Consider the following 72,089-nt stretch of genomic DNA (forward strand, 5'->3'; position numbering starts at 1 on the left):
TATATATATATATATATATATATATATATGAATTTCATGTTGGAATGGCTCAACATAAGGAAATTCTATATATGGGTCCATTATTTGCGTTCTAAAATTCGATTATGATTACGGCATCCCTTTTCATAATCTGAATTTTGAGAACTTGGCAAATTGAAATGGAAATATTATAGCAAAAGACTGGTTTAGTCTTTATGTGAGACATCATGAATCGTGTCCCGTATGCTTCGGATATAGGATCGATTACATGTGCTATATTCATCATTTCTAAAATTTTCCAAATGCCTGGGGCATTATGAAGGGAAAAGGTCTAGAATTGGATATGACTAAAATGATTAAGCAATTGTCGAGGACAATCTAAGGTTTACCAAAGATTGGTTGCTCAAGGACAGTTGGAAGTATAATGTTAATTCTGGAAGGACCATATTGACATAATCTGTAAGGAGGCAACTCTTGTTCAGAAGTGATAGTCAAAATGGAATATGGAAATGTTTCAAAGTTAGAAATTATTCAATCTGTGTAAGATTAGGAAACTTAATGAAAGAAGGATGTTTCCAAGGAGCTGATCTCCTTTGGAATGCTCTGTAACGATTGTTGTCAAGTCTTTCTGACTTCGTGCATAATCATTAAGAGGATCAATGCATATAAGTTTAGAATCTAACATATTTCAGTAAATGGCATGAATTTGGAATTCTTGCATTTGCAGTAAGGATTTGGGACTGTGAAAAGAGGATCATTGGAGTGATGTTCAATTGATCTATTTTACAAAGTAAAGATCATAGACAAACATAGTATGCATACTTGGTGTATGGCATGACTAGTGTTTAGAAAACATAGTGTACATGCTTGGAGCATGGGACAACTATTGTTTTAAATTCAAGTATAAAGTTGATAAAACCGAAACAATGAATAATGAGTAATCAGTATGGTGATAAATAAAAATGTTTATTTATATTCATAGGGTTTGATACCATATTTGATTCATTTATTCTTGTGTTTCACTTTGCATGTTTTGACTTCCAGAATAACTAAGTCGCTCTTCCTGAATAATTAAGTTATTCAAACCATCCACAGTCGGTCATATGTTGGAAGTAGATATGAATCAAGACTGTCATAGGTTGGTTTGTAGAGGTCCAAGTTGGTGGACAAAAGTGGTGCTACAACACTCATGAGTGCTCATAAGTTCTGAGTATTGGATTCAACCCGCGCTCATTTGAATCACTTCATGGATTTTATCACGAGTGATCATGAGACGATAATATCTTATATTCTTCAAACCTAGAGATATGAGTTGTTACTATGAGTTGGTTATACATTGATTGCACGAAAACGCATTGGTAACTCGATGTTATAAAACGTGCCTTTGTGTATGATTCAACAAGTAGTAGAACAAGCCATATGAGTCGAAGTTTATCCATTCCTTTTACCTTCGGGATAAAAAGCGATATCTGTGGGCCCCTCGATGATTTAAAGATGATACATGTGAGTGCTTGGCCAAGCCATGACTGATTTGATTTGTTCAATCAGTCAGTCATCATGAATCGGAAATCAGGAAACAACAAATGGACAGAGAGAATGATTGATAATCCATGTCTCAGTCCATATGATATCTAGAATGGAGGAATATATGATCCCTTATCTAATGGACAAGTCATTGACAAAGGTCAGAGTTCATCGACAAGGTCAGAGTTCGACAGAAGCTTTTGAGAGCTACGATTGTTGATCGGTTCCTGAAGTCATACGCAATAATAGTTTTAGACTTATCCAAGTGGGAGACTGTTGGATTAATGTCTAAGTCCATAACTATAATTGGTAAGACTTGACCCGACCCGGCATGGTCCATTTGGGTTGCATGGCATCATGCATTTGGATAGACTATAATGAGAGAAATAACACTTAAGGTTGGTTAATATATTATAAGTTCTAATATATTAATAAGGTTATTTAATTAGTATTGATCAAGAATTAATTTGGAATTAATTAAGTGATCAAAAGGAGACTAATTAAATATATGGGTTGATTGTGTAAATCATTCATTCTTATATATGTGGGCTTGTGATCCAAGATTCCTTATGTTGGACTAAGTCCAAGGGGTGACCCATAGATACTCCATGGAGGTTAAAATCCATGGAGCATAAGGAATGGGTAAAGTTATGAGTTACATGGTGTAACCCTAATAGCCACCATATAAAGAATCACATGGCTCAAGAAATCGTGCACTAATGTGTGAGTGTGAGGGCTAGACGATTTAAAGGAGTGTTCAAGTTTATCTCAAGTTATTCCAAGTGTATTTGGTGTTGTGTGAACCATTTGAGGTGTCACACTTGGGGCACTAGGCACTCAAGCTTCATGAAGACATTCTACATCAAAGAGGTATGTATTCTATCTTGTTATATTTATTATTTTGTTTGCTAGATTAGGACAATACCTTGGATGTTCATAATTGTATGTATAATAGAGAAAACATAGATCCAAGGTATTTAGGGTTGCATGTACACTTAGGAGTGTTAGAATGCTCATAACCCAACAGTAAGCTCATGGTAAAATGTGCATAAGAGGGTGTTTGAATGGCAGGGAAGCTTGAGGGACCATTGCTCTACAAGAGGGTGAGCAAAACTAACCTTTTAGGAGGTGTTGAGGTGTTTACGGCCACACCAAAAGTGTATGGCCGTAAACTCTCCGAATGGTGTCTTTTTGGGTCTTAAGGGCAAGGGTTCTCAAAGGTTCATGTGTCCCAAGGATAGCTAGTGTCTAGAAGTGTTTAGAGCTCAAAACTTGGCCATAATTAGGGTTTACGGCCAAGGGAGATTGCTCCTGGCCGTAAACTCTTGGTAAATATGCCTAGATTGTTGTTTCAAGACTATGATCTAGTGAATAACATGCCTAACTAGATGATAGATAGAAAACTCACACTTTTGAGGGCCTTAGATGTGTTTACGGCCACCAAGAACAAGTGTGTGTTCTTAGTGTTCTTGGTGAAAGATGAAGATCTAGCAAAAGTCGATTTCCATGGATGAAATCAAAGGGTGATTCACGAGTAAGAATGATAATCAACAACTAGAGGGAAGAATCACTTACTTTTTGAAGATCGGGAATGAAAATCTCGATGATACTTGAGAGAGAATGGAAGTGTTCTTGAGTTGAAAGTGTAATAATGAAGGAAAAGTGAAGGAATGGAGACTTATAGGGGAGTTTACGGCCAGCCTTGACTTTATGGCCGTAAACTCATGTGCTTTGGCCGTGAACTCCTTTTTAGTGGTGCTTAGGCTTGAATGTTGCACAGTGTCTCTAGCAGGTACATTCTAACACTCATTCCTTAAGTGTACTAGGCATTAAAACTCAATAGAATGACCCTTAACAAGGCTAGAACTCATTAGAAATGAGTCTGACACTTAGTTGAGTTGCATGGTTGGACTTTACAAGGCAAGAATTTTCGGGTTGTCACATTTTCGGCCTAATTATTATTCTATTTTAGACACGTATTTTATTTCTGTTTTATTATATTGTTATAAGCACGTATATTACATATAATTACACATAAATCACATAATACTCAAATAATTTGTCACACCCCCGAACCAGACGGCGGAAACGTCCGAGGGCTCGCGTGACTTAAATTGAAATATCATCACAATGAATATACATGAAGCATAACATAAACATCACCATGCATTAATACATTACAACTGACCTTGTTCACATCAAGTACATTGTCTAAATATTACATATCCATAGCATAAACTGTTTGAGAGTCACAAAACATAACATCCTAACACACTTGGTAATTTTCTTCAGCTTATCTGTTACCTGAGAATACAAGTTATTTTGAAAACGGTCAACACATATAATGTTGGTGAGTTCATAAGCAGGTTTGATATGAAAATGTTTTGTGTAGTTTGTAAAACCTAGAAAATCCGATATTTTCTTAAACGACAATTGTTTACGAAATAGGTGTGATGATCCATAAGTATATGCGTGAATGATTTCAAAACGTGTAAAAATAGTATGTTTCTCATAATGAATTCTTGTATTATAGTTATCGAAAGTAAAAGTGAATAATGTTGTTCCCCCGGAAAACCCGATGTTCTCCGATATAAATAGTATGATCGTTTTGTATTATTGTATCGTCACAACGAATGAATATGATTTCCCATGATTACTTAGATGGTATTGGATCTCTATGTGAGTCGTTATAACCATGCATAATAATGACTATTTCGTCTGTCTTGGCATTCTAGTGAAAGCCGGTATTGAATTAAGATTTTGTCACCCTAGACTGGACGAGTCTAACTGTAGCGAACAGCTTAGGTGTGGGGGAGTCACCCCCGTATAGATCTATACACAAACTCTCGCTCTCCCTCCAGGAGACTTTGATTATAACTACAGACTACGACCGACACTTATTGGTGTCACCCGTTATTAATCACTAAATCCAAATGAAATTGAATAACATTGTTTAACAACCTGATTTATGTTTACTTGAATAAAAGGTAATCCTAACAGACGAAGAGAAGAGGACTACGGGGGCCCACTAATCACGTATGTTATTATAGGCCGTCGAGTATGCGACGGACACGTTAGCCCATCGCGCATATGATTGATTTGGACCTTACTAGCAATGCAAATGGTCCACTACGGCCCAATAGCATGTAAAAGTCATTGAGGGTCCATTAGGCATGTAATTGGGTCAACTGAGGCCCAATAAACATGTGTAATTATATTGGGCCAAATAATCATGATATTGGGCCACAAAGACCCAATAGCACGAACAGAAGATTTTGGGCCCAGTCACTAAATCACTTATGTTTTATCGAGTTTAAGTTCGTATTGTTGGTATTTGTTGTATGCTAAATGTTTATTTGCAATGTAAAAAAAAAATATCTTAACGTTTGATTTATAACGAAGTTTTTCATTATATATATATTTTTTTAAAGCCATGCGTTATAAACTTGATATTTTTAACCCAAACATTTATAATTGTTTATTTGGCCCAAAAATATTTAGATTGACCATTGTGGCCCCCTTTTCTATAAAAATGGCACTTTTAGTCCCTTTTTATGAAAATTGACATTTTTGGTCCTTAAGCCATTTTTCTTGACATTTTCCACCCAAACTTTATTTAAATAGTAATTTCAGTCCAAAAATATTGCATTTGTCATTTCCAACCTTTATTTGTAAAAATTTTACATTTTTGGCCCAATTTCTGTAAGTTTTGCAATTTTTACCCCAAAATCAAAAACTTTGCATTTTTTTCCAATTTAGTAATAAAATCATTTTCAACCCCTGAAATAGTTTATTTATGTTTTAGACCCATGGTTTGTTAAGTTTTACATTTCAGCCCCTCGGAACTTCATTTTTTCGCAACCTTGGGCCCAAAAACTCGTGAGGCCCAATTTAAAGCCCAATAAGCTAAAATTTATGTTTTTGACCCTTTGAGTAGTAGTATTTTCATAAAAATCAGCTTTTATACAAATAAATACCTTATATCCCTCATAAAACCGATAATTATCAATTTACACCCAATCTTTGTTAGTTTTGCAAAAATGACACTTGTAAAGTTCTTTGGCTTTGTTTTTCACTTTTTAAGCTTAAGGACCCTTAGGTCTATGATGTATGTTGTTTATTATGTTTTTGTTTATGATTCTTTCACCCTTTTTGCTATAGATCTCCAAATATCACAAGTATTACATATTATCACAACCAAAAACTAAAGAAAACACACATAACATGCAAACACACATAGATCATCACATAATACTTGTATTCTCCCCCCAAAACAAGTAAAACCCGAAAACAAGGGGGGTATGAACTCACCTTGCTTAGTTGTTTCGGTTTTGAAGAAGATGTGAAGAAGATTTTTGGTCCTAGCAACACTTTGAGTGGATTTCGATCTTGGATGGGTTCACTAGAGGGCATGATCACGAAATTAGGGTGGTAAGGAGGATGAATGAGTTCAAAAGAAAGTATGCTACTTAGATTTGTGAGATCTTACCACTAGAGTGCAACTTGATGTGATTTTTGGTTGAAACCTCCTTGAAATGCTTCTAGTTCTCGAAAATTCTTGATGAGAGGGGAGAGGTGTTCTTGAATGTGTTATACTTAGAGAGAGTTTTGAAATGGTTTGTGTGTGTGTGTTTCTTCCTTCGGCCGTGAATAAGAGAGGAGAGAGGAGAGAAAGAGGTGAAGTAATGGATGCATGGGAATGTGAGATTGTATGGATACATGGTATGTAATCTCCTAATTATCCCTTAAACAAAAATGAGGTGTTAAGGGATTATTATCTCCATTATTCTCTTTTTTTTATATGTTGGGCCGAGAGGGAGAAAGAAGAGAGGTGGAATGAGCCTTTAATGCTTGGTTCTAATAATAGGAGGCCCATTTTGATGGTTTTCCTCCCATTGGGCCCTTAGGAGGGTTTACGGCCCAATGAAGTTTATTAGGTTTGTTATGGCCCAATAAGGCCCATTAAGGTAAACCAATTCATTTTGGATCCATTATGGCCCAAAATGTTAAGTTTCATGAAAGTGGGTCCAATTAGGGCCCATTTAAGGGTCCTAAGCCCAAAATAGTCAAATTGGAAGCTTATTGGTCCATTAGGCCCAATAAGGAAATCCTAGTCCATAATGGACTTAAACCGGGATTTTTAGGGTTTCCAATCTTTTGTTGACCATTTGAAGTGTTTGTATAGAGGGTTTGATGAAATTTTGTTGTCATTGAATAAACATCATGCATACTTTCAAGTTTTAGCCACAAATGTTACCCTTGTTAATGTTTACAAAAACCTTAGAATTCCTACTTGTGACATAATTCTCTTTCTTTATTTCATAAAATGTTACAATTGTTAACCATCACAATCACATCATTTTATTAATGCCTAGCGAGAAACACGGACGTTACAACTGTATCGCGAGTCAGGTGAGTCATCTCACTATACTGTGTAGGATGCTAGCTGTCTTTGTAACTATTGCATTGTATGTTGGGTGGGGCCCGTTCGTATGATGGGTTGGGTCCGTTTGTATGTTGGTTTGGGTCCGCTTGTATGATGGGTGGGACCCGTTATGATGGGCGGGGCCCGATGTCATGTATGGTATGTGGTATTTTGGGGAACTCACTAAGCTTTGTGCTTATGGTTTGTGGTTTAAACATTTTTCAGGTACTACTTGTACTAGAGGAAAGGGCCCGACTTGACTTCACAACATCCCCTATTGCACTTTCCGCACCGATTATTAATGTTTTACTATGATGTTTGAAAAATACAATTTACTCTAATTGGTTTTGGAACAAATATTTGTATGGTTTTAATGATTTAAAAATGAAAATTTTACCATTATTTTTGGGACGTTACACCTTTTCAAATGATTCATTTCGTTGTTACATGCTCCATGAACCTCAAGTGCTCCATTGAGTTCCAAGTGCTCAATGAGAATACTCTAAATGCTCAAGTCACCTTTAACACACACATACAAACACACACACACACACACACACACACACATATATATATATATATATATATATATATATATATATATATATATATATATATATATATATATATATAAAGGGAAAATATTTATAATACTTATGGGAAGAAAATGAGGGGTAGCACATGCTACCCGTACCTACATGTTAGTTCAATCCGTGGTTAACATGTGTTTTTTTATAACCGTTGTAGCCTTTATAACATTCTTTACAACTATTTAACCATGTTGACAGTTAGGTTATTTGTTCTATAATAACTTGAACTTAATTTGTCACTTATAAAAAAAAAGTAGAAACCCATTCCATTTCTATTTTTTACACCCAAGTCACTTCTTTTTTACACCTAACACTTGAATATTCAACAATGAAATTAAAATGTGGCTTAAAAACACACTTCATACGAAAAATCAACAAAGTCCTCTTAAATTGTATATGATAACTACAATCATTAATATATCATCTATATGAGATTTTTCATTAATTTAGTAGATATAAAGAGAATTTTTTTTCAGAAAAAATCCTTAAACTTTAACCCTATTAACGAAAAGTCATCTATGATTGTTTATTTTCAGAAAAATCCTTAAAATTTCCTGAAAAACCCTGCAAACCGGCATTAGCTGGGAACAATAGTTTTTTTTTTGCAAATGTTTATCGTTTTTTGGGCTAAATTGTAAAAAAAAACAAAAAAGATTTTTGCGTTAATAGAGCCAAACTCCATGGACTTTATTGCAAATTTCTCTTACTATTTTATAGAGTATGGACAAAAATTATTTGAAAAATAGTCTATGAAGAAGAAAAGATATGAGAGAGGGTATGGTGGATATCTCTCACACGAGGGGAGTCACTGTATGGTGAATTTTAGAGCGTGACATTGTTACCTGACCACCGTGTTACTATGTTGACCCCACTGTAAGGTGTGATGCTAGTACACCATTGGTGTTTAAAATCAAAAAATTTATATCAAATGAGTTGAATCATATATGAGTAAAGATTGATGTCTTGTAGATATAATGGTAGATGGTAGATGAAATTGGCAATGACGTCATCATATTCGCGACGAAGAAGAACTTAGGTAGTTCATGACTTTGGTGAGTAGTCTTGGAGACATGTCTTTATCATTTCAGGATGACAGATGGTGGTTGGAGATTGATGAGAATTGATGCTTCACGATCAGTGATACAAGAAGATAGATTGATGATATTATTCTTCCAACGACAGGAAGTGAAACGGGGGAAAATCCTTTTGTTCCTAGAAAGGTAAATACTATGTTATGTCGCGTTCTTTTGTACATAATTCCTATTAGATATAACATTGAATCTCGAGGGATAAATGTTTCGTCCATTTTGTGTCCTATTTCTTCGCTATAGGCAGGACAATTAAATCACCTTTTGTTAATATGAGGCGACAGTTAGAACTTGGAATGCAGTGTTCAAGTGATTGGATATTCAACATATAGAGTTTGATTCGGTGCAACGATAACTTGGCCATTAACTTGAAGAAGAAGAAGACTGTAATAAATGTTATTGTGTGTCTCTCGATCTGATATATTTGGAAGTTTAGGAATGATTTGTTGTGTGCGACAGGACATTTGAAGAAAAATGACATTTTTTTACTTGATTAGAGAGTTATTGTTCCTTTGGTATTTGAATAAAAATAAAAACTCTGCTTTAAAATGGGTTAATCGGTTATATCTTCTAAATTTTATGTGATTGTTTTTTTTATTCTAATTCCTTGCTGATGCTTTTATTATTTTTTAATATATGGTGGTTGTTTATAAAAAAATAAGTTGAACCAAAAAAACTGACTACATATTTCAAATGCACATCTTTTATATATATATATATATATATATATATATATATATATATATATATATATATATATTAAAGCGCATGACGCATATCAACAGTAACATTTTTTAATTCATAATTTAGTCACTTCACTTTTATTTCTTTACATTTTTGCTACTAAATTTTTATTTTTATTTCTTTGCACTGATTCTTTATATTACTACAACTAAACTTTGACAATTTACAATGTTTGAACAATAACCTTCTTCATTTTTAACTTTACTCCCATGTTTTTTATTTTTTCTCAAAAGTGCTTAAAACTTTTTAAAATTCAGACTTTCACCACATGTTTTCTAAAAAGTTGTTAAATTCAACTCATTTTCTTTACTTTTTTTTCATTTTCGTCTGCCATATTCTTCTGCCTTTTATTTTTTTTCTAAAAAAATTTATTTGTGACTTTTATTATATGTTTTTTACATTTTCCCAAAAATGCTTCGTTTCTTTAATCAATTTACAGTTTAGTCTCCCATTTTCCAACATTCTTCTATTTTGATATTTTTTTCCATCTATTATCGACCCGAACTTTTTGACATTCAGACTTCCGCCACATGTTTCTAAAAAGTTGCTAAATTCAACATATTTTCCTTTATTCCTTGTCATTTTCGCCTATCATATTCTTATGTCCTTTATTATTTCCATAAAGAATGACCCGTGCAACGCACGGGCCTTTTCCTAGTACATATCATGTCAACGTATTACAAAAATAATATTAGCATCACACGAATTATAATAGTTACATTTGATGAAACATACTTGTAAAAACATAAACAAAAAATAATACCCGGCCAAGTGGTCAACTCAACATGGCATGTTTCGGCCCACCCCATGAAAGCTCAAGTATTTCAACCCGTGACGCCCAAACCGGCCTTTTTTTTTCCTTGTGGTCCATACACATTCTAGAAAAGAATACCATAAAAGAAGAACACGGTCGCTCATAAAAGCATAAAAAAAGCATCGATCCACTTGATTCTTTTCTCTCGATCTCACAACCTCAAAATCATCGTAAGTGTGATCTAATCTGATCAATCGATTCTTCAGATCTTTCTCAATCCATGATGCATATCAAATTATCAATGATTTGAATTGTTTTTGTTTCTGATCGTAATATGTGTTTTGATTAATTTTTTTGGGGATTTTGACAGGGAAGCTAAGATCTAAGTAATCGTTTTTGTTTGTGAGAAATGGCGACAAAGAAGAGCGTAAGCAGTTTGAAGGAAGGAGATCTGAAGGGGAAGAAGGTGTTTGTTAGGGCTGATCTTAATGTGCCCTTGGATGACAGCTTTAAGATCACCGATGACACACGTATCCGCGCCGCCGTCCCTACTATCAAATATTTGATGTCTAATGGCGCCAGAATCATCCTCTCTTCTCACCTGGTATGTGTTCTGTTCCTCATTTGATTTGGGTCGTATGTTTGTTTCTGATATACGTGTTAAATCACATGTATATGAATAAGTTTCTTCTGTAATCTTCATCCATAGCAGTTAAATCTCGCGTATACAATTACGTGACTAAGATGTGGTTTTTGAATCCGTTTTGCTCATTCTTTGATCGCAATAAAGATGCTAATCACTTTCTTTTAGTTGATCTAAGGGGTGCCTAAGAAGGAAGATTCAGATTTGGGACCTCATAAGCTTAATTAACCAATAGCTACCTCTCAGGGTTTGAACTGTTTGTAAGGGGGGTCTAATGCTTTTTGTTCTTTTGTTTGTTGTGAACGTATTTACAGGGACGTCCTAAGGGTGTTACACCAAAATACAGCCTGAAGCCACTTGTGCCTAGACTCTCTGAGCTCCTTGAAGTCGAGGTTAGTTTCTCCATGCATCTTCATTTATACAACACCTCTCATCAACTAATTCAACTCTTTTCTGAAATGCTCTCTTTGCACCTTGTAACAGGTCAAGATGGCAAGTGATTGCATAGGTCCAGAAGTTGAGAAACTGGTGGCTGAGCTCCCAGAGAGGGGTGTTTTGCTTCTTGAAAATGTCAGATTCTATAAAGAGGAAGAAAAGAACGATCCTGAATTCGCAAAGAAGCTTGCATCACTAGCAGACTTGTATGTTAATGATGCATTTGGCACTGCACATAGAGCACATGCATCTACTGAAGGTGTTACAAAGTACTTGAAGCCTTCTGTTGCTGGATTCCTCATGCAAAAGGTTTGTCATTGACTCATTTCTTAATCTTCATCAAACGCAGTCAACTTTTATAGTTTTTGGCAATCTATTTACATAAGTTTGTGTTTTCAGGAGCTTGACTACCTAGTTGGAGCTGTATCCAATCCCAAGAAGCCATTTGCTGCCATTGTTGGAGGATCGAAGGTATCAAGTAAAATCGGTGTGATCGAGTCATTGTTAAAGAAGGTTAATGTTCTTATTCTTGGTGGAGGTATGATCTTCACTTTCTATAAAGCTCAAGGCCTCAAAGTTGGATCTTCACTTGTGGAAGAAGATAAACTCGACCTTGCAAAATCACTTCTTGAAAATGCCAAGGCTAAAGGGGTGTCTCTGTTACTCCCTACTGATGTTGTAATTGCTGACAAGTTTGCTGCAGATGCGAACAGCAAGGTTTTCTTTTTTTCTTTTTTTTCTCTTTTCTTTTATTATCTTTTTCCCCATATTGCCCTTTCCTTATTATATATTTGCTCCATTACAGATTGTTCCAGCCAATAGTATTCCTGATGGCTGGATGGGATTAGACATTGGTCCAGATTCCATTAAGTCATTCAGTGAAACTTTGGATACTACTCAAACTGTTATCTGGAATGGACCTATGGGTGTGTTTGAGTTTGAGAAGTTTGCTGCAGGAACAGAGGTACACATACATACACTAGTGAAATTACTAAAATACCCTTAATTGACAATGCATAGTCTTAATGGTTATATATGTTTTGTTTTCAGGCTATTGCAAAGAAACTGGCGGAGCTTAGTGGAAAGGGAGTGACAACCATCATTGGAGGTGGTGATTCGGTTGCAGCAGTGGAGAAGGCTGGGCTAGCTGACAAGATGAGCCACATCTCGACAGGTGGCGGTGCCAGCTTGGAGCTTCTAGAAGGAAAAACACTTCCAGGTGTGCTCGCCTTGAATGACGCTTGAGCCCCTGTCTTTTGATCTTGTTTTGTGTTTTGAACCAGGGTCAGAAATGTCATAATGGAAGCCAACTTTTGCGGTTTTTTGACGGTTTTAAGTTTAGGGTAGAAGTTAATAAAAAGGTCATGTGAAGGTGTGTGTGAACATATTGTGGCCTTTGTTTTTTGAGCATTCATATGGTTCTTGAGTTGGAATCATTTTCCCTTGTATGAATGACACGTTGTATTGGTGATTTGATGATGTGTCATGGTAAAATATGTTGCTTTATAGTTTTGTTTTATTTTCATAAAGTTTTGAAAAGGTTTTATGAACATCCGTTCAACGTAAAGGTATTTTTGATAATTTTTCTAGTTATTCTTAAAACAAATAAATACTTAAAAAATGAAAGAGGGAAAAATTGGGGTTAAATGTCACAAAAAACATCAAGTTTTTTAGTGTTTCTTTTTACAAATTGGAACATTGTTTTTTTGTTGTTCAATTTTGATCGTTTTCTTAGTCATTCTCGTTCGGTTGCTACATATGACATGATAATGCGTCAATGTTTGATTACATCATATAATTGGTGTCAAAATTGTTTAAAAAAACAAGATGTAGTGGCTTAGTGAAAACTATAATCAATTGTCAATGTTATTGGTCAAACAATGAGATGCGTTACTTGTATTGACATGCCATGAACGATCTCATAACATATGTTACTTTGAAAATAAGATGAATGAATGAAGTATGGTGACAAGAGAACACACCAACATATTAATATTAGCTCAAGGAAGTGTTATCCCATGCTCCTCTTCCATACCAACACTGAAGCACTAACCATTGCACCCAAAGCCACTTGTGTTGGTTGCATCTCTAAGGACATCCATGAACACATTTGACATATCAATGACATGCATCAACCTTTTTTTTATTGTATTAATGACATGCATCCACTGCGTAGCATCCATCTTATGTGGTCAAATTCCAACATTTGTTATATTACATGCATGTGCAAAAACAAGTCACTCCAAGATTGCAACCTATAATATTTGAACGCATGCCAACTCTCTGTAAAGTGTTTGATCACCCCTAGACCACCTTGACATCTTATTTGGTTTAATTTACACCATACAAACAATTTGGAGGTTACATTAGACTCATATCACACAAATTAGGACCTCAAATCAAAATTCAACCTTTATTCGTGTTTAACATAACATGTCGGAGTTTGAATTGCATAATCAAACAAGTTAATACGATATTTCGATCCACCAACTCATGATCAAAACCCTCTACTTATGTGCAATTCAAACCCTAATCCATCAACCAAATTGATACTCAACATGAAAATACAATTTTGTTGCCTTAGTCAGACACATAGGCACTGGAATACACGACTTTTTAGTTGCATAAAATCGAAAAGAATCCACCCACCAAATCAAACAGTTGAAATACAAAAAGTCCATGTTTATGATGACAATCTCCATGTTTGTGCTTGTTCCATGTGCCCATAAAATTGTTGTTTGTTAAGATCAAGAAGTAGGAGTTGGAGTTGAAGTTGCGACAGGAGTATCTTCTTGTGCTCCCCATTCTGTCCAAGATCCGTCATAAACCGGAACATCTGTCTTCCCAAGTCGATGGAGTCCCTACAATTACAAAATCCAACACTCAAATCATTTTTCTAAAAAAATATCCAAAATGCCATTTTTGTTTTATTGTTCAAATCCAAAGGAAAAAATCAAAATAGAATATCTCACCAATGCAAGAATGCATGCGGTAACTCCAGTGCCACATGAAGCCATAACAGGTCCGTCCAATGAGATTCCTGTAACAGTAATTTTCAAGTCATCAATGAAAAAATATCCCTTTTTTTTTTAATTTATTTCAAGAAAATAATCTATCTTGTCCTCTAAATGTCCCAAATTTACTGCAAGACTTACTTTTTTTTATTAACTTTTCGATACCCAAGTGAAAAAGACACACTACCATTAAAGTTCAAATGGAATGCAATCATAAAAGGGGTAAACTTAAAGTGGTCTATTCATTATTCATAATGAGTCGAATGCATATAAGGGGTTGTTTCTTTTTGACTTAATGGGTTAAGCACTTAATCTGGACGCTTATACATGGTTGTTTTTTTTTTTTTTACCCAAGTGAAACAGACACACTACCATTCAACAAATGACCTAATGGGTGAAAACTTCAGTAACAAGAGAAGTAGAATTTTGAAATTGACGAGAATACCCTCTTGTTCAAACTTTTTCTTAAGTTGGTCCGCTGATAGTAGTGTCTGTGAGCTCTCCAACATCTATAAGAATGAACAAAACCAAGAAACATTTATAAAAACATAGTCTTTTTATATATGTGTTTCGTTTTTACTTAATACAGAAAGAACGCCTTGATAAAAAAAGAGGAGGTTTTCACTTTTCCCCATTAATCCTAACTTTTTACAAATTTGCCCTTATTGTTTTTTTACTGTGATTTATAGACAATTCATGATTACCTGAGCAAAAGGAATGCACTTGCTCCCAGGCACATGGCCACTTCTTATTCCTTTTCTAGGCTCAGCTGCAACTCCATCAAACCTGTAAACAAATCAAAATTCAAAAAACACCATTAAAGTTCATAATATATAATTAAAAATCATTAAATTTGACATTTTTTTATACCTGGCCTTTGACCGAGCATCTACATGTTGATGTGTTTGGTCTTCTGTGTTCTTTTTAACCTGAAACAATCAATAACAACAAATACATCATAAAATGGGCCCAAAAAACAAACTGAAATGAATTTAAAAAAAAAAAAAATGCAACCAAATTTAATCCAACAAACCTGTTCAAGTGTCCATACAAGATGTGGCTGATATTTTGTTTGAAATGTAACTGGACCAACCTGCCAAAAAAAAAAGAGATCAATTTCTAATAACTTTAATACAGAAAAAAAGTTATATAAAGTTGGTTTATAGATTTATATAAATATATTATATGAAATTTATGGACTTACAGCTTGGCCATGGTATACTTTTTCTATTGCCTCGCTGGCAGCACTAGCTTTCAATATGGCATCACTTGAAGCACTCGATTCAACATCAAAACCTGAAGCTCGCCACATAGGAAGGCCTCCATCTAACACCCATACTCTATCATGTCCAAAAACTCGAAACATCCTATACAATTTCATCATGACATCAGCCCTAACCCATAGCAGGTAGGCCCCATTTGTTACACATGACATGACATGTCATAACTCAGAACAGAACATGTTGTACTGTGTTTGGTGGACCAATGTGTAAAAGACAAAAATGCCCTCATAATTTTAAGGAAATGAAACTTACCACCAGACACGAGCAGCACTGAAGATCCCCTTACCATCATAAACAACAACTCCATCTTTGTTTTCAATACCAAGAGCAGAAACAGCAGCAGCAAATGCTTCTTCAGATGGCAACATGTGTGGCAGCTGAATTAAAGGTTCCATATTTTCAGTTTTACTTCAAAAGAAAACACAGAAAGGATTGAAAGATAAGTGTCTCACATTAGTAGTGCGATCAGATATCCCATCTACATCAAAGAAAAGAGCACCAGGAATGTGTGCAACCTGTTGAGACCTCGTTTGAACAATATCAGCAAGTGATCATACAAGTGTTTGATAAAATGCCACATACAGAAGTAAGAAGTTCAGAGATCAAAATACGCACTTGATACTCTTGAAGTGGATTTCTTTGTTCATCAGGCATGTACCAGGATGCATCCAGTACCTTCATATCAGGCTCACGAAGATTGGCATGAAGCCAGTCAACTGAAACAACAGGCTCAGAAGTTGACATGGACTGTGTTGAGAAAGGAGATGTAGATCCAACCATGGTGGAAGCCATGTCACTACGAACTAAGGTCTGCCTCCTATACACCGATTGAGATGGGAAAGCCCACGAATGAAGGGGTTTCTTCTGAAAATGAGGGAAAATAGCTACATGAGGTAACTGTAATGGTTACGAACCTACTAAGTTTGCATTCAAAAAGTGATGGATTAAACATTTTCCATCTAATTTACCAAAAAAATGGTACCAAATCCAACCTATTGGATTATGTTATGAGACAATCGACAACTATCGCCGATTGAATTAGAAAAAAAAATCCAAATAACTACTGATATCAAATGATTCCCAACCTACCAGCAATAATTACAACCGGAAGACAAATCAACAGAGCAAATAACTAAATTCGGATATGTTAATATGATCAAAAGCGGATGCTTACGAAGAAAAAGGGCGCTAATTTCTGGGGTTTTTGGTTGAAGGCGAAAGACGAGACGAAACGATGTGCAAAGAGAGTTCTTGAAAGAAAGGCGGATGCCATTTGATCAGAAACCGAGAGAAGATTCTATAAACACCATATATGAACAGGCGGAATGCGAAATTGAGAAACCCTTTTGTAATCGGTTGATCAAACAGTTGTTGATCGTCTCAGAACACAACGTAGCAGCGGTGTTTCACTCTTTATCTCGCCACTCCAACCAAAGCAGACTTGTTTTTGGTATGATGATGAATTGATGATGAAGAAAGGGTTTGCAACCTGGCCCCTGTATTTTTGAGTTTTTGTTACAATTCTTTCTTTTTAGAGTAAACTATAGAAACGGTCACTTAATTCTTTGTATTAACTTGTTATTCACTTTGATATAGGATTAATGATTTAAAAATAAAGATACTAAAATTAATATGCATCCGTTCTTAGATCATATGATAAGAATCATGAGATGTTATGATGTCTTTTCTTGGTTAATGTCATTACAACCAATATTATGACAAATAAATAGTACTTAATTTGATTTTGGATTATTTATAATGTAATCAATATGTTATTAAATTTATATTTATATGTAATTGGTCATTTAGGCTGTGTGTGGTACGCCACAGCTAACTTATTTTTCGAGTTTTTTTTTTTTTTTTTTTTTTTTTTAAATTGTCACGTTTGGCAAACTAAAAAGTAACTGATAAATCAGTTTTTTAAAAAGCTACTTTGAGTAGCTTTTTAGAAGCTTTTTAAAATTTTTCCAAATATACCCTTAATTAATTACAAAAAATGTATTCTTCTAAATGTCATTTTATATCTTTCACTTGGCTTATCAGCTAGTTTGTATCAAACGTTATTTTTTGTCAGCTAGTTTATAAGATAGCAGCTAGTTTTTCAGTTATCAGCTAGCTTTTCAGCTAGTTTGCCAAACATAGCCTTAATGTGTTTTGGTTTCATTATATCATTAAAATGCATTCCAATCGGGTAATTTTGTCACATGTAGACATAATGTTAGAGTCATATAGACTTACATGAACCAATTATGTCATGGTGGACGCCATGTAAGATTTGGTACCACTTTATTTGGTTGAAATTTACATCAATGGTGTAATAAGAACATAAAGAAAACTTAATGATGTATTGAATACAATTAAAAGGAAAATGATATATATAACAAATTGTTTACCGTTGGTTGCCATTTTATGACATTAATATTTTATCTTAGTCACTGATCATCTTACGGAAGAAGTCAAGTTTTTATACTTCCTACCTTCCTATTAACCATTTTCCTAGGATTAAGGCTTTGTTAATGTTAGACCATCGTATATATCGGCTACGGGCCGGTTCGTGGTTGACGTGGCCACGGTCGTGGAAACAACCTATCTATGGCAAATAAAACAAATAAAGGATGAAAGAACAAACTCTAACCCCTAATTCAAATAGACAAAGAACTTATATACAACAAAACAAAACAAAACCATAAAGACTAGGAAAAAAAACAAACATCGTATAAATAGTCAAGACGATGTTAAGTGACAATATCTTCATTCTGTTACGTTTAAAAAAAAAAGATCTTTAATAACTTACTTGCCAATACTTTTCTAATAGATATAAAATACTAATTTCCAATAAGACAACACAAAAGTATAAAAGGCTTAATTGATACAAAATATGGTGGACTTTATCAAAAAAGATAAAAATATTTTATATTTTATATAATTGATACAAAATATGGTGGACTTTATCTAAAAAGATAAAAATATTTTATATTTTATATATTTTATCCATAAAATATTATGAAAAATAATACTTTTATTATTTGTTTATGTAACTCTTATCTTCTTAGACTTATTCCTACAAATTAAATTATTTCTAACATCAATTATTTCTAACATCAATTATTTGTGCCCTGTAATGGTAATAGAAACAAAAAACAGATATCTTTAGTTATTTAATAAAATATCATATATGGATATAGCTATCTTTTAATATTTTATAACAAAATAACCATATAAATCGTTTAAAAGGTTGTAAATTTTAGATTTTTTTTTACAAAATACTTCCTATTTTTAACTGTGAATAGCAATATATGAAAATTCACAACATTAGGTAGATAAAATAAATAGAAAAATACAAACAAATGATAATATAGTTTTTTTTTTGAAAAGAATGTAGTTATGGCAAATAAACCTTCGTGACCACAAAAACAAAAAAGCAACAACCGGATTAGAAGGGTAGATAGATATCATCCACATCTCCCAAAATGTTTTACTTCTTCTAACAAATTTTGTTTTCATAAATATTAATGTTTATTCAATCGTAAGATTGTCCAACCTCACAAAAATAAAATGAATATCATGATTTTTTTAACGAATTCACAGATAAAATTTACGAGTTTCTTTTGTCTTCATGGCAAAAATACATATTCATATAAATTTCTAGACTTTTTTTTTATTTATTTATATTAAGTAATCATTTTATGAAAGATGAACGAACCACTTTTCAAGAAGTTTTTCAACGGATAACTCACCTGATAAAAAAGTTGCTTTACGGTTTACTGATATTACCAGGATAACTCACCTGATAAAAAAGTTGCTTTACGGTTTAGTGATATTACCATGATCAAGCAATTTTCAAGAAGTTTAGTGTTGTACACAAAAGGTTTTGTAGACAAAAAGAAAAAACATAATTGCTCTCGTTGAGAGTCGAACTCAAGACCTCCCGCTTACTAAACGGGTGCTCTAACCAACTGAGCTACGAGAGCTTTTAGCTTTACTGTTTTACGATATTTATTTTATTAGTTATATATCGATTAAACTACATTTTCATTCCTTGTGATATTTTGATTTTTTGCTTTTGATAACAGGAATCTGTTTTCCTTTTTCGTCCCTACTGGTTTTTCATTGTTCAGTGTTCACTCTCTTTGAACTCTCTTATGTGGACTTAAATTAGGTTTATGGATGAGTTTATTAAGGTCAACATGATGGAAGCATATGCCAAAAAAAAGGACATAAAGCTCGTAAATTGAAGTATTTGGTGATCATTTGGGCCCTTTTTGTACTTGTGACCCTTGATATAAAAATGACCTAAAGTTACTATAAAGGTCAATTTTTCTTTGTTGTAATAAAACTTATTTCAATTTCAACAAAGATGTGTAGTATTTTCTACATGGTGTTGCTATGCATGTTAAATATCTAGTCCACAACTATTTTCTAGGATGTTTCCACATTTGTTTTTGTATAATGTTGATGTTTCAAGAAGTTTCAGTTGGTTATATTTCTATGTTTTAAGGTGTTACAGAAAACACCAACTCTTACAATACAATTTTTTTACAACTGAGGAATAACATGGTTATATGACTATCTTATCATTTTTATCTGCATCAATTTAAGTTTGATGGCTGAAGTCATGGTTGATTTTTCTGTTCAACTTTGCATTTTTTTTTCTAGTATTAATGTAGTCTTTAAGTGTTGCCTTTTCTACACAATGGAAAAGCATAACACAAGTGATCACATCATCTAGCTCCATGTGTTTCTGGTGCAATTCGGGAGTGATAACTTTTCTTTTTTTTTCAACGGGTATTCATCATTTACTTTGCAACAACGTGGCAGTCTCATCATCCTTGTTGACGACAATCTTCGAATCAAAATCTTGGTGTTGTCGATTGTTGGCAGGCAAAGTTTAAGAGTGTCAAATAAACCTTCTTGCAGGAGAGGATTTTTGTATAGATTAACATGAATGTTTTTTATTACTTGGTTGTTGTTTTTCAAGGGAATCCGTCAAGGAGTGAATTTCTACATTGGGTAATGACCCAATTGCAATTCACAAGAAAAAGTCAAGATCACGGAGGAAAAAAAAGCTAGAATCACAGTAATTATTGTCTTTATATATTATAAGATGTTTCTTTACTTATACTTCTTGTACCTTGTCTCCACCTCTAGCAAATCGCTAGTTGTGTGAGAGTTTTTTTAATATATTTCCGATTCAAAAAAAATATATATTAAACTAACTATTATAAATGAGGTAGTTACCTTAAATGACAATATTTATCTCATTTTGGCAAAATAACCACATTATTAAAAAATATGCCATTTTGTATTGCAGACTACCACATTTTGGCAAAATAACCACATTATTAAAAAATATGCCATTTTGGCAAAATAACTATTTGTTTTGTTTTGTTTTGTGATTGTGGTAAATCCAAACCTAAGCATCCGAATACTATATTTTTAAATAATAAATCTAGAGTGAGATAACCAAATGCATTACAATAACATAAAACAAAATACAATACAATATGCAACGTACGTAACACATACTAATTGTTTTAGGAAAATACATAACATCATAAATAAATAAGGGAATATTTTCATATACATTTAACCAAATACATTATAATAGACAACATAAACCCTAAACCATAAATAATAACGAAATGCTATACATTATGAAACATTCTTTAAAGCTAAAACCTAAACAGTAACTAGATACATTACTTTTCATATGCACACTTGGTCTATATGTATTTGGTTACTTGAGGCCAAAATACCACGATACCCTATGTCTTTTGCAAGAGATGTGTGGATTGCTTAAAATGCACCATAAGCCAATTGTAAGTATACATGGAATAAAAAAACAACTTTGACATGACGACTTTTTTAGATTTCGTCCCGCTAATCAATGAGTTTTTTAGATTCATTCTTTTAGTATTCCTAACATGTTTTAATAGAAAAGGCCACACATATATGTTAATGTCAAGTATAATACTCAAATAAAATGTCTTTCAAGCATACACACATCAAATCGAAACACATATTTATGTCTGGAATACAACGAATCGATATGGAATACGACGAACTATTTCGGGTTCATAGACAAAACTAAAAAAAAACTTATAAATAACAAAGTAAACTACAATATAAAACCATTATACGTTGTCATTTTGACGAATATTTTCAATGAATCCAAATGTAATAAGAGTAAAAGTAAGATTGCCATAATTTTATTGAGAGAATGACGTTGTTAACAGAAATGAAATCAACATTAAATAAGTCACGAAAGGACTGTAGTCTAGAACTATCGTCCGTAATAATCTGATGTCAGTTTTACAAACTTTGTATCGTTTCTTATCGGTCGGGAACAATGTGAATGAATATAATTCTAAACATGTCATATTTTAGATTGTCGTTATGTCAAATCTCACAGACTTCAAAACCAACATTATTATTTCAGAATATAGTATTCAAAGAGAAATATGTTATTTTTTTAAAATAAATTAAACTTTATGATTATTTTTATTATTCCTTTCAAAAACTGTGTAATGGTGGATTAAGACATTGGGAATGATTCAAGTGTAAAGACCAAGAAGGTTTCCTGTTACCAATTAGCTTTATGGAAAAAGAAAATAATATTTAAACAACAATACTTCGTCGGTTCGTCCCCTGTTGCTTTTTCCCTCCAACGCCACAAGGAAATTGTCTCCCTACTTTTTCTATGAATTACAAATCTCTTGATCCAAGCAATTCTGATTCAGAAACACTACGCTGATCGTTCATACAATTTTACTTCACATGAAATCTTGATTTGATCCACAGGTATGTAATGTTTGAATGCATATACAATTTATTTACTTAGAGGAACCGATCGCGCATCTTTCAAGCATTTTCGATCCAAAGTTTTCTGCTATATTTGTCGGCCACCATCTCCCAGTTGTTCAGTTTTGAATTTAGGGTTTATCACTGATCACTATTTTTCATATAGTCCTGGATTTAGGGTTTATTGTTGGTTAAGGATTTAGGGTTGGTTTTTGATCGAGAATTTTCCTTTTGATTGCATATCTTAGTTGGATGTAGAGCTGTATATTCCACCTATGAACACTTTCAAACTAAATATATTATTGTGTAGATGATGGAAACTAAGAAGATTTACAATTCAGATATCATCTCTTGACCATATCAGTTATATCATTGTAATTGATGTGATTACAAGAGTATGTATATGTGCTTGTTGTTCAAACATGTTTTTATTGCTATGATTAAGTAGGCATCTTAAATCTTAATAGTTAATATATTTGATTATATCCATAGGTAACCTAGAACCCCTTTTGGCTCTAGGGTAATGCTGCTGATTGAATTCTGTAAAATGGACCACTTTTATGTTTTGAGACCAAATCTTTCATCAAGTAGACACTTGCTCCACCATATGGCAATTACATGGATTTTAACATCTTCCTGAATCGAATGCTTTAAATGAATCCACTTAAGTCCTATCCTCAAACATTACAACCATTAGGAAGCCATGGTCAAATGTTTTAGAAGTTTAAGCATATATGAGCTACCGATTGTGTTGTAAACCACATATGGTTTTGTAAAAAAAGAAAAAGCAAAAAAAAAAAAAAAAAAAGACAATTTGCTCTCGTTGAGAGTCGAACTCAAGACCTCCCGCTTACTAAACGGGTGCTCTAACCAACTGAGCTACGAGAGCTTCTTGCCTTACTATTTCACAACATTCATTCTATTAAATATTAATTAGATTTGGTACAAGTGTTCCATGGTTTTGTAGCTCTAGCTTTAGATGATATCTTTTTAGGTTCCACCATTTTAGTTGCAAGAATTCAAGGTTCTTTGTATTAAGTGGTGATTATCATTTGGTTTTCAAGTTCAGTAGCAACTTAGAATGTGAAAACTCATACTGAGGTCCTTTTGGGTTTCACCATTCTCGTTGATGTCTAATGTTCTTGTGGTTGTATAATGGGTTCAAAAGTGTTGTAATCTTGAGCAAATATGAGCCACAGGTTGTATGGGAAATTGATAAGGTTTTGTAAAAAAAAAAAAAAGACAATTTGCTCTCGTTGAGAGTCGAACTCAAGACCTCCCGCTTACTAAACGGGTGCTCTAACCAACTGAGCTACGAGAGCTTTTTGCTTTACTATATTACAACAATTTTTCTAGTAATTAGATATGGAGTAAATTACATTTGGTTCCTGTGCTTTATTTAATTTATGGTTTTGGTCCAAAAAGGAAACTTTTCTTCCTTTTGGTCCTGTATTTCACCGTTTCATAACGTTTTGGCTTGGACGTGCCTTGCACACTAGGGCATTTTGGTCTTTTCCTTGTGTTCTCTTTTCAAGATTTCCTATGTGGACTTAAATAAGGTATTTGTTAGTATGTTCTTCCCTGTTTTTATCTTCTTCCTTCATCTTCTTCTTTCGTCTCCTCAGTAATAATGGCCATATGTTCATGTGAAAGAAGTATCTGGTGATAAAAAATATATAGTATATGGTTTTGAAAAAAGAAAAGAAAAGAAAAGAAAAAAAGACAATTTGCTCTCATTGAGAGTCGAACTCAAGACCTCCCGCTTACTAAACGGGTGCTCTAACCAACTGAGCTATGAGAGCTTCTTGCTTTACTATTTGGGATACAACATTTTTTTTATAATAAGTAATTAGATGATATGGATGCATTTGTTTCATGGTTTTTAATTTTTAGCTTCATATGACACTTTATGCTTACTGTGAAATGAAACTTAGCATTGTCACTTCAAAAGAAACGTAAGGATGCTGACTCTTGCATATGTTTTGAGGCTCTGCAGGTATTTAAGAATGTTTGTTTATGTCTTAATTATCATTCAATTCAATTCTTGAGCATATATATATGAGCCACAGGTTGTGTGGGGAAAAAGATAAGGCTTTGAAAATAAGAATTAAAAAAAAGAGACAATTTTGCTCTCGTTGAGAGTCGAACTCAAGACCTCCCGCTTACTAAACGGGTGCTCTAACCAACTGAGCTACGAGAGCTTCTTGCCTTAATATTTCACAACATTTTTCTTTACCAAGTGTTTTAAGTGTAAGGGTTGTTTGATATGCCATTTATTGAGTCCGGTAAGAGGAAAATGTTGGGTCTCAAATTCACAATTAGAAGATTTTGGGCATGGCTTAATCAACCCAATCAAATCTTGACTCAATCAATCAACATTTATCAAACAAACCCCACAATATATTCGATTCGTCCAAATGGTACCTAAACACCATTTTTTTTAATAGCATTTTGACCGGCGGTTTAACAGTAAATCGCATAATCCTTAACTTTAGAAGACGAACATATTTTCCAGGAGGTCATGTGTTCTTGTGGTGGGTAGGTTCCGAAGTGTTGGAAACCTAGAGCATAGATGAGCCACAAATTGGGTGGAAAACAGATATGGTTATGTAAACAAAGAATAATTATTTTATTCATATTGTATATATTATCCTTTTCTTCTTATAAGTTTACAGAACTCTTCTACGGTTTAAATGCCATTTGTTTTGTAATTATAACATTTATAGCCAGGTGACTATGTAATATTTATAAACAATCTAATACGAAGTTGGAACGGAATGAGAAGAACAGTTGATGCCCTTCAATGATAATTCTTAAATTTTTTATCAAATCCCAAAACATAAAAACTTAAAAGGCAAGTTTGGTATAAATACGTCACAACATTTTCCGGCAGTTGTATCAGAGAAATGAGAATCATAGAAAATTGAGTGAATATGTTTTGAGAAAAAACGTGTCAAAGCCAGCCCCAACTATCTTTAGGTTTTTATTTATGTTTGGGGTAAATAAACAATAAATGAATATTTAATAATATTTAGTAAGGGGAAAATAGTATTTTACTACAGACATAACTAAAAACGAAAAACGTTGAAAGAAAAATACCAGTTGGATTTAAGGACCAAAAACGTAATATTGACCAAATCACAAGACATTTCAGTAATTTACTCTTTAATGTTTTCTACATTTTTGTTTGTTTTCTTTTTTCCTTTGTAATCATAATTATAATTTCTAAGCACTCTAGAAATACATTTTTGCATAATTTCCGAACAACATCTCCAAAATATTATAGGATTTATTTATTCATACAAATTAAGTTGCAAAACTTTTAGCTATGGAAAATGATGAGACCGAGTAAGTTGGTGAGACAATGTACGTCATCATAGGTCTAAATGATTATAAATGATAGTTATCAGGGTATTTCATCGATATAACTAATCATATTGATGCATCGTATACAAGTATTGCATGTCAGGGGTACAAGTTTGATGACATTATCATTAATATGATCTGAGCCTTGGTAACATCATTGCCAAAATGATTTTATAGTCTTGAAATTGGACCAAGTGCACAAGGTTTTTGGGAAACTGGCCAATTAACAAACCATATATCTACTGTTAATTCTTTAATTTTTTAATTTTCTCCAGCGACCCGATTGTTAAATCTTTTAGTCTTCTTCAGTTTGAGATGGAAAACTGAAACGGAAACGGGAAGCTGAAATCGGGATATCGAATTGGTGGTTTCAGTCTTTTCTTTCCTTCGACGACAGAAGTGTACCTCGCTCTAGATTTTGGAAATGGAAGTATCAATGTGGAGTTTTTTAGAAAAAATAACCTATACGAAAGTTGCGACTCTAATAAGAGTCCATGAATACAATTATATAAAAACATCTGAGTCAGTATGAAGCAGTTATAGCCATTGGAAATTGGAAGATGAAGTACATTGCTTAAATAAGCAAAATGAGGATTTCGGGGTCGTGTGATGACCTTATGGGGTCACGTAAGTTTCACAAAGTACCTAAACATGTGATTAGTTTTGGCACAAAAATGGTGAGACACGGCCGTGTTAGGTACGACATGACCCGTATGTGCGTGTCAAATCTGATTAAATGAAGTACATTAAATGTCTAAGTTAAACCATATTATGAATTTACACATTTTGACATAACATAAGTCACAAATCTCGATACAATGCATGTGTGTGTGTCTTTGAGAAAAATCTTACATGTTCATCTAATACATAATGGTTGTAGGATTAATTTGGAATTTTGGGACGGATTTAGTACCACGGGTATTTTAGGAAACATTCCTTTTATTAAGTTTTTACGTTTGTTTAGAGTTCAGTTATGATTAGTATAAATAAGGACTATGTTTTGGTAAATTCAAGTTGAGATTTCCAACAATAAATTCTTTGGTTAGCAAGTCTCTCCTTATTATTCCTTTGTTTCTCATGTTTCTCCTGCTGCATATTTTTCTTGGGCATCAAGGGATAACCAGATGAATACCTTACAATGGCCATTATTCCCAACATCGAGATCCCAGATTCTGTCAACATTTTGATATATTTCACATTTGTGAACGATAATTTATAATATTTTGAACACAATTTACTACCAATAGTCACCACAAGAACACTTCCCATCTCTAAAATGATGAAACCTAAAAGGATCTCTAAGTATAATTTTCCGCCTCACAATCTCACTTACAAACTTAAACACCTCATGACAATCACCACAAACACGAAGATTCTTAAATATCTGCAAATCCGAACCTTCCGGCGTACTAATCAATCCATATGCAAGTGCCAACCTCTCACTATGCTTCCATAATTGATCCTCCTTTTGTTCTTCATCAATATCTTGCAATGCAAACTTCATATCACAAACATAACCACTTTCTTTAACCATTTTCTTAATCTCATCTAGTTTTCCATATATCTTTCCACTTTCAGGGTGCGATTTATCCCCTATCGCAAAAGAACTCACCTTTCTTTTCATCTTAATCCAACTACACGCGGGTTTCTTCTTAACATTTCCAAATTCCATTTCTGATCTAACATCATGAACAAAGTCCCATTTCCCAATACTTGCACATACATTTGAGTAAAGAACAAAAGCCGAATCATCTAATGGATTTGATTCAAGAAGATGTTTTAACGCTTGTTTTCCCAATTCTAAATTTCCATGGATTCTACAAGCAGCTAACAAGCTTCGCCACACAAAGTCATTTGGTGGGACCGGCATTTTCTTGATGAAATTTTCAGCTTCTAGAAGCTTCCCGGATCTTCCAAGAAGATCGATTATACAAACACAATGTTCTATACCAATAGGAACTCCAAATTTCGTTGTCATTAAGGAATAATATTCAAGACCTTCGTTCACTAAACCTCCATGACTACATGCTGATAACAAAGAAACAAAAGTGACATGATCAGGCTTAAATCCCATTTTCACCATTTCATGAAAAGCTTCAATTGCTTCCTGAAACAATCCTTGTCTTGCAAATGATGATATTAGAATATTCCATAACACTATTGCTCGAATCTTTGCTTCCGGAAGCATTTCCATCACTTCATTAATCTCGCCACATTTTCCATACATATCCGTGACAGCTGTCGTAACATATTGATGCGAGTCAAACCCGGATTTAAAAGTCAAACCGTGAATCTGTTGACCTTCTTCAAGAGCAGACAAGTTAGAAGCAGCAGAAAGAGCCGAAGAGAAAGTAAACTGATCCAAATGGATTCCATTTTTCTTCATCTCTGAGAATCTTTTTAAAACGTCTTCTCCATGTCCATGAGCATTTGCAGCAAGAAACGCATTCCAAGAAACGAAATCTTTGTTAACAAATCCATTAAAAATACGTGTACTTGAATCCAAATCATTACACTTTCCATACATTGTAATAAGGGAATTTTTCACATAATCATCCGAATCAAAACCAGAAAGAATCACATACCCATGTAACGGTTTCCCATGGCTGAAAAGTTGATTTGGGGTAACACAAGAACTAAGAACTTGAATCAAGGTTATGTAGTTAATGGGTTCGTTTTGTTTTCTCATAAAGTTAAAAGCTTTGATTGTTTGATTTGGTTGTTCACATTCGGTGTATCCTCCAATCAGAGTGTTCCACGTCACCAAGTCTTTTTCGGGCATTCTTTCAAAGACTTTTTCAGCTTGCCACATCATCTTTTGCTTTCCATACATTGTGACTAAAGCATTTCCAACAATTAGGTTTCCATGGAAACCAGATGTGAATACAAGTGCATGAAGGATTCGGGCTTCTGCTAAAAATTTATGGCTTGAACAAGCAGATAATGCGCTAGAAAAAGTCACATGATTTACAGGTCTTTGTCTCTGAAGCATTTTAACAAACACTTTCAAGGCATCAAGGTGCACCCCTTCTTGAATATAACCAGATATTATTGTATTCCATGAGATTAAATCCTTATCTGGCATCTCTTCAAATAACTTTACCATGTCCTTGAGCTTTCCGGTTTCTGAATAAAAAAGCAAAAGGGTATTGCATAGAGATAAGTTTATATCAAACCCTAGTTTGTGGACCAAACCATGAACAGCAGCACCATAGAGGAGATTGTCCATGGAGCTACATACTGATAACAGTGCAGAAAGTGTAATTGGATCAAGATCTTCACGGAGATGACGCATGAACTTAAAGCATTGAAAGGAATCTTTGAATGAATGATTGCGTGCATATGCAGAAATCATGGAATTCCATGAAATAGTGTCACGTGTAATCATTTGATTGAACACATAGCAGGCGTCTTGTATGCTACCAATATTACCAAACATGGATATAAGAGAATTGGACACTGAAAGATCATATTCGAATCCACATTTTATGACATGTCCAAGAACTTGAAGACCCAATGACTCGTTTTCCAAACACCCACAAGAAGTAATCACAGTGGTGAATGTGTTCTGGTTACATTTGACATCTTCATGCTTCATTTTGTGGTATAAGTTTATGACCTCCATGGGATTTCCATTATCAGAGTAGCCAACCATCAATGAAGTCCAAGATACCACGTTCTTTTCTGGCATCTTGTCAAAGAGACTATGAGCACTGGAATGGAATCCATATGAAGTATAAAAGTTTAGAAGGGCTGTTCCTGCATACACATTATATAATAAACCGTTTTTCAGAATTAAACCATGGATTTGAAATCCGTGATGTAGCATAAAGCCTGAACCAGTGCATCCGGTTAATAAACTAGCAATAACGAAGCCACTTGTCTCAAATCCTTGAGCACGCATTTGACTTAACAAAAGAAAGGCGTCTGAGTACAATGAAACTCGAACTAAAGCAGAGATCATGGTATTCCATGTAGCTTCGTTTCTCTGAGGCATTTCATCGAACACGTAGCGAGCGGCTTCGAATTTGCCATGTTTTGAGTACATATTGATCAACGTATTTGTATGGAATATGCTTAGACGGAGGTAATTCTTTATACAAAAAGCATGTAGTGATTTTCCAACAGTCTCATTGGTGATCTCCGAGAAACCCTTCTCTAAAAAAACTGAGATAATGGGGTTGATGATGGTTCCTCCAAATTGGTGAATCCCACGATGTAGAGACTTCAAGCTTGTACATGGCGTCAAAGCGTTCCAGTAGAGAAACTGATTAGCTATGACACCAACTCGGTGCATACCCAGGAACAGCATCAGAGTTTCCTTGGCGAAGCCAATTTAAGTATACACGCGGATAATAATGCAGTCCAAAAAACCAGTCCAAGAAACCATCCTTCTCTTCATATTATCGAACACATCACGGACGCTTTTTATGCCACCAGCTTGAGAGCAATGCAATGCATTACCAAATTGGTATTTATATGCGAATAAAAACCGCTTGCTTTAAGAATTTCGTCCGCTAAACGCTCCTGATTATAGGAATTCTTTTTTGGGAGAATTTCGTAAGGTTGTCAACAAAAATCAAGCTAAGTTTTTTTTTTTTTTGGATCGATGACCATTTGTCATAAATGGATTCTTATTGAAATTAAAGAATATTACTCTTTATGATGATAATAATAATAATAATAATAATAATAATAATAATAATAATGAACTAGGATAATGGACAATGGCGGTTAATATATTTTTTTGATTTGTATATTTTGTTATTAAGTTTTTTTCGTCTATATTTGTCTCTTTCAACTTGTTTAACTGATACATTCAGTCCCTATGACCAACCACTTCAGGAAAAAAATGACGGTAATATATGTATTATTTTGTAAATATTTAGTTCTTAATATTTTTCTGTGCATTTAGTCATTAATATATTTTTTGTTGCAAAATAAGTCATTTGTTATTTTTATACATATTCAATATTTATCACTGGTTTCTTTAGGTTTTCTCACGACATCCTATGTGGGACAATCATTAATGAGGTGTTTGGGGTTGTTGATGCTTATAGGCACTGCGACCTCTGCTATTTGGTTTCTTAGGTTTTGTGGTTTGGTTTAGGTCTAGTGTTCTTAACGTAGTAATTTCTTCATACGATCTCAGATTTTAACAATCTTTATATCAACGCGTTCATATTTAAGTCTACTACAACTTTCGTTTAATTACTCCCGTTAAAAAGTAATATATTTTTATTTACGATTTTATAAAAAAAACGTTCACACATAAAGATTGTTAATGATTGTCCTATGCACGATGTCGTGAGGAAAAAAACCGTTCATAAGTGTTGAATGTGTACAAAACAACAATGACTTATTTTGCAATAAAAAAAATATTAAATACTAAATTTGTACAAGTGAGAAATATATTACTCTATTAAGTCATGTTTTCCGGTTTACCTGGAGTAGCCGTCCATAAGGATTGAATGTGTACAATTAAACAAGTTGAAAAGACAAATATAGACAAAAAAAAAAAACAAAAACAAAAACAAAAACAAAACGGTGATCAAATGTGTACAAATCGAACAGTAATGTCTACCATTTTTGGAGTTTTACCGTAAAAGTTTTGGATTTCGGTAGATTATCTTTATTTACAAAAAAGGTCTTTGTAACGTCTTTATATATATATATATATATATATATATATATATATATATATATATATATATATATATATATATATATAGATATAATATTTTTTTTATGTCGGTAGGTTTGACTCTTGTCTTGAAAATAAATTATAAAAATTGTCTCCATAGTTTAAAAAAAATGTCCTTGTGTATATTTTTTATACAGAAACGGTCCATATGTTTGAAAAAATTACAAAAATTGTCTCCGTACTTTACAGAAAATATCATTGTGTAATTTTTTTACAGAAACGGTCAATATGTTTAAAAAATTACAAAATAGTCCCTACCTAATTGAAAATTTGCAGGTTTGGTCCCTATACTTTCATACGTAGACAACTTTGGTCCCCCAAATAGTACACACAAAACGAAAAACGATTAATATTAATACTTTCCTTTTGTATAACTAGAATATAGTAAGCAAAATCTAGCTATGAAATGTAATTTTTTATTATAAATTTTTTTTTTGGTTTGGAATTACTTAAGAACGTGGTTATTGTTTTAGAACACAAAATAAAATTAGTTATTTTTGTTAACAATCTTGTTCACAATGGTTAATTTTAGTTAGAGTAAATTTTACGAATCATCCATGTGATTTGCCATAGATTGCTAGTTTTATACCTATGTTTTAATTCATCCGACTTGTCATATTTGTAATTATGAAACTTGCAAGCTTCTTCCCTAATAAATTGACAATACTATAATGCCCTTATGTATTATTTTTGTAAATTTTATGTTACTTGTTAATATTTTATAATTAAAAAAAAAACAAAGTAAACCCCACCCCATCCCTACCCACACCATCTATATTTCTCTTCCTCTCTCATCTCATAAGATCTTTGTAACGCCCCGATTCTCAAAGTATTGATTTATGGTTAAATTTTCATGATTTCAAGGTCTACTCGACGAGTTGGGTGCCCTGACTCGTCGAGTAGCAACGGGTTGGTCCACGTGTTTAAGTGACCTACTCGCCGAGTCCAAGAAGGGACCCGACGAGTAGGAGCTGGAGGATGAAACCCTAATTTCTGGGGTTTTGCACCATATTTAAGGGATCATTAGCCTCCTTTGGGCTCCTTGCAGCCTCCTGAGAGTTCAGTGTGTTCCATTATTGTGTGTTTCAAGCTTTGGAAGGAGGATCTTTGTATGAGAGAGCTTGGAGAGCAAGTGGCTAGAACCAAGGAACATGTGGGGATCTGATATCTACCTCAGTTGGCATCTTTTGGAAGGTATCAAGTCGTTACCTTGACCTCATTTCATTCTAGATCTCATTTGGTTAAAGATTTGGGCTTTTGTAGCATATTATGAAGTTATTCTTGGGTATGAGCTCAGATCTGAAGTTGTAACTTCAGATTTGAACTCTCTTTGATTTGTAAGCCAATAAAGATATCAGCTTTGGCAAGTATGAACCCCTCCTTAAGTGTAAAACTCCATTGCAAGCTTGGTTTTGTCATTATGAGACTTTAGAGCCTTGCATGCACGTAAAGTTTGCAACTTTACGTGATAAACATGCCTTGGGAAGCTGAATCTGCAATATGGAACCTTGACATGGCTTAAAAAGCTTCTGAATGGATGAAAGACTGAAGGGACTCGGCGAGTTGCATGGTCAACTCGGCGAGTCCGATGAAGATTGCCTTAGGCTCAGCGTGTCAGACGAGTGACTCGGCGAGTTGGCAAGTTATGCAAGGAACTCGGCGAGTAGCTAAGGGTACTCGACGAGTTGAGGTCAACATGGACTGTTGACCGTGACAGTTGACTTTGACCAAGGGTTGATCAATTGACTTCTGAGGGTATTTTGGTAAATTGAATATTGATAGCAAAGGACATTGGTGAATATAGGTGTTGGAGTTGGAGCTACATCTGGAGGAGTTTGACACTACCTTCCGAGCTACTTGCGAGGTGAGTTATCCTCACTATACTCAAGGGTCTAAGGCACTAAGGGCGACCCTTTGGATTGTTATCTGGTTATGTTATGCTAGTATGATCTGTTAGAACGGTATCCTAGAGGGTAGGGTAATATTATATGGTATGTGGTATGACATGTTAGACCGGTATCCTAGAGGGTAGGATAATATTATATGATATGTGGTATGATCTGTTAGATCGACATCCTGGTAGATAGGATGATGTCATGTGCTATGTGGTATGATCCGTTAGATCAAGTATTGTCTATAGACTGTTATGTGATTATCTGTTATATGTGCACATGTTCGTTTAACGGTTGAGGTTTATCTGCTTTGTGCGGAGGCCAATAGACCTGGGCATTCCAACCTGTAGGTTGTGGGTCGTGAGTATTCCATCCCGATGATGATTGGACTCGTAGTATGTGGGCATTCCAACATGTTGGTTGTGGGTCTGGGGTATTCCATCCCGAGGATGATTGGACCCATAGTATGTTGGCATTCCAACCGGATGGTTGAGGGCCTAGGGTATTCCAACCCGATGGTTGATTGGACTCATAGTATGCTGTTTATGATTATATGTGTATTGTTGTGGTATGAGTATTTTGGGGGAACTCACTAAGCTTTCGGGCTTACAGTTTCAGTTTATTGTTTCAGGTACATCAGGGGATCGCGGCAAGGCGGATGCGTGATCGTACAACTCCTCACTTTTTATGACTTTGTTTCTGGGATACTCTGATATGGTACGTTTTGAAAACAAGTTTTGTAATGGTTAATGGTTTTGGAAATGTTTTAAAAGTTTTAAACTGGCTTGAATTTTATGGGTGTTACAATCTTAAACCCTAAATCACATTAAAACACAACTACATCAACCAACATAGCTTGACTGTCGCCGCCACCATAACCAGACCGTCGTCGTCGTTCACATATCTGATTTGTTTGATTTTCGCCTCCAACTGAATCGTCTCATCCACACCTCTGATTTGCTCGGTTTTCATCGTCCACACCTCCAATCTACTCGATTTACACCGTCGTCTGCATCATCCCCTCCATACTTCTGATCTTCTGGATTTCGCTATCATCACCAATTTATTTGAATAGAGCTTAAACCTCTCTTCTTCGAAAAAACACTAACAAAAAAGCTCTATACTAAATGCAAATGTGAGTGAGTTCTTAGATTTGATTTGATTTTGAGGTTTGGATTTTTATATTTGATTTTTAGGCTTTTGAACTTCAATTCAAAAGAAAATTCTAAAAAAGTTTGTGATTCAGGTTTTTGGTTTCATTTTGTAGTTTGATATCAGAAAATTTTGTGATTTCAATTACGTTTGTTTGGTTTCATCTGATTTGGTGTCGGTAATAACGAGAGAATATTACTCGTGCTTGCTGAATGGGATGTCGAGTGATGAAAAAGAAGGGAGCAGTGCGACAATATTAGTGGGTCCATCTACATAAATTAATAAATAAAATAAATAAATAAATAATAAAAACTTAAAGAAGATAGAAAATAATATTCAATAAAGACATTATAATCTTTTTGGTAGATACGAAACATGTCAGCTTTAAACTAACCGAAAATAATTGAGTAAAAAATAAAATACAGGGATGAAACTTACAGATTGAACCAAACCACGAGGAAGATTAGTATAATTTACTCTTTTACTTAATCTTTTACTTAATATTTTGTCTTTTAATCTTTCCACCTAAAAGAGTCACTAATTATTGTTTTGATTTTTGTAACAAGTGTCACCAACAAAACTTCGATAATAAATTTCCATTTTTGTTCAGCCACTTTTTTTTTTCTTTTAGAACGGCAGCTATATAATCACTAACGAGAAGCTAGAGAACAAAACAATTGTTCCGCCACTATCTGCAATTTCATTGCATTTTCATCATTTAAGATTTTTGGAAAAACTATAAACTTATTAATATATAAATAAGAGTTAATCTGTAAAAAACTTTATATTTTGTGTTTTTTTTTTATTAAATCCCAACTCTTTTTTTTTTTAAAGACCTTGCACTTTTTTATTTTTTTTATCTAGACCTTTTAGTCATTTTTTTCAAAAAAACTTGTTAAATGTGAGGAATTTTAAGTAAAAACTAACAACGTTAGAGGGTTTTTTCAGACCCAGAAGGTTGAGGTTTTTTTTAAGGAAAAAAAAATAAAATTGAGGGTTTTTTCGGAAAATATAGAAAAATACAGTCTCTTTCAAAAAAAAGTTAATACAAAATATAAGGTTTTCATGCGATTTACCCTATAAATAAAGTTGCAAAATGTCTTTCAGTAAACTTACTAGATTATGACTCGCGTAAAACGCGGGGGAACATATAAAAAAATATATATAAAAATATAAAAAGTTAGCATAATAATTAAAAAAAAAGTAACAGAAATAGAATTAACATTATTGGTAACATTGAATAAAACAATGAAATGCTTTAATATCTATAATCGGTCAAGGACCTCTATGTAAACAATGTTTTTCGTTTTATTAGTTGGACGACCTTCCTTGTCACATATGAGTACTTTCAAGACTATATCTTTTTAATTTCTACTCTTCTTAGGTTTGGGAACCAATGTCAATTGTCTATTTTCTTTCTTGTTGATGTATCAATGAATGCAATACAAATTAGTGCTATAGTTGGAGCTTGTAGTGCTATCAGTCGATTTGTTAATGATGTTCCAGTAAGTTCATGTTTTTTTACTAAAAAATTACAAGTTTTTATATTTTCTTTGAGTTAATGTTTTATTATTGATTTGTAATAATAATAATAATAATAATAATAATAATAATAATAATAATATGATTGGTGTAGGAGGGTCCTCAAACACTTGTGGGAATTACATTTGACTCATTGCAATTGGTTATATATATAAAAAATAATAATAATAGCATTTCAAAAAGAATTATTCCTTCAAGCTCTTTTGCATTTTTTATTGCAACCATTGATTTTCTTAGTTCCAGACATAGATGATGTTTACACTCCTCTCCCCTCTGATGTTATTGTTCAACTTTCTAAGGTGATTAAGTTACGAAAGACTGGTGTTGACAATCATTGGACATTAGCAAATAACATAAATGTTTTTTCAAGAATTCTGTAAGTAAATCTGTTTCTAACTCAAGTTACGACAATACCCTTGTGTTTGTCTGTCGTATGTTTATCATAACATTTATTAAGGGTATTAGTATCAATTTATACATATCTCCAAATATAAGTCTATTTTAATCAAGGGGCAAAATGCTCCTTTTTCTTGAGTTGGAAAAAAACTTTAACATGGAGAACACAAGTGCGACCTATATGAAAACTGTCAAATGTCCTCTAGAATCTGAAATGTCAAAAGTTGTCTTTTTAGTTGAATTATCTGTCATTTTTCATTTTCATTTAAGTTCTTTTTGGGATTAAACAAAAGGAAAAACAACATAATTTCGTTGTATGTAAAAAATTCGGAGTATAAGGCTACAATTGGTATAAAACCCAACAATGATAGTTCATAACATTGACCTAACTCATCTAATTTTGTATCATACACTAAAAGAACAAATAAAAGAATAAAAAGCAGCTGCAATGAAAACCTTGTTTTGTGTCGCAATAAGTTGGCATAAAACTCAACAGTTCTTGAATATAGGAAGAGTCTACTCTTCAAAAATGAATTTGGAAACTATAATAAGTAACCAGTTCTTGAATATAGGAAGAGTCTACTCTTCAAAAATGAAATTGGAAACTATAATAAGTAACCAGTTCATGTAGATGTGCAGTCCGTAATCAAATCCAACCGTCCGAGTATACCTGAAGGGCTAATTTTCTTATGAGAGAGCATGACAAAATCACCGATGAGAAATTCCTTTGGTGGCAAGTTAAAAAGCTTTTTGAATGTCGAATTCCTATGAGGTGACTTTAGATTGAGCTGTAAAGAAGTTAGAATAATTTTGTGACATCCCAAAAATACAGTCTGAAAGTTTCGTTTTAAATCAGTAATAAAATCATAATCATCATTCGTCATAGAAAAATCACAACAATGTATCTCAGAATAATATAACAACTATCATGTATATCAGAGTATAAACATCCCAGGCTGAACAAATGGTGTGTGCACTGCAATCTTTCCGAGCTCCTCTTTTGAAAACTAAGTACCTGAAACCAAAACTGAAACAGTAAGCACGAAGCTTAGTGGGCTCCCCCAAACTACCACATACCATACAATAACATATAAAGCACATACTGGGCCTTGCCCACTGCATCGGACCGAAGTCTGGAACTGACTAGGGCCTTGCCCACTGCATCGGACCGAAGTCCGGAAACTGCATCGGACCGAAGTCCGGAACTAACCAGGGCCTTGCCCTCTGCATCGGACCGTAGTCCGGAAACTGCATCGGATCGAAGTCCGGAACTAACCAGGGCCTTGCCCTCTGCATCGGACCGTAGTCCGGAAACTGCATCGGACCGAAGTCCGGAACTAACCAGGGCCTTGCCCTCTGCATCGGACCGAAGTTCGGAACTGACTGAACATAGCATAACATAATCATAACTACTAGCATAAACACATATACTGCATACTGCATCAGACCGAAGTCCAGAACACATAACACAAAGACATGCTTGAATCACAAAGACATCAAGCACACTGAACTACTGCATCGGACCGAAGTCCGGAACTACTTCTAACTAAACGGGCCGACATTGTGGCCGTAGACCCGTTCCTACTGGAAGGAAACTCACCTCACACTGTTGAAGTCCCGTAGACACAATCCCACACTGCTGAAGTCCCGCAGACTCAACCCCAGCTGTTGGATGACAGATTCCCGAACTGTCAACACCAAAATAACACCCAAATACTAATTGGGTTCTAACACATAACTATAAATGCATACTTTGGATAATTACTATATTACCCCTAGCTTGGCTTACCCAAGCCCAAGGCCCAATCCATAGGCCCAAAGTCAATTAGGGATCAAAGCCCAACATATGGCCCAACTTTCCAAATTGGGCCCAATCCTTCATATGGGCCTTATCCTAAAGCCCAACTAATTACTCTAGTCCATTTAGTTATTCTTGGATGGCCCATTAATAAACCAATTACCAAAATCCAATCGAAAGGCCCAACTCAAGGCCCAAGTGAAACTAGGGTTTCACATAAAATGACGATTAGGGTTAAGTGTTTCTTACTTAACCCATTAAGGACTTAATCTATTAAGTCCTTTGCTCTACTATATACATGAGATTGAGTGATTGGGCTTAATACATAATCCCATCTCAATGGCCCAAAAGTGGGTCCAATAAGTCTAAGGCCCAAATACTCACAATTAGGGTTTTCTAAACCCTAATTAGGGTTCCTCACCCAAACGTGGCCCAATAGGCCCAAAATAAATCTTTAAGCCCATTAGGGTCTTGCTAGGTCCATTAGGGTTTTGCTTGAGGGGCACCACCCACTACCACCCCAGGTAGTGGTGGTCAATGGCGGCTCACGGCGGCGGCCACCACCTTACGGTGGTGGTTACTATTATTATTTTCATTATTTCATGCTAATTACAATTACAAGGCTTTTATCCAAAATACACACACTAAATAATACACACACACACAGCCACACCATGGCGGCCGGCGGTGGCTCTTCTGTGGTCTCCGGCTACCCAAAACCCCCAACAAACATACAACTAATAACATACCACCACACACACCTACACATAGTAAAACTGTAACATCCGGATTCCCAGGTATATTATTTTATTATTTTATTTTGGAATTTGTTGAGGGACTCGGCGAGTTGGTGCTTAGACTCGCCGAGTAGGGTCGCGATTTCTCATCCGGATTAATGACCGGACTCAGCGAGTCCATGAGTGGACTCGGCGAGTCCACGCTGTTTAATGAAACCTTAATTTTTCCGGGTTTGGGACCTATTTAAAGGCCCTTATGGCCGTCATTTGCGGCCATCAACCCCCAGAGAGAAACCCTAAGTGATCTAGAGTGCTTGTGAGGAAGGAGAGGCCAATCTTGAACTTTTGTGGGTATTTTTGCAAGAAGGAAGTGTTCAAGGCAAGAGGAAGCTGAAGGAGGTGCGGTTTTGGTGGTTTTTGAGCTCATAGAGATTGTATTGAGGTATTATTCTCGGACCTTCTTCAGTTTTGGTGTTGATTCTTAGTGTTAGGGTTTTCTAACCCTTTTAGAGGATGATTAAGTGGAGTATTTGGCCCCTTCTCGAGTTTGTGTTCTGGATCTGGACCCAAGGGGGGTCCAGAGACCTTAACCCTTGGAGCTTTATGAGTCATCGTGGGAGTCATGAGCTTAGAATGTCATTTTTGGGGCTAAATCATCATTTTGGACCATTTAGATGTTATATGTGTGTCAAGGTCCGAACTTTACGTGATTATCATGCTTGGGGAGGCCAGATCTATGATTGTATGGAACAGATCTGACCTCAGAAGTTGTTTTGAGTTGTGCATGGCATGAACTCGCCGAGTGCAAAGAACAGACTCGGCGAGTAGTATGAAGGTTGCCCGTTAATCACTCAGTGAGTGGACTTGTCGAGTTGGGGGAATGACTCGGTGAGTCAGGGAGGGTCAGGAGTCCGAGTTCAAGTTGGAACTCGCCGAGTTGTTCTTGAGACTCGGCGAGTTGAGTCGGGGTGGCCCCGCGATTCATGCCAGGTGGAACTCGTCGAGTCAAGGGAAGTACTCGACGTGCCAAGAGAGGATCTAAGAGAGTCAGTGGACACGTGTAGACTCGCCGAGTCGCCCTAGTGCACTCGACGAGTCGGGTCAAAGTTTGACCGATGACCTTGTTGACTTTTAGGGTTGAGTACAGTTGTATTTATGAGAGTATTACTTTATGTGATTAGGCGGAGGCTAGATCACACTTCTTCCGAGTCAGCTATTTACCGAGACATCGTGGTGAGTCTTTTCACTATACTTTACCTTGAGTAGGTAATTAGAGTTATGTGACAGAGTTGTTGTATGCTATTTATGTGAGGTGTTGCATTGCATTATTTCTATGTGATTTATGCCGTGTATATATTAGAGTATATCAGAGTTGGAACCGAAAGGTTCACAGAGCTAGGACCAGAGGGTCCACAGAGTTAGGGTCCAAGGGCCCGCAGAGTTATAGCCTCGAGTGGCTAGTATGTGTTATGTGTGGTATTTTGGGGAACTCACTAAGCTTTGTGCTTACAGTGTTTTGTGTTATGTGTTTCAGGTACTAGTGAAGATCGCGGGAAGGCGCCGGCATGATCAGTACACACACATGCGGAGTTTTATACATGTTATGATCTTGGGATTTTGACTTATGTTCGGATGTATGAAACAATGAGTTTTATAATATTATGAAATAAGGTGTTTTTAAAATGTGAAAATTTGTTTGAAAATTTTGGGTGTTACAAGTTGGTATCAGAGCCTTGGTTTGAGGGATTCGGGTGCACCTTCGGGCGTATCTGAACTCAAACTGAGGATTTGAGAGATTTTCAAAATAAAATTCACAAAATTTTATTAAAGAGTAAAATGTTTTGAAAGAGCAGAGCAGAGCAGTGTGTACGATCAGCCAGCGCCCGAACGGTGATTTCCCAAAATACCCTTGCAACTAGTGTTATGATATTTATTATGATATATGATGAGTTATGTTATGCATGCTAGAGTAGACTAGGTATTCTTATTAGGACTAGAGTGGCCTGATATGTGATGCCTTAGTCTAGGAGTTTTGCTGCTAGGGATGCTTGAGAGAGTGTTTAGATAGCAGCGAGGAGTTTATGAGAGAACTGCTAGTGAGTAGCATATGGTTAAGGAGAGTAGAGTACTTGAGATTTGGGATCCAAGGAGGAGGACTTAGAGTGAATGTTGATGCGGTGGGGACGGTAGTATAGGGCCCGTACTACTAAATACACCGGAGCAGTGCGCACCCTAAGTAAAAATCCATTGGGTACTAAGGAGCAAGTAGAGTTGAGTTATCGAGTGTAAGTATACTCGAGTGAGTCCCTAATATTTATTATGTTTTACTTCAGAGAGACGACATGGTTGGGACACGCCACAGGCCAGGGACTAGCGAGGGGGTTGTTAGCGATGAGGAGCTCCGCCAGATGATTCATGATGAGGTGGCTGCTGCCATCCGCGCTGAGATTCCAGAGATGTTCGGGTCTATTAAGACCACATTGATTGAGACTTTTGATGAGCGGTATGCTGCTCTTACTGATGCTGCTGTTGCTGCAGCCACTGCAGCCGTTGCTGCTACCAGGCCGCAGGGGGTGACGCGTTGCTGTACCGGGAGTTCAGCAACACGAAGCCACCAGAATTTGATGGGACGCAGGATCCGATAGCCGCGATGAGGTGGATCTCTGACATTGAGGGGTGTTTCTACACATGTTCTTGTCCAGAGCATCTGAGGGTGCGGTTCGCGCTGAACCAGCTTCGCTTGGGCGCGAAGGACTGGTGGAAATTTGTGACGGCGCATTATTCGTCTACTGAGCTCGCTGCGGTAACCTGGGAGAGGTTTACCGCTATGTTCCGAGATGAGTACGTTCCCCAGGTAGAGTTTGGCCCAGGAGTTTCTGACCCTCAAGCAGGGTACCGAGTCTGTTACAGCGATTACGAGGATGTTCCATGAGAGGGCGATGTTCTGCCCAGAGCACGTGTCTTCCGAGCAGGCACGTATGAGCCGATATCTGAGTGTTTTGAGGAGGGATATACGAGAGTTCGTGGCGAACTCGTCGTACCGGACATTTGCCGAGCTTCAGGCAAATGCTCGGAAGAGGGAGATAGAGCTGGAGACTCAGGCTAGGGAGGAGGCGGAGTCTCAGGGGAGGGATCGGCGACCGACACAGTCTCAGCCGGCAGCCAAGCGGGTCAAGCCCGCCGATTCGAGATCTGGGAGCCAGAAGGACCGCACTTGTGGCAAGTGCGGCAAGGGTCATAATGGAGTGTGCAGAGCAGGGTCTTGCTACAAGTGTGGCAAGGAGGGGCATATGGCCAAGGATTGCCCCAAGGGGTTCGCAGTCTGTTTTCACTGCAACCAGACCGGACACCGGAAGGCGGAGTGTCTGCAGTTACGTGGGTCAGCACAGGGAGCATCTCCGGGATCTGCCCCTGCTGCAGTGAGAGCTACCGATAGTCGGCCAGTGAAGGTCGAAGCGCCGAAGGCACGAGGGAGAGCCTTCCAGTTGACCGCGGAGGAGGTCCGCGCAGCACCCGATGTTGTGGCTGGTATGCATTCTCTCTTTGCTTATGCTAATTTTGTGAGATTGTGTTTATATTATGTTATGCGTAGGTACTTTTCTTGTGAGTTATGTACCCGCTTTAGTGTTATTTGACTCGGGTGCGAGTCGATCATTCGTGTCCATGGCGTTCAGTCGGCACATCAGTGTTCAGCGAGAGGCGTTGAGTCGACCCCTACGAGTTTCTATAGCCGACGAGCGATCAGTGTATGCTACGGACGTGTTCCGGGGGTGTGTGCTCGAGATCTTCGGTGTCGAGTTTCCGATTGATCTGGTCCCGATTGCGATGGGGGACGTGTGTGTTATAGTGGGTATGGATTGGTTGAGCCGATTTGGGGTTGTGATAGACTGTGAGCGACAGTTGGTGACGATCTGAGACCCCAGTGGGGGAGTTCTTACAGTTTATGGCGAGGGTACCCGTTCTGGGTCGGCATTTTGTTCAGCCGCCAGAGCGAGGCAGAGCCTACAGCAGGGCTGTAGTGGGTTTGTGGCTTATGTGGTGGATACGAGAGTAGGTGCAGAGAGACCGAGGTCGGTCGATGAGGTCCCGATAGTGCGTGAGTTCCCGGATGTTTTCCCCGAGGAGTTGCCGGGTGTGCCTCCCGAGAGGCAGGTAGAGTTCCGTATTGATTTGGTTCCGGGGGCAGCGCCTATCGCCAAGGTGCCCTATCGCCTTGCGCCACCAGAGATGCATGAGTTATCCTCGCACCTTCAAGAGCTGTTGGGGAAGGGGTTTATACGACCGAGTAGCTCGCCGTGGGGAGCGCCGATCCTTTTTGTCAAGAAAAAGGATGGTTCACACCGGATGTGCATTGATTACCGGGAGCTGAACAAACTGACGGTCAAGAACCGTTACCCCTTACCGAGGATCGACGATTTATTCGATCAGTTACAGGGAGCGTCTTGGTTCTCCAAGATCGACTTGAGGTCTGGATATCATCAGATGAGAGTACGAGATGAGGATATCCAGAAGACAGCGTTCAGGACTCGTTACGGGCATTACGAGTTCGTGGTGATGCCTTTCGGGCTCACCAATGCACCAGCGGCGTTCATGGATCTCATGAACAGGGTATGCAGACCGATGTTGGACCGTTCGGTGATCGTGTTCATCGATGATATACTGGTGTATTCGAGATCCAGAGAGCAGCATGAGGAGCACTTGAGAGAGTTACTTGGAGTTTTGAGATCGGAGAGGCTTTATGCCAAATTCTCCAAGTGTGATTTCTGGTTACGAGAGGTCCAGTTCCTAGGGCACCTCGTTAACCAGAATGGATATTGGTCGACCCGGCCAAGATTGAGGCGGTTATGAGTTGGGAGGTGCCGAGATCCCCCATCGAGATCAGGAGTTTCTTAGGGTTGGCTGGCTATTATCGGAGATTTATCAGGGATTTCTCCAAGATCGTCGTGCCACTCACTAGGTTGACCCGGAAGGGTGTTGCTTTTTCATGGGGCCCAGAGCAGCAGGCCTCCTTTGAGACACTTCGCCAGAGACTGTGCGAAGCCCCAGTGTTAGCCCTTCCGGAGGGGATGGAGGACTTTGTGGTGTACTGTGACGTATCGATATCGGGGCTGGGAGCGGTGCTGATGCAGAGAGGGCATGTGATAGCATACGCATCGAGGCAGCTGAAGCCTCACGAGACGAGGTATCCCACCCACGATCTGGAGCTGGGGGCAGTGGTGTTCGCCCTCAAGATCTGGCGTCATTATCTGTACGGGGTTCGGTGTACTATATACACGGACCACAAGAGTTTGAAGTACTTGATGGATCAGCCCAACCTGAATATGCGTCAGAGGAGATGGTTGGACGTGGTAAAGGATTACGATTGTGAGATCCTGTACCACCCGGGCAAGGCTAACGTTGTAGTCGATGCCCTGAGTCGCAGGGAGGAGAGTGCCCCTATACGAGACGTATGTATGAGATTGACAGTGATGACTCCGGTGTTGGACACCATTCGAGGGGCCCAGGCTGAGGCCGTGAGACCGGAGAACCGGAAGAGAGAGCGAGTTGTCGGATATGTATCGGAGTTCGTTACTGATGGTCGAGGACTTATAACCTTTCAGGGTCGGATTTGGGTACCGTTTGTGGGCGGAACGCGTACCATCTTGATGGAGGAGGCGCACCGATCGAGGTTCTCGATCCATCCCGGGATCACTAAGATGTATTTGGACCTGAAGAGAGAGTATTGGTGGCCCTGTATGAAAAGGGATGTTGCATGGTTCGTTGAGAGGTGTTTGACCTGTCGCAGGGTTAAGGCCGAGCACCAGAGACCGCATGGTAAGTTGCAGCCGTTGGAGGTTCCCGAGTGGAAGTGGGAACAGATTACCATGGACTTCATCACCAAATTGCCGAGGACTGCGAGGGGCGTCGATGCAATTTGGGTGATTGTGGATAGGTTGACGAAGAGCGCTCACTTTCTTGCTATCAATGAGAGCTCTTCCGCTGAGAGGTTGGCAGAGTTGTACGTGAGAGAGGTGGTATCACGGCATGGAGTGCCGATCTCAATCATCTCAGATCGAGATGTACGTTTCACTTCCAGATTCTTGAAGAAGTTTCACGAGGAGTTGGGTACGAGACTGCATTTTAGCACTGCATACCACCCCCAGACAGATGGGCAGAGTGAGCGGACGATTCAGACGCTCGAGGACATGCTCCGGGCATGTGTGTTGGATTTCGGAGGGAGTTGGGACACGTATTTGCCCTTGGCTGAGTTTTCCTATAACAACAGCCATCATTCGAGCATCGGTATGCCACCTTTTGAGCTGTTGTATGGGAGGAAGTGTCGGACTCCCATTTGCTGGGGCGAGGTCGGGCAACGTGTGATGGGTAGTACGGAGATTGTGCTTCAGACGACCGAGCAGATTCAGCAGGTCAGGCAGAGGTTACTGACAGCTCAGAGCCGTCAGAAGAGTTATGCGGATAGACGTCGGTCAGAGCTCGAGTTCCAGGTCGGCGATTTCGTACTCCTGAAGGTATCTCCCTGGAAGGGAGTGATCCGATTCAGGAAGAGGGGTAAGTTGGGACCTCGGTATATTGGTCCTTTCAGGGTGACTGCCAGGGTGGGCAGGGTAGCGTACGTTTGGAGCTACCTACGGAGCTGAGCCAGATTCATGACACTTTTCACGTGTCTCAGTTGAGGAAGTGTATCGTTGATGAGTCAGCAGTTGTGCCCTTAGAGGATATTCAGGTGGATGCGAGCCTGAATTATGTGGAGAGACCAGTTGCGGTTGTGGATCGAAAGATCAAGGTTCTGAGGAACAAGGAAGTGCCCCTGGTGCAGGTCCGGTGGCAACACCGGAGAGGGTCAGAGTTGACCTGGGAGCCGGAGCGAGAGATGCGTGAGCAGCATCCAGAGTTGTTTGCAGAGTGAGACTTCGAGGGCGAAGTCTGATTTTAGTGGGGGAGAATTGTAACAGCCGGATTCCCAGGTATATTATTTTATTATTTTATTTTGGAATTTGTTGAGGGACTCGGCGAGTTGGTGCTTAGACTCGCCGAGTAGGGTCGCGATTTCTCATCCGGATTAATGACCGGACTCGGCGAGTCCATGAGTGGACTCGGCGAGTCCACGCTGTTTAATGAAACCCTAATTTTTCCGGGTTTGGGACCTATTTAAAGGCCCTTATGGCCGTCATTTGCGGCCATCAACCCCCAGAGAGAAACCCTAAGTGATCTAGAGTGCTTGTGAGGAAGGAGAGGCCAATCTTGAACTTTTGTGGGTATTTTTGCAAGAAGGAAGTGTTCAAGGCAAGAAGAAGCTGAAGGAGGTGCGGTTTTGGTGGTTTTTGAGCTCATAGAGATTGTATTGAGGTATTATTCTCGGACCTTCTTCAGTTTTGGTGTTGATTCTTAGTGTTAGGGTTTTCTAACCCTTTTAGATGATGATTAAGTGGAGTATTTGGCCCCTTCTCGAGTTTGTGTTCTGGATCTGGACCCAAGGGGGGTCCAGAGACCTTACCCTTGGAGCTTTATGAGTCATCGTGGGAGTCATGAGCTTAGAATGTCATTTTTGGGGCTAAATCATCATTTTGGACCATTTAGATGTTATATGTGTGTCAAGGTCCGAACTTTACGTGATTATCATGCTTGGGGAGGCCAGATCTATGATTATATGGAACAGATCTGACCTCAGAAGTTGTTTTGAGTTGTGCATGGCATGAACTCGCCGAGTGCAAAGAACAGACTCGGCGAGTAGTATGAAGGTTGCCCGTTAATCACTCAGTGAGTGGACTTGTCGAGTTGGGGGAATGACTCGGTGAGTCAGGGAGGGTCAGGAGTCTGAGTTCAAGTTGGAACTCGCCGAGTTGTTCTTGAGACTCGGTGAGTTGAGTCGGGGTGGCCCCGCGATTCATGCCAGGTGGAACTCGTCGAGTCAAGGGAAGTACTCGACGTGCCAAGAGAGGATCTAAGAGAGTCAGTGGACACGTGTAGACTCGCCGAGTCGCCCTAGTGCACTCGACGAGTCGGGTCAAAGTTTGACCGATGACCTTGTTGACTTTTAGGGTTGAGTACAGTTGTATTTATGAGAGTACTACTTTATGTGATTAGGCGGAGGCTAGATCACACTTCTTCCGAGTCAGCTATTTACCGAGACATCGTGGTGAGTCTTCTCACTATACTTTACCTTGAGTAGGTAATTAGAGTTATGTGACAGAGTTGTTGTATGCTATTTATGTGATGTGTTGCACTGCATTATTTCTATGTGATTTATGCCGTGTATATATCATAGTATATCAGAGTTGGAACCGAAAGGTTCACAGAGCTAGGACCAGAGGGTCCACAGAGTTAGGGTCCAAGGGCCCGCAGAGTTATAGCCTCGAGTGGCTAGTATGTGTTATGTGTGGTATTTTGGGGAACTCACTAAGCTTTGTGCTTACAGTGTTTTGTGTTATGTGTTTCAGGTACTAGTGAAGATCGCGGGAAGGCGCCGGCATGATCAGTACACACACACGCGGAGTTTTATACATGTTATGATCTTGGGATTTTGACTTATGTTCGGATGTATGAAACAATGAGTTTTATAATATTATGAAATAAGGTGTTTTTGAAAATGTGAAAATTTGTTTGAAAATTTTGGGTGTTACAAAAACACGCACACAGCCACCTTCCACAGTGGCTGGTGGCAACGAAAGGCGACAGTGGTGTCATCGGCGGTGCTACAGCGGCAGAAGGTCACGGCAGCAGCGAGATAGCGAACACCCACCGAGAAGTTCTTCATCAATCATGAAAGGGGGGGGGGGGTTGACGGCGGCATTTGACGGTAGAAGCCACCATGGCCGGCTGCCATGGTGGTTCCTCACGGCCCTACACGACAGAAGTCCCACCCACACGAACATGACAGCCCCTTTGTGGTGGCGACGTTGACCGGAGCAAGCAGGGGCGAGCCGACGGCGGCGGATGGAGTGAACAAGAAGAAAGGAATGGCGAGAAAGAAGCAGCGATCAATTCTTCATCGGCAGCGAGGTGGGTTGCGACGCAACCTCGTCTTCGTCAGCAGTGAGGCTGTGGCGACATCCGGAGTGTGGCTCGGGCCGACGGCATGGACGCTGGCGGTCGCCGGGTCTTCGTCTGGCCGGAAAACGTGAAGGAGTCGGGTGGCGGCTGGAGGAGGGCACAAGAGAGTGAAGTCGGCAGCTGAGTATAACACTCCCTAGGGTTAGGGTTACATTTAAGCTATATACCCGATCCCTCAAAACATTATGCCATAATAACAAAATCAGTCCCTCCCCCTTCCCTTTTCTTTCAAATTCAATCCAATTATTACCAAATGAACCCTCAGCATTAAATCCTTTACATTTTGGGTACGAAAATTACCAAACAACCCCCTATCTTCCATAATCTCTTCAAATGAAGTCCCATAAATTACCATTTACTCCCTGCCTTCATAAATACTTACAAAACTAATCTGGAATTTACACTTTTAACCCTCGACATCTAAAATTCTTCGCAAATCAGTCCGGGACTTACATTTATTAATTTATTTAAATAAATGGGGCGTTACAAATGTGTATAGATGTGGAGTCCATAATCAATATATTGCAAAAGTTAAAAGATTTTTACAAAAAAATGAAAATAAAACGCCCTAAAAAAAGAAGTGTAAAAGGGTCATTTACCGAAATTTAGATGGCTGCAAAAAAGAAATGCTCTTTGTTCATACTTACTTCACACAGACATCATTTTAATAATGCAAATGTCAATTTACCTATAAAGAAATTAAAAATAAATAAATAAGTCAAACCTGAGATCCTTTTTGACAACATATGCATCCGACTCAACTATATTCGATCTTGAAAAGCAAATGTGTTGGTTAATGCAAGTGAAGGATATAGAATGAATTTTCCAACATCCATTTTTGGGTAACATCCACTTTCATATCCCTTTTACTCATATTTTTTTTCTCATCATGTGCGATTCTTGCTTCTATTAAAAAAAATACAAAGTTATACAACCATATACACCATATAAGAATTGCACTTTTAGAAAGCATACATATTACGGAATAAGGTTAGAACATGTTTGGTCTTCAAATGTAAGAATCTTAAGAATGACCTACCTACAAAGATTCCCAAGTATAGTGTCACACAGTTGGTTTTTTATTCCAGTGAAGGGGATTGTATCTCATTGCCTCGATGGTATATTATCTAAGAAAGTAAAAAATAAGGCTAAATGGAACTTGATGGCAAAACGCCATTCTTTCGTTGGTTATACTGAAAAATATATAAATTTTATAAATTCTTGGAAGTGGATATATTCTGTTTTGATAATCAACCTCCTATACATAAAAATCCCAAATCTTCCCGATGATAAACTTTGATAGTACACGACCATTACAATTTTTTTTTGTCTCAATAGCTTAAGCATCTAATAACGGCTTAAGGATGTGAATATAAACTAAAGAACTACATACAATACATACCTAATAACCTCAGATGCTCTAGAGCTTCAAATATTCTTCTCACACTTCTTCTCTCAATTTTTACATATTGACGACATGTCTCCAATGGGTTGAAGCGCTTCAAGACTTATGAAATTGTTCATAATCAGCAAATGTTATCATAATACTTTTTAATTTTAATCCAAATATAAATTCTATTCGAGTATCTAAACAACTACATTATGGTGTCCCTGCTTTACAATATTTAAAAAATAAATAAATAAATTCATACATTTTTTGCAACTTTTTCATAAATTGCATGAAAAAATATATCAATCTTTTTATGGTCAAAGATTTAATCTCCCTCATAATACCAAAATCATAGTATATTAATGATTCATGATTCATCCGAGCCAATTGCAAGGTTTCTAGGATGAGGATCAACATGAAAGAAATCGGTTGGTATCTACATAAAATAAGAAAAATATATTAAAAATTCAGTAAAAATAAAAGGATTTTTTATTTTTTTTAATGGGCGTGTTCATCTAAGTGTTGGGCGTCTTATTTTGGGAGTTTTTCTAAGTTTTGTGCCCCAAGATACTCTTTTTTTAATCGAAAAGAAAAGTTTCATTTTATTTTAGAGGCAAAATTATAAAATTATTTGACCACTTCTATTTTTATGATCATACAAATAAATGTTGACCACTTTTTTATATTATTATACCAACTACTCAATCAATCTGAACTCTAGAACTAATAACTCACCTAATATCTTTTGACGACAACATCTTTGTCTATTCTATCGTTTTCTACAACTAAAAGCAAATACAAAAAAGAGATATATTTAACTATCATATTACTTGTTCCATCACTAACAAAAAAAAATCTAGCAAGAAACATATTTGAAGATTGAATTGTTACTTGATGCAAATTGACTCCTCTTTTTTATTCCCTTTTTTGTTTATCTTCTTCTGATGATACCATCAAAAAATGGTATTTACAAGATGGTGTTAGATGTTGTTGAGGTATTGGGTGAATGCCAGTTAACACAGTGGCGGAGCCAGGGTCAAAGTAAAGGGGTATCCCGAGAAAAAAAAATCATGTAATATACAATAAGAAAAAAAACTCCAATTTCATTAGATATAAAGCTCAAATTCTATCACAAAGTTACGTTTTAAAGTTCACATCTCCGCTCTTTCATTTTACGAAAGCGAGTAATTATATTTTCAGTCTTAACATTCTCTAGTGCTTCCTTTTCTACACTACAAATCAAAGCACCATTCATAAAATCGTCACCTATTCTATTACGCAAATCGGTCTTCAAAAACTTCATTGCAGAAAAACATCGTTCAACGGTTGCAGTTGCGACGGGCAAAACCAAAGTTAGTTTTAATAATCTATAAATCAACGGAAAAGAGAGGTGCTTCCCAGTTTCCACCAACAAACGAGAGAGGTCTGCAATTCCCTTCAAATTGAAAAATCTTTCATCATGGAGCAAAGAGTGATAATAGATATCAAGTTGCCCATTAAGTTGCGACCTTTCTGAATCGTTAAAATCATTTTTGTATATCTCGCTTATCTTTAACAACTTTGCTTTATCAGAACTAGAAAATGAGTCACAAGGACTCAAAGCCGTCATGTTCTCTATCAAATCCGTGCCAACTTCACTAAATCTATCCCCAAATTCTTGAATTTGCATATCCAAAACCGTGTTAAAAATCACAATTTCAAAATGATGTTGATTAGTCTTATTGGTCCTACGCTTTCGTGGGGTAACATAATATTCTGACATGTCCACAATTCTAATACTATGCTTTTCACAAAAAGCACACACCTTGTTCCAAATTTGTGGAAACCCATCTTTTCTAAAAACTAGCAATGCTTTCTTTGTCCGTTTTACTAACGAAGCCGCTTCCAAAATATCTTGATCTTTTTTTTTTGAAGATGCTTTGACAAAGTATCGGTGAGGCATAGAATTTCCAACATCAAGTGTAAAAGAAATACGAAATCAAGTGTTTTGAAATATGACAAAATACCCTTTGCTTGATTACGGTTAGATAAAGTAGACCCCTCATCTTTGACATATTTAAGGACTGCAACAACTTCTGCAAACAAATTCAACAAACTTACAATTGTTCTAAAATGTGAACCCCATCTAGTATCTCCAGCTCGAATAAGAGAAATCTCTTGATTCAACCCTCTTCCTGTTTCAGTTTCACCAATACCAATTTCAGTTGCCACTCTTTCTTTTTTGCTTCTCTCGTATCATATATTTTCTCTTACAAGACCCACAAACGACAGTAACCACCAAACCTAGTTGTTCAAAGAATTCATCAACATCATCATGTTTCTTTGCAACTGCCACAACCACTAATTGAAGTTGGTGTGCAAAACAATGTATATAATGTGCAGAACTATTTTCATTTAAAATCAAAGATTTCAAACCGTTGAATGCACCACTCATATTACTTGCTCCATCATAACCTTGCCCCCTCACCTATATATTTGAAAAAATTAATAAAAAAATATAACACATAAAAATAAAACTAATATCATGTTAAAGGAATAAATATTTTATGATTTCTCACCTGATCGATAGTCAAGTTGTTGTTGAAAAAAACGGTATCAATGGCGGCTTTAAGAGACAAAGAGGATGTATCCAATACGTGAACAACACCGATAAATCTTTCCTTTACAATCCCAAGTCTATCAACATATCTCAAAACTATAGCCATTTGTTCTTTTTTAGAAACATCACTAGACTCATCAACTAATATACCGAACACATCTTTACCAATTTCATCACAAATAGACTTGATTATCTCTTTTGAAAAGCAATTGATTATCTTTTTGAATCGTCGGAGAAGTCAACTTCTCATTTTTTGGATCATTTTCTAAAGTAACTTTAAAAATCTTCTCATTATCTTCTCTAATCAAAGATAATACTTCAATAAAAAGTCCTTTATTATTAGACTTTTCCGTCTCATCATGTCCACGAAATGGTAATGCATTTTTCAATAAAAATCTACAACTACAGATTGTAGCACGTAATCAAATTTCATAATTACTTTGCACAAGTTCCGTTTGTTTATGCAAAACTTCACTAATAGATTGGTTTTTTCTCAATAACAAATGACACTTTTCTTCGGCCTTATGGTGAGAACTATGAATCTCACCCATATGTTTCCGGAATGATTTTTTTTTACTCCAATTGTCAAAGCCTTCGGTTATAAAAGCATCTTTTCCACCTTGACCCCCTACCATGTCTCTAAACAAATAGCAACAAAAACAATATGCCTTCTTTTTTTTAATGCTATACTCTAACCATGGAAATTCCCTAAACCATTCCACAACAAAACGTCTTTGCTTCTCACCAAATAAGGTAAATTCAAAATTACGCCCCTTTGGTTGACAAGGTCCTTTAATCAAATATGCCATCCTTATTTCATCCCTTTGATTAGGATTATAAGATGTAATCTTTGGTCTCTCCCCCGGGTCCGAAGGAAGATCATTCAAATCAAAAGATTGTGGCATTTTTGGTTTTTGAGTATGCTCATTAGATTGTGGTTCTTGTGGTTTTGGAATAGGTTCATTAGATTGTGGTTCTTCTGGTTTTGGTGTATGTTGATTAGGTTGTGGAACTTGTGTACTTTCATTAACCCTATTTTTTTTTTAAGTTCCTTCACCATTATTGTCTCCAACATCTAATTGTCTTTTGAAAAAATTGTTAATATCAACCTACAATCAAAATATATCAACAATCAACTCTAATTCTATAACTTGATTTCAAGTTTCAACAACAAATAATCACTAATTAGTGACCTTATGTCTCTACTTTAACAATCCTAATTGGTAATTTCTATTTTTTCAACATAATGCCAAAAAATTGAATTTCAATTAACCAAAAAATAATCAAAAAATTTATACTTACTTGCTTCATTGTGCACCACTTTGATCAATAATCACCCACCACCGGCCACCGGAGGATTTCGCCGGAAAACACCCACCACCGGCCACCTATCGGCGGCAGAAGAAAGAGGGCAGCAGCGTGTGTCGCAGACTCGCAGGGAGAGGGAGGGAATTGGGAAACGAATTCTAAAATCACGATATGGGGATTGATCGTTCATTAGTTTTTTGGTATTACACACTTGGGCTTTATGTTTGAGCAATTGGGTTGCTTATTAAATTGGATTAAACATTGACAAAAGCATAAAAAAAATTCGGGTAGCCCAAAAATATTTTAAATTTTTCCTACATTATAAATAAAAATTTCTAGAAAAAATTTGTACTACTAATTTTTTTTTGGGGCCTCCTATGATACGCAGGGTCCTTAATTGGATCCGCCTATGAGTTAACATCAAGAACACATATCATAATTGTGTTCAACAAAAATCGAAAATCAAAATCAAGATAGCCCTAAAGAAAAAAGTAAACACACAAAAGTTATATAAAAAAAACCGAAAATGGTGAAAAAAATTGAGGGAAAGGAAGAAAACAGTAACAAAAATCGTATAAAATGCAAAGCAAGAGGTTGGAGTGGTGTAGAAAACAAACCTATGAACAAATCAAAAAGACGAACGCATTAACTGTGTGTATGTCGTCTTTCCAGTTACTGCAACAGATAGAAAGGAGGTGGAGAAGGAGTGGCGATTCCCTTAATTCCTGAAAGCAAGTGTAGAAATTAGATTTTTTTCATCAAAATTGAGAAATAATCACCAGAAATTGAAACCTAACAAATCAATTATAAGTCGTTGTGCGGAGAAACAAATAATTGACCGGAAGAAGGAGAGCCCTAAGGTGAAACGCAAGAAATATGAGGAAAGAGAAGGAGACGAAATAGATGAGTGCTTGCGGTTGTGATCATAAGATGAAATGGATTCGAGATTACACAAGGAGGAATCAAATAGATAAGATTATGGATTGTTTGTGCATAGAGACATGGGAAGAGAAATTGTATCTGGATTCGAGGTCGTAGAAAGGAGAATCGATTGAATAGTTGTGAAAAAAGACGTACGCATCATTGAAATTAGTGGAAGAATCTTTCTTATATATCTTCCAGCACCACTTACCTTCATATCTTCTTCCCTGCAATAAATTGAAAAGAAAATAATGTCTGTGTTTGTGGTTTTCAAACCTAAATAAAAGAAATGGGTAATGAGAGGCGGGGCAGTGTATTATTTTATTTTATTTTTTTGAGATTTAATTGTCATTAATAGATTTCCTAATTTTAAAAGTAATTTTATTTTTTATTAGATTTAATTGTCATTAATAAATTTTCTAATGTTAAAAGTAATTGTCATTAATAGATTTCATAAATTGGTGGACCAAAAAAAGGGGGTTTGACCAAATGATGATGTCAGTGTAATGATCTAAAGGTGGAAAAGATAGGATGAAACACAATCAATGACCCTGATTGTTGAAGGTGATCTCACAATGTTTCTCTTTTAATAATATTTAGAGATTAGTATATAAATAAAGTTGAAAAAATTATCAAGCGGAGAAAATAACATAACATTTGAATCACATATAAAAAGTTTAATGTAACGCCGTGCTTTTCTTTCTAGGCATTATTAGAATATGTAATCGACATTGGTCAACAATTGTAATCCTTAGATGAATAAATAAAAAGAAATTGTTTTAATCTATGTAATTTATGTGCTTATAATATGTGTATATAATATTTAGTGAAAACTTAATAAATATGGCTAAAAAATACAAAAATAAAATATTAATTAGGATAAATAGTCTTGATGAAAGTTGAAGTACTTGTGATGAGGATTTCGAGGATATAAGGAACGCTTGAATTTGACTTCGTATAGAGAAGTTATGATTATTTGAAGTTTTATGTGTAAACTGATATGGTTGAGTGCGTTGTAAAAAGAAAATTTTAGATAAGTTGCTTATTAGCCTAAGTGATCTAAACAAAAGTTGTATTAATCGTAAAACCAAGAGTGTGCATAGAGAGAACATCCAAATCTGACTTCATATGAGAAAGTTATGATTTTTCGAAGTTTCAACGCAGCAGTGCAAACACAGAAATTGAATTTTAGATTGGTTAATTGTTAGTCGTAACAATCTAAACAAGGGTCGAAGATGTCATAAATAATAGTTCGTCGATATAATGACATTCGAGAACGGATGTCTTATGAAAAAGATGAATTTTAAACGGAGTTAGCAGTCCAAACCTTCTAAAATAAAAAATAAAGTGAGAATTAGCCGATGGAGTCTAAATGAAAGTTGTAGATCATGTTGATAGCTACGTATCGATATAAAGAACGTCAACAACGTAGTTTGTATGAAGAAGTTACGAATTTTTGAAGTTTTCCCGAGTGCGCCACACGTAAAAAGGTGCAAAGCGACCTTCTCGAAGCTGCCACGCAGCACCACCCAATACAAGCAAATATCAACAGCAGGGAGGGCCGACCAGGATAGGGTGCGACGCATACGTGGTCTAGGCGCGGTGCGTCTCCCAAAGATTCAACCTATAAATATCATTTCAATATTTATTCAATCCTCACACCATCCCAACTTTCTCTCTGGAGTTTCACTCTATTTTAGCCCAAAATTTCTTTAGTTTTTAAGCTTCTAGTGAAGCTCTGGGGTCCCTGGGTACCTGACATTAGTAGCTATCATGTCGGCGTTCCGCCAGTGCGATTTGCGGACTTTGGTCAGGAAAATCTCTATAAGTGAAGCTACACTTATTTTGCTTTCAGTGTAACTTATACTCATAGTCGTCGTTATGAATCTATAAATAAGATTTATCATTGATTCCATGTCATTATACTGATTGATCTACTTACGGGGGTGATGTCTAGTCTAGATTTAGTGGGGTGTTTAAAGTGAGATTTCCAAACAGTATACTTTGTATACCAAAATAACCCTACCTCCGATATGATCTTACCTGGTTGCTCCGTACTTTATAGATCTTGATGTAGACATTGGAATTGTTGAGGAATCTAGACTATCATTAGTCATAAGAAATAATAAACTAAGGCTTAATAATAATTAAACATAGGTCACATCAAAAGAAATGCTAAGTGTTGAAGCAAAGTATTGCCCAACTTTCCAGTCATCCAATTTAGCAAGTGAGTGCATAGTTACTTTCAACTTACACATAGATATAAGGGATATAGATGATTAAATTTTGTGTGTGCCTGTTATTTGTATTACTTGACAACTGTGTTAATTGAATTTTTACTTGATTTAATTATATATGTATTTTCATATATTTATATAAAATATATTGGGTAGTGATGGGTGGTTAAAATGATGAGATGATGATGAGAGGGCTTGACCAATGATGATCCGGAAATCTAGCAGAGTATAGATGACGACCATGGACTATTTTAAACAGTCCAGTGGAAACGATGGCAGGCTCACAACCTGTAGCTATTAATGAACTATCTGTTCATTTGATGTACTATATCCCCCTATGGTTGCCTTATTAACATCTATTGCTAAAGGAATCCCCAAACAGTATTGTCTACTATAACGACCCAAAAATCGAGGGTAATAATTTCATTTTTTAATATAGACAAAACATAGATATCATTTATGCCAACATCCAAAACATCGTTAATTAAAACATTTATCAGAGTTCATCCCAAAATCATTCAATGCGGAAAACATGGGTGTGTGCATTGCGATCAATCCGGGCCCTTCTTTTCCAAATCGATGATACCTGAAACCAATAAACAAAACTGTAAGCACGAAGCTTAGTGAGTTCCCCAGAGCATACCCCACACAATCCACATAACAACATAATCCACATTAGTTATAAAAGCTACATAAACCATATCAATCAGATAACCATATCAATTACATAACCATGCATATAAACATATAAGGATGTTGTGGGCTCCCCCCATGGTCTTACTCCAGGATTCCATGGGCTCCCCACATGGCCTTACACCTAAGTGCCATGGGCTCCCCCATGGTCTTCAATAGGAAAGCCATGGGCTCTCCACATGGTCTTACATCCAAGTGTCATGGGCTCCCCCATGGTCTTTAATAGGAAAGCCACGGGCTCTTCACATGGTCTTACATCTGGTGCCATGGGCTCCCCGCATGGTCTTCCATGCAAGTATCAAAAAGACAACTAGCATAACACATACCACATAGTTAATAGCATACCACATATACATGCATACCAGACATATCAGTAGTGAATCTACAATAAACACCACAACTAACTGAATGGGACAACTTTGGTGCCTTAGACTAATTGGTATGGTGAGGAGACTCACCTGACACTGCTGAAATCCCGCGAATAAAACTCCCATTGTTGGTTGACAGATTCCCGAACTGTCAACATCAAAATGACACCCAATTAATAATTGGGTTCCAATGCATAACCATAAATCTACACTTGGGGTAAATGGATCATTTTACCCCTATCCTAACTTGGTTCCAAAACTAAGGCCCAAAAGCCCAATAATCAACCAAGGCCCAACATATGGCCCAATTTTCCAAATTGGGCCCAAACCTCTACATGGACTTATGTTAAGGCCCAACCAGTTATTCTAGTCCAAACAATTGGCATTCTGATGGCCCAATAGCTAATAATCCTCAAGGCACAATTATGGCCCACTTATGGCCCAATTTTCCAAATTAGGCCCAAGCCTCTCTAATGGGTATTATCCTGAAGCCCAATAATTTCCCTTAATCCATAAATATGTTCCCAATTGGCCCACCAAGGCCCACAACAGCTTAGTCCAATAAATGGCCCAACAAGCATCTAAACCCAATTAGGGTTTTTCACATGAAATGACAATTAGGGTTAAGTGATCCTACTTAACCCATTAAGGACTTAATCCATTAAGTCCAAACATACAATGAAATCGAGCTTGTGTCATCACTTCACTCTAATGGTCCAAAATGCGGGTCCCGATAAGTCCAAACCAATAATCCCAAAATTAGGGTTTTCTAAACCCTAATTAGGGTTTTCAACCCAATAATAGCCCAATAGGCACAAAACTAAGTCCTTCGATCAATTAGGGCTTCATTAGGCCCACTAGGGTCTCATAAGGCCCATTAGGGTTTCATAAGGCGGGCACCACCCACTACCACCTCGGGTAGTGGTGGTCAACGGCGGCTTACGGCGGCGGCCACCACCTCACGGTGGTGGTTACAAGTTTCTTTTACTATTTTTGCATCGGTTACAATATTACAAAGCAAATCCCGAATAACACACACAATAATACAAACACACACACACAGCCACCCTAGTGGTGGCCGGCGGTGGCACATGGTGGCAGCCACCACCTCACGGTGGTGGTGATTATGATCTTCGACCAATAAAACACCAAAGGTACTCCAAATATCAATCCAAACACACCCGAAATCCCACAACCAACCGAGATGGTGGCTAACAGTGGCGGAGCGGCGGCAGCAGGCGGCGGAACGGCGACAGCAGGTGGTGGTGACGAGTTCTCTTCGTTTTTCCTGTCCAATAATATCCATACAATATTAACTCATACATTAGGCTCACACACACCCAAATCATGCACACAACCACCTCCTCACGGTGGTTGGCGGTGGCAGATAAGGATGTTATGGCGGCAGCCACCATGGTTGGCAGCCATGGTGGGTTTTTCTCGGGTTTCTCTGGCCAAACAAACACCCACAACCACCTCATGGTTCTAACAGCAACTCAATCTCTTCCAAATACAAGAGAACAACTCCCAACCACTGACTAGGTGGTTGAGGAGGCTGGAACAAGCAAAATGGCGACCACGGTGCTTCTGGTGGCAACAGCGACGCACATGACGTCGCACAACTCGAGGGAAACGAAAATAGGAGATGGGGTTGATCTTACCGGGGGATTATGGTTGCTCGCAACCTTCTCTTCGTCGTTCACAGATCAACTTCGATCTCGGTAGTCCTCTTGGCCGCTCACGGTGTCACCGACAGCAGGGCTGTGGTGGTGGTGCTCGACAGCAAGGTAGTAGTGGAGTGGAGCGGCGGTCGGACTCAACAGGGCAGGCGGCGGCTGAAATGGTCTCTTAGGTTTAGGGTTTCTTCCTTTTCGAGTGAACGAGGTGCAAGGGGGGTGACAGGATTAATCCCCGTCCACAATATAAAGTTTGTACCATTTGACGCTTCCAGCCCCTCCTCCCCTTATTCTTCTCAAATTAGATCCAAATATTACCATTCAACCCTCAGCACTTCTATATCTTTTCAATTTAAGTCCCAATCTTACCAAACAGTCCCTGACCTATGAAAATCTTCACAAACTAAATCCCAGAAATACACTTTAGCCCCCGAATAATCCAAATTATAACATTTGGCTCCCCAAAACCAACATTCCGCTAAATAATATGGATTTAGGATGACTATTCGTTCATCAATTTTATATATTTATTCATTAAATAAACAGAATGTTACATCTACCCATAGCCGATGACGAACCTTAGGATAGGTCCCTTAAGATCAATATTTTAGGATCAATATCTGAGAATAGCGAGAATGGGTAGTCGGGTAAATTATTTGATGTGAAATATATAATTAAAGAACTTAATTATTGTGGGTTAAAAACCTTATGCGCTCACCATGCTCCTAAGCCTGACCCACTCAGTTTCTTTGTATCACAGGTAGCAGTACAAAGACACAGGGTTGATGAGTGATTTGAGGAGTTGTTAGGCCATAGTATAATAAATTGTTGTAAGGTCTATTAAAACCATTTTTGGAATATGTATTTGTATTGACTATGGTATCCCAATCTTTTTATATAATAAAAATGTTTCTTTGGAAATATTCAAATATTATGTTTTGGGAACAAAATTCCGCAAATTAAGTTTTATACTCTGAAATAAATAAGCATAAATAAAAATTCGTAAATAAGCCGTGAAAATGGCGATGACATAGTTGGTATCAGAGCATTACTTTAAGCGAACTAAGAGTATTTGAGGATTTCTAGACTTAAACTTAGAATGCTAAGCGATGATCGTGAGATGTGTGTCTATTATACTTTAGGCAGTATACCTATATTGACACTAGCACAAGAATATTTTAGGATAAGATGTCTAATTTGTTGTTATGTGCTAAATTATTTGAATTATAGCATGCCTTGGGTTGCCTACCTAGATTACTATTAACTAATTAGATTTAAGGTCTATTACCGACCTAGATTTGGAAATTTTATGTGTTCAGGATTCTAAACGTATAATTAATATATTAGAACTGACATATAACTTTTTGGAGTGATGATGAAAACTTATGTGTCTAAAAATAAATAAAACCTTCCCTAAATAAACTTGTATCTCGGTACATTGAACGTCTGCTTTGGTGTACAGATCGTCATGGTGAAAACTCGGAGTGGACTATGAAATGGTAACGAAAACCAGCATCCCGAGCCTCGCGTATTCGAGTATGCACCTAGAGTGGTGCCAGTACATTAACCTATTACAATGGCGGGAGTTCAAGCATTGATGCAAGCCATGCTAGACTGAAAAATGGAGGAGACCAGATGACTCCTACGGGAGAATAGGGATGAACCTATGACACCTATTGTAACACCCCATTTTTACTATATCCATAGATTGTAATTATTATAAAATAATATATATATATATATATATATATATATATATAGAGAGAGAGAGAGAGAGAGAGAGAAAGAGAGGGGGGAGAGAGAGAGAGAGAGAGAGAGAGAGAGAGAGAGAAAGAGAGAGAGAGCATGGTTCATGTGTTTCTCATATCTATTGGACGCTAAAATGCACCAATAGGAATTTAGTAAAAAATAAATTATTATTTAATCAAATAAAGATATATATTAACTAATTTCCATAATTGTATGTATATTAAATGATATCCATAATTATAATTCATTTTTTTTATGGAAACTAATTAAATTCGTCATTAATGTCAGCAATAATTTTTTTCGGGATGAATTCGCATCTAGGTTTTCATGTATGAGTTTGTGTTTTGTTTTAGGACTCACTCACTCAAAATACAACAATGTTGCTTGAAACATGGTGAATGAGAGTTTATTCTAGCAGAATAAGAGTTTATTCTAGCAAAATGAGAGTATATTCTAGCAGAATGAGAGTGTATTACAGTAGAATACACTCTCGTTCTCTATGTTCTAGGAACCTTTGTTGTATTTTAAATGAGTGGGTCCTGAAACAAAACACGAACCCATACATGAAAACCTAGATACGAATTCATTATGAAAGGATATTATTGTTGACATTAATGACAAATTTAATTTGCTTCCATAAAAAAAAGAATTATAATTATGGATATAATTTAATATACATACAATTATGAAAATCATTTAATATCTATCTTTATTTGATTTAATAATAATTTAACTTTTACTAAATTCTTATTGGTGCATTCTAGCATACAATATATGTAAGGAATACACGAACTTATCCTTATATATATATATATATATATATATATATATATATATATATATATATATATGAATCTTGGGTCAAATTAATCATTATAGATACGTAGGAAACGTCAATACGATTTCCGTAGATATATAGAACACCTAAATCCGACTTCGTATGAAGAAGTTATGCTTCTTCGAAGCTTCACGATTAAACCGACATGGCTCAGCGTATCTTAAAATATGAGTTTTAGATAGGTGGTTTATTAGCCTAAGAAGTCTAAATGAAAGTCGTAGTAGTCATAAAACCAAGAGCGTGCATATTTAGAACACCCAAATCTGACTTCGTGAGAGGAAGTTATGATTGTCGCAACAATCTTAATAGTCTAAGCCTATGAAAAAATAATTTTTTGATAGAGCGAGAATTAGCTATTAAGGCCTTAATAAAAGTTGTACATCTCGTCGAGAGGATTCCGAGGATATAAAAAGCGTCAAAAACGGAGTTCGTATGCGAAAGTTGTGGTTGTCCAAAGATCTACGAGAAACCGCATACGTTGACGTGGCAGCACCGGAGTGCACCACATGGCAAGGGTGGCCTTTCATTCCTCCAAGAGATGTGATGATGTGGCAAGATACAGACGTGCATGTGGCACCATAAGAGTGTGACACATGTCACCTTATAGAAGAAGGTGAGGTGGGCAAATCGGGTCATGACACGTGGCTAAAAGGAGGGAGGAGCCATCAAGGACCAAGTGCGCGATGCACCGCTTGGCCTCGCGCGGCATGCCTCCCTCTCCCCTATACCCTTCCAAAAATCACTTATTACCACCCTAAAATCCCATATCTCTCTCTACAATCTCTTTGGTCCTTTGAGGTCCGACTTTTCCATAGTTTTAGAACATTTTAGCGGGGATCTGGAATATCAAAGAGGCCGACAAAAAGAAGTGTTTGGGTCAGGCATTTGTCCGTGTATTTTTCCCGGTTTTCACTAAAGCCTCTGTAAGTTAAGCTACACTCTCTTGATTTCAGTGTAACTTATATTTATAGTCACAAGTCATTATTATGGACCTATAAATAAGATTTATCAGTAATTCCAAGTCAAAATACTGATCGATCTACTTACGGTAGAGGTGTCTAGAATGGTCACGTTGGCTTGGTTGTTGGATTTCAAAAAAGCTATACGCCGAAATGGTCTTGCCTCCTTACTACCCGACCTGGTTGATCCTTATTTGATAGAACTATCGGTATTCATTGGGATTAGTGATTGGTTTAGCCTACATTACAGATTCCCATAGGAACTAATAAACTATAGTAATATAGGTAGATCCTCGTTGGAGTGTTGCTCGTTAGTCGAAGTGACCGGTTAACTGTTTATCCCTTGAGAAACTGTCCATGTGAGTTCATCTCACTATATTGTATACTCTAGTATGTATCCGTTGTATGATAGGATATAGTTGTATGTAGTATACAATTAAGCAACTAGGCTAGATAGTTGCCTATAATGTGAGAATATTGCTTGCTATATTTGTTAATAAATTATGTGGGAGTTGAGGGCGGACCGGTATCACGCTGAAGGCCAATAGACTCGGACATACTAGCTATATGCTAAAGGCCAAGGTGCGGACCAAATATATGTTGTAGGCAAAAATGGGGAGGACCAGCTTTATGTTGAAGGCCAAGGGGCGGACCAACTATATATTGAAGTCCATTATGTGTATGCATTATATATATGTTGTGGTATGGAATATTTTGAGGGAATTCACTAAGCCTCGACTTACAGTTGTTGAATAACTGTTTTATAGGTTGTTCAACCGATTGTAGGAAGGTTCATGCATGACTATATTTACATCGAAGCATTAGTAAAATTTTATAGATTTCCACCGAAACACTATTTTATAATTAACTATGTAATAATTGTAAGGTATTGTAAGACATGTATTTTAATAAATAAAACGAAAAAATTGCCTTGAAATTTGAGACGTAACAAGTTGGTATCAGAGCCCTAGTTTGAGCGAATTAGACGAAGACTCGTGTGATTCCAGACTCAAACTAAGGATCTGGATATCTTAAACAAAACTTTTATAAACAAAATTACATAAAGAAGAAAAGTATGTGATGCGTACAGTCTGTCGGAGCTCAGAAGGAAAGCGATTCCCAAAATAAACACATTGTTATATCTACTGATATATGATTTTTTGTAGACATGCATGCTAGTATGCAGGCTAGGGATCTTTTCAAGAATTATTGATTAGAATTTTCTAATGCCTAAGATGCCTTATAGTCTAGGAACTTGCTTGTTAAATGTTGATTAGAACATATAGTAATGCTAAGTAGCTATTTGACAAAATACGTTAGGCTGCATGCCCTAGAATTCTATAGTTTTAGACTGCCTAATTTGGCGCTATTGCGTAGCTCTTGTCTGAGTCCAACCATTGTAGTGTCAAACCTTCGAGGCGACAGACAATTTGATCCTACAACATGTAATCGTATTTTATCCGATAACTAGTTAGTATTAGTAGAAGGTATTCTTCGGCTGACAAAAGGAGGTAGTAAAAGAGATCCTATGAGATATCTCTAGGAAAGAGAGTAGTTAGGTCTTTGAACATTGGGTGTGTGAAAAAGGAGTTAGAAAAGAGAGTGTAGTAACTTAGAAGTACTGGGACAATTATTGGATCTAGTATGGATATGTGTGGAAGGTTGTACGGGCTCGTACTACCGGAAGCATAATATGCATATAGGAGTGAGGAAGAGTTGCAAGGTTACTAACGAACTGGAAAGGGTTGAGTTTTATCTCTAGATAACTTAATAAATTCATATTAAACCATTCCCATTCCCATCTTCAGCATGGTGATGATCACGACGACAAGCGGTTCTGGTTCTGGATCGGAAGGGTCAGGTCCGAGCGAGGCCGACATACGTGATTGGACAGAGATAGCGGTAGCAGCGGCCGTAAGAGAGATGATCCCATAATTGTTTGGAACTATCAAGACTGAACTAATCGTTCTGTTTGATAAACAGTATGATGTTGTTTTTAGTACGGATGTTGTTGTCGCCACTGCTGTTGTTGTTGTTACAGCCTCGTCTGGAGATAAGGACATACTTTATCGGAAGTTCAATAACACCAAGCCCCCGAAGTTTGACGGTGTTAGAGACCCAATTGCTGCAATGAGGTGGATCTCAAATGTAGAGGGATGGTTCTACACTTGTGCTTGCCCGGCTAACTTAAAGTTTAGGTATGCACAAAACCTCCTACGTCATGAGGCGAAGTATTGGTGGAACTTTGTCACTAAGGATTACTCACCAGTAGAGAAGAGTACGGTGACCTCAGAGCAATTTGTTGAAAAGTTCAAGTAGGAGTATGTTGCATTGGTAGAAAGGGAGCGACTGGCTCAGGAATTCTTGTCGCTCAAGTAGACAGCTGAGTCGATGACAGAGACCACCAAGAAGTTCATAGAGAGAGCCTTGTTCTGCCCCGAGTATGCATCCTCGGAGCAAGTAAAAATGTATTGGTACTTGAGTATGCTCAGGATCGACATCAGAGATTTTGTATAGAACAATCGATACAAGACATTGGCAGAAATGCAAGATCATGCCAGGAGGAGGGAAATTGAGCTAGAGACCCAGTCAAGGGAGACGAGGCAGACCCCAGCTCCATCACAACCATCACCCAAGAAGTTTAAACCTAATGGTTCAAGGTTTGGAAATAAGAAAGGACGCACTTGCAACAAGTACGGGAAGTATCATGATGGTCCGTGTCGGATGGGACTTGGGTGCTATAAGTGTGGCAAGGAAGGGCACTATGCCAAGGACTGCAAACAGAACATACGTGTTTATTTCAATTGCAACCGGTTAGGACATTACAAAGCTTAATGTCCTCTTTTATTCTCAATTGGTGCAATAGAGGTTCCTACACCTGCAACCCTAAGGATAACTGATGGACGACAAGGCAACCCAACTTCATATAATAATTGGGGAAAATCCCAACTTTAGATGATAATTGGGAAAATCCCAATTTTAGATAATAACTGGGTAAAATCCCAACTTCAGATAATAACTGGGGAAAATCCCACTTCGTAATATAACATGATAATGTTATAAACCTTAGAAATTTACTTTAGGATCTTAACATATGTTCAGAAATAAGAGGGTTGCCAAGTCACTAAAGCGTGAAATGATCCCCTTATTCACATCCTATAGTTAGATATCATGCGTCCAAGCGAGTTGTAAGAACCTAAACTCGTGAGAAAGAGGTCATTAACTCTTTAAACCTTAAGATCTTAACATATGTTCATACATAAGAGGGTTTCCAAGTCACTAAATCATGAAATGATCCCCTGACTCACATCCCATAGTAAGATATCGTGCATCCAAGGGGGTGTGGAAACCCAAACACGAGTGAAAGAGGTTATTAACTCTTTAAACCTTAGAGGGGATTAAGTACCCTTAATCGGAGGAGATATGACCAGTCTCTATTCGTAGTGGCTAGGATCCTTGAGTTTATGCATGTTGTAAACGTTAGCTTGGGATGGGCGTTAGCTTGGTTAACATCCCTCTGATGCTTAAGTCAGTAATGTTCTTAGAATAAAAATAAACCCATAAAAGAAATGAGGGTAAGGAATAGGTATGTACCTTGACTCGGTTGTGATAAATTGTGACTAAATTGACTTACATAAAGTACGCTTCAAGGTGTATAGAATTTTAGGATCTTGGCAAGATGTTTCCTTCTAGGGTAGCTAACCAATATGCCCTCATTCCTGCTTCTAAATCAATGAGATAGACATCACACTTCCGAGAATGTAGGAAGGCATTTTTCTTCATGGTTGACCAATAGTATTGTAACATCCCAAAAAAACGTGACCAAAATTTTTTATTTTAAATATAATAATTATAAAACCATTTGTATGAAAGCAACCATAATGTCAATTCATATCAAAACCATGGTATCAATAGTCAAATCATATCATGATAAAACAATGTCAGAGTACAAATCCCATAAATCTCATATGCGGAAAATCGTGTGTGTGATGCGTTGCTACCGTGCCGGCTCCTTTCCCTTTGAAGAAGAAGTACCTGAAACCAAAACTGAAAACCATAAGCACAAAGCTTAGTGAGTTCCCTCATTATACCACATACCATATACACATAATGTCTATCCTCCGGTATCTTTCAACCGGTATCTGAATGACATAACTGGGAGCTGGACTCCCCTTCGGTATCTTTCAACTAGTAACCGGGAGCTGGGCTCCCCTCGGTATATTTTAACAGGTAACCGGGGGCTGGCCTCCCCTTCGGTATCTTTCAACCGGTAACCGGGAGCTGGCCTCCCCTTCGGTATCTTTCAACCGGTAATCGGGGACTATTTCACCCCTACCACTACCACGTAGTAACATAACATACTAGCACATATAGCATAACATATAGTGGCATACCAGACAATTATCACGAAGACAATCATCTAACTAACAACTCCTACTAGTGGGTCGGCATTGTGGCCTTAGACCCACTCCTACTGGAAGGTAACTCGCCTTAATGCCGTGAAATAGCTGAACTGTCCTCGGCTCCTGGATCAACTCCTCTCAAACTCCTACACATAATTATCTCCTTTAATTACTCTTTCATACTCATAACCCCTCCAAGGATCAACCCTGGTCAATGGTCAAAGTCAAGGTCAACATCCTGGTCAAAGTCAACATCCTGGTCGACTCAACTCGCTGAGTTGGTCCATCAGCTCGTCGAGTTCCAGAATCCAAAAGTGATCCATATGATGCATGGGACTCCCATGTCCATAAAGTTGGCACCTTTATGCCATGGAGTCCCTCAAAGACTCTGGATATGAAGTTATTACCCCAAAACATGCTTGCATCCATGAATGGTTCCACAGTATGCCCCTAAAAGCCCTAAACTACTCCATGAAGAGATCTAGTGAACAAATAGACAAGGTATAGACTTTATACCTCAAATGAGCTGGAAATGAAGTTCTTCTTCTGGATCCAAAGCTCATTCCCTCAACCAAGCACTTCTAGCTTCTATTCCTTCAAGAAAATGGCAAAGAATCACTCATTTTTCACTCACACACACTCACAAAGCTCAAGATCTTGAATTAGGGTTTTCTGGACCAAGGGAGGCGATGAGGGATGCCACAATGGGGTGTTAAAGTCCTTTAAATAGGGTGCAAACCCTAAAAATTAGGGTTTCACTCTAGCACGTCTACTCGTCGAGTTGAGGCTTCTCGACTCGTCGAGAAGACTTCAAGTCCCGCGTCCAAAAATATCTCGTTCCTACTCAACGAGTTTGGGGCCTCCAAATCGTCGAGTCCCTTTGCAAAAACAAATAATTCTTATTAAAATACATACCAGGAACCCGACGTTACAAATCTCCCCTACTTATTTTAGACTTCGTCCTCGAAGTCTGCTGCTGCATCCGGAAAAAGCTCGGGGTAGTGCTGCCTCATATCGTCCTCCGGCTCCCAAGTCAATTCGGAGCCCTTGCGGTGCTGCCATTGCACCTTCACCAACTCAACCTTCTTATTCCTCATATTCTTCACCTTCCTGTCGAGGATGGCTACTTGTCGCTCAATGTAGTTCAGGTTGTCGTCCACCTGTATATCCTCTAGAGGTACCACCGTAGAGTCATCTACCAGGCACTTCCGCAGCTGGGAGACATGAAAGGTACTGTGGATCTGGCTAAGTTCGGATGGCAGATCTAGCCTATACGCCACCTTGCCCACCCGGGCTGCAACCCTGAAAGGACCAATGTATCTGGGGCCCAACTTGCCCCGCTTCCTGAACCGAATGCCACCTTTCCAAGGTGACACCTTCAGGTGAACCATATCTCCGACCTGGAACTCCAGGTCCGATCGGCGTCTGTCGGCGTAGCTCTTCTGCCGACTCTGAGCAGTCTGAAGCCTGCCCCGGACCTGCTGGATTCTCTCTGTCGTCTTAACTACCACTTCGATACTCCCCATAACCCTCTGTCCAACCTCACCCCAGCATATCGGGGTTCTGCACTTCCTCCCATATAACATCTCGAAGGAGGGCGGTCGATACTCGCGTGGTAGCTATTATTATAGGAAAACTCTGCCAAGGGAAGGTAGGTATCCCAGCTACCTCCGAAGTCTAATACGCATGCTCACAGCATGTCCTCCAAGGTATGGATGGTCCGCTCACTCTGACCATCCGTATGAGGGTGAAAAGTTGTGCTAAAGTGAAATTTCTTATAGAATCTGGAAGTGAATCGCACGTCTCGGTCAGAAATCACGGAAACTGGCACTCCGTGTTGAGCTACTACCTCTCTGATGTTGATGTCGGCCAGCTTTTTGGCCGAAATGTTCTCCTGAATCGGGATGATTTGAACACTCTTGTTCAACCGATCCATGATGACCCAAATCGAATCCACCCCTCGTGCGGTCCTGGGAAGCTTTGCGATGAAGTCCAAAGTAATATCTTCCCATTTCCACATACGGATATCCAACAACTGCGTCTTGCCGTGAGGCCTCTGGTGCTCGGCCTTGACCTTCCTGCAGGTCAAGCACCTCGCAACGTACCAGGCTACATTTCGCTTCATACAGGGCCACCAGTAATCAGGACGAAGATCTCTATACATCTTCGTCGCCTCGGGATGGATAGAAAACCTGGACTTGTGCGCCTCCTCCATCAAAACCTGGCGTACACCTCCATGATACGGCACCCACACTCTATGATGGAGTGTCAACAACCCGCGACTATCATAGTCGAAATAGGAAACATGACCCACAATACGCTCGCTCTTCTGGTGTTCCTCCTTCATAGCCTCCTGATGGGCCTCTCAGATCTGCTCCAGAAGCGGAGTCACTACAGTCATCCTCAGGCAGATGTCTCTAATCAGGGTTGCCTTGCGGCTAAGTGCATCGACCACAACATTGGCCTTCCCAGGGTGATAAAGGATCTCACAGTCGTAATCCTTCACCACATCCAGCCACCGACGTTGCCTCATGTTCAGATTTGGCTGATCCATGAGGTACCTCAAACTCTTGTGATCCGTATAAATGATACAACAGACCCCATAAAGGCAGTGTATACAAATATTGAGGGCGAAGACAACCGCCCGCAACTCCAGATCGTGCGTAGGGTAGTTCGCCTTGTGAAGCTTTAGCTGCCTCGGGGGGTAGGCGATGACGTGCCCCCTCTGCATCAAGACTACGCCCAAGCCTGAAATGTATGCATCTCAGTACATTACAAAATCCTTCACGCCCTTTAGCAGGGCTAAGATCGGAGCCTCACATAACCTCTTCCTCAGCGTCTCGAACGTTGTCTGCTGCTCAGGCCCCCAGTGAAATACAACGGCCTTCTTCGTCAGCCGGTTCAAGGGTACCTGCTATCTTGGAGAAGTCCTGAATAAATCTCCGGTAATAACCTACTAACCCAAGCAAACTCCGAATCTTAGATGGAGACTTCGGAACCTCCCATCTCATCACGGCCTCCACTTTGGCCGGGTCAACCAAAATCTCGTTCTGGTTGACAAGGTGCCATAGAAACTGCACCTCGCGCAACCAAAACCCGCACTTGGAGAGCTTGGCATACAAGCTCTCCCTCCTAAGGGTATCCAACACCTCCCGCAAGTGCTCCTCATGCTGCTCCCGCGTCTTGGAGTAAACTAAGATGTCATCAATAAAGACTATCACAGACCGATCCAGCATCGGTCTGTATACACGATTCATGAGGTCCATGAACGCGGTAGGAGCATTAGTGAGCCCGAAGGGCATCACCACGAACTCGTAGTGGCCATAGCGAGTCCAAAAAGCAGTCTTCTATACATCCTCGTCTCTGACTCTCATATGATGATATCCTGAACGCAAATCGATATTGGAAAACCAAGATGCCCCCTGTAGCTGATCAAATAGATCATCAATCCTCGGGAGTTGGTAACGGTTCTTCACCGTTACCTTGTTCAGGTCCCGATAGTCTATATACATCCGATGCGACCCGTCCTTCTTCTTCACAAACAGGATCGGGGCTCCCCAAGGTGAACTGCTCACCCTGATAAATCCCTTGTCTAATAGCTCCTGCATCTGTGTAGACAATTCCTTCATCTCGGGAGGAGCCAACCGATATGGTGCATTGGCTATCGGAGCCGCACCAGGGACTAGGTCGATCCTGAACTCCACCTGCCTCTCCGGAGGTACCCCAGGCAGCTCCTCTGGAAATACGTCCGGGTACTCTCGCACCACTGGTACATCACTCACAATCGCCTTACCCGCCTCCTGGGTATCCATAACGTAGGTGACATACCCTGCGCAACCCTGCTGAAGGTAGCACCTAGCCCTCGTTGCCGAACACATAGCTGGTCCACGCTGTGGCCTCTCGCCCTGAATCACCAGCTCTCCCCCACTTGGGGTCCTGATATGAACCAACTGTTGTGCACAGTCGATTACCACCCCATTAGGGCTCAGCCAATCCATGTCGGTGATAACCTTGTTCCCACGTAACGGAATAGGAACCAAATCTACGAGGTAACGCTCATCATGTAACCTCAAGACGCAACATCTGAAAACCTCTGATGCCCGGACAAATCGGTCGTCGGCAATCTCGACCTTTAAAGGACAATCTAACATGCCTGAAGACTCAGAAAACCTCTTGCTAAGAGCAAGAGAGACAAATGATCGGGTAGCGCCCGAGTCAAATAACACCTGAACTGGGATGCCGTTCACATGGAACGATCCTAAATATAACACATAAACACAACATATAAATATCATAACCGGCATGTAATAAGAGTTAGGGAGAAGAAACATACCCGTCACCACATCTGGTGTGGCACGCGCCTCCTCGGCGGTCAACTGGAAGGCTCGTCTCCTCACCACTGGAGCATTTGTCTTGCCCTGTCGGCCATCCGTGATCCGCAGGATCGCTGGAGCTGGCGCCGCCACTGGCGCTGCTGCTGTCTATCTCGGACAGTTGGCCTTTTTATGGCCCTTCTAATTACAATGAAAGCAAATCAGGTCTGATGTCTGAAAGGTGGGAGTGGGGGCAGTACAATCCCTGCCAAAGTGCCCAGTCTTGCCGCACTTATAACAGCCCGATCCTCCAGTCCGACAAACTCCCTCATGTGACCTGCCGCATTTCCTACAGCGGCTTCGACCCTGCTGGCCCTTCGACCTAGAGTCAAATCCCTTGGGTTTCTTCCCTGAAACCCCAGTAACCTGCTCAGTCTCCGCCTTCCTCTTCCTGATGTGCTCTATGTCAATCTCCCTCTCCCTCGCCCTCGCAATCATGTCATCCAATGACGGACATGCCGAGTAGCTGACATGCTTCCGAATGTCAGCTCTCAATATGTCGTGGTAGCGGGTCTTCCGCATCTCCTCATCCCCCGCGTACTAAGGCACGAGTAAGGCCCTCTCCCTGAACTTGGCGGTAATCTCTGCCACCGACTCAGTCGTCTGCCTCGTATCCATAAACTCCATGGCCAGCTGCTGAAGCTCCACAGCTGGCGC

General features: G+C 37.9%; 4 protein-coding genes, 1 long non-coding RNA gene and 5 other non-coding genes across 11 annotated transcripts; 2 read left to right on the forward strand and 8 right to left on the reverse strand.

The window, feature by feature from the left end:
* Positions 1-10,191: 10,191 nt before the first annotated feature.
* LOC145123548 (phosphoglycerate kinase, cytosolic) lies at positions 10,192-12,688 on the forward strand. The gene is made up of 7 exons (XM_079058752.1): positions 10,192-10,334; positions 10,475-10,708; positions 11,062-11,139; positions 11,231-11,491; positions 11,582-11,899; positions 11,988-12,146; positions 12,233-12,688. The coding sequence occupies exons 2-7, from the start codon at positions 10,514-10,516 to the stop codon at positions 12,425-12,427; spliced, it is 1,206 nt and encodes a 401-aa protein (XP_078914878.1). The 5' UTR covers positions 10,192-10,334; positions 10,475-10,513; the 3' UTR covers positions 12,428-12,688.
* An 871-nt stretch (positions 12,689-13,559) lies between these two features.
* On the reverse strand, positions 13,560-16,958 carry MST1 (mercaptopyruvate sulfurtransferase 1). 2 transcript variants are annotated; one of them, XM_079059976.1, is made up of 11 exons: positions 16,654-16,958; positions 16,095-16,340; positions 15,932-15,994; positions 15,732-15,856; positions 15,401-15,563; positions 15,230-15,289; positions 15,067-15,125; positions 14,901-14,982; positions 14,642-14,705; positions 14,155-14,222; positions 13,560-14,043 (listed from the first exon to the last, which is right to left on the reverse strand). In XM_079059976.1, exons 1-11 carry the CDS (start codon positions 16,750-16,752, stop codon positions 13,930-13,932), a joined length of 1,143 nt encoding a protein of 380 aa, XP_078916102.1. In that variant the 5' UTR covers positions 16,753-16,958; the 3' UTR covers positions 13,560-13,929. The 2 variants fall into 2 exon arrangements, with proteins under 2 accessions (XP_078916102.1, XP_078916100.1); XM_079059974.1 differs by having other exon boundaries at positions 16,095-16,343; positions 16,654-16,957.
* Positions 16,959-19,376: 2,418 nt separating this feature from the next.
* On the reverse strand, positions 19,377-19,450 carry TRNAT-AGU (transfer RNA threonine (anticodon AGU)). The gene has a single exon. It is a non-coding gene; the product is annotated as a tRNA-Thr (tRNA).
* A 2,606-nt stretch (positions 19,451-22,056) lies between these two features.
* Positions 22,057-40,481, forward strand: LOC145126305 (uncharacterized). The gene is made up of 3 exons (XR_013716393.1): positions 22,057-22,280; positions 33,874-33,959; positions 40,402-40,481. It is a non-coding gene; the product is annotated as an uncharacterized LOC145126305 (long non-coding RNA).
* On the reverse strand, positions 23,096-23,169 carry TRNAT-AGU (transfer RNA threonine (anticodon AGU)). The gene has a single exon. It is a non-coding gene; the product is annotated as a tRNA-Thr (tRNA).
* Positions 23,529-23,602, reverse strand: TRNAT-AGU (transfer RNA threonine (anticodon AGU)). Its single transcript has one exon. It is a non-coding gene; the product is annotated as a tRNA-Thr (tRNA).
* Positions 24,009-24,082, reverse strand: TRNAT-AGU (transfer RNA threonine (anticodon AGU)). Its single transcript has one exon. It is a non-coding gene; the product is annotated as a tRNA-Thr (tRNA).
* Positions 24,408-24,481, reverse strand: TRNAT-AGU (transfer RNA threonine (anticodon AGU)). The gene has a single exon. It is a non-coding gene; the product is annotated as a tRNA-Thr (tRNA).
* Positions 26,725-30,177, reverse strand: LOC145123402 (Tetratricopeptide repeat (TPR)-like superfamily protein). Its single transcript, XM_079058614.1, has one exon. The coding sequence runs from the start codon at positions 29,956-29,958 to the stop codon at positions 26,884-26,886; it is 3,075 nt and encodes a 1,024-aa protein (XP_078914740.1). The 5' UTR covers positions 29,959-30,177; the 3' UTR covers positions 26,725-26,883.
* Positions 40,482-49,675: 9,194 nt separating the features above from the next.
* On the reverse strand, positions 49,676-52,812 carry LOC145127774 (uncharacterized). Its single transcript, XM_079062907.1, has 6 exons — positions 52,347-52,812; positions 51,867-52,048; positions 51,592-51,775; positions 51,315-51,482; positions 50,516-51,207; positions 49,676-49,744 (listed from the first exon to the last, which is right to left on the reverse strand). The coding sequence occupies exons 1-6, from the start codon at positions 52,810-52,812 to the stop codon at positions 49,676-49,678; spliced, it is 1,761 nt and encodes a 586-aa protein (XP_078919033.1).
* Between the last annotated feature and the right edge of the window lie 19,277 nt (positions 52,813-72,089).

The sequence above is a fragment of the Lactuca virosa genome, chromosome 7 (genome assembly GCF_052849685.1).
Source record: "Lactuca virosa cultivar CGN04683 chromosome 7, Lactuca_virosa_CGN04683_v6, whole genome shotgun sequence".
NCBI classification, from domain to species: Eukaryota; Viridiplantae; Streptophyta; class Magnoliopsida; order Asterales; family Asteraceae; genus Lactuca; species Lactuca virosa.

Bases quoted from the DNA above. Each gene is read 5' to 3' on its own strand.
- LOC145123402 (XM_079058614.1), bottom strand. From the start codon at position 29,958: ATGCTGTTCCTGGGTATGCACCGAGTTGGTGTCATAGCTAATCAGTTT.
- LOC145123548 (XM_079058752.1), top strand. From the start codon at position 10,514: ATGGCGACAAAGAAGAGCGTAAGCAGTTTGAAGGAAGGAGATCTGAAG. The intron at 10,709-11,061 runs GTATGTGTTCTG...ACGTATTTACAG, and splicing joins TCATCCTCTCTTCTCACCTG to GGACGTCCTAAGGGTGTTAC. The intron at 11,492-11,581 runs GTTTGTCATTGA...TTGTGTTTTCAG, and splicing joins CTGGATTCCTCATGCAAAAG to GAGCTTGACTACCTAGTTGG.
- MST1 (XM_079059974.1), bottom strand. From the start codon at position 16,752: ATGGCATCCGCCTTTCTTTCAAGAACTCTCTTTGCACATCGTTTCGTC. The intron at 15,564-15,731 runs GTAAGTTTCATT...GAAATTGTATAG, and splicing joins AGTGCTGCTCGTGTCTGGTG to GATGTTTCGAGTTTTTGGAC. The intron at 14,223-14,641 runs GTATTCTCGTCA...TTACTGTTACAG, and splicing joins GAAAAAGTTTGAACAAGAGG to GAATCTCATTGGACGGACCT.
- LOC145127774 (XM_079062907.1), bottom strand. From the start codon at position 52,812: ATGCCACAATCTTTTGATTTGAATGATCTTCCTTCGGACCCGGGGGAG. The intron at 52,049-52,346 runs GTAATTATGAAA...TCGGTATATTAG, and splicing joins ACAAACGGAACTTGTGCAAA to TTGATGAGTCTAGTGATGTT. The intron at 51,483-51,591 runs GTTTGGTGGTTA...AAACTGAAACAG, and splicing joins TGAATTCTTTGAACAACTAG to GAAGAGGGTTGAATCAAGAG.